Source organism: Malania oleifera, chromosome 2, assembly GCF_029873635.1.
Source record: "Malania oleifera isolate guangnan ecotype guangnan chromosome 2, ASM2987363v1, whole genome shotgun sequence".
Classification (NCBI taxonomy): Eukaryota; Viridiplantae; Streptophyta; class Magnoliopsida; order Santalales; family Ximeniaceae; genus Malania; species Malania oleifera.
Window position 1 is genome coordinate 78,169,241 of NC_080418.1, and position 72,089 is coordinate 78,241,329.

The window sequence follows — 72,089 nt, forward strand, 5'->3', positions numbered from 1 at the left end:
CTTCTTGGAACATACACAACAAAGGATTGAACTTAATTATTCGATCAACTTTGGGTAAGAACTTCTATATGTTGTCGAACTATCTAAGCTTTACCGTAGCGGGCATAGATCTTTGGGGACAGGTGTGCTGGTTATCAACCAACCATAGGGTGGTTGTCATTTTTCCATATAAGATGGTTGGTGTTTTTCCGTAATGATTATGTCTATTGACCATCATCTATAGACGGTACTACCTAGAGCTTGACGAAAAAATGATCTTTTGACAACTTCAACTAACAAGATATACCTAATCCGGATTTTCTACCTCTGGGTTTAGTCCAAGAGAACCACCAAATGAAAAGGCATTTGGGGGAGGTCGACAATGAAAGGCGAGAGGAATAAGGATCACCCCTTGGCTACTTGGTGATAATGACGTGGCCATAATACAAATCTAAAAGAACTGTTTCAAGTGCCCTCATAGGTGTTTTTGTTGTATATCCAACATCGCCAAACATAACTTTCTGCATATTCTTTATCCAAGACCTCATTTCTATTTTCAATTCGTCAAAGCATTGGCTTTATTACAGTCATCACTGCTTAAGAGATGTGGTAGAAGTCGAGTAGAATTTTCTTCCACTAACGTAGCATTAGTAAAATATGATTTATTTCAATAGCTTATTTGGCATGTAAATTTATTATCTCCAATAAATAGTTCTCAAACTAGGAATTAGGAATCTCGCGTGAGTCTTAAGCAGCCAAACCGATTCAAAGAGAGGGAGAGAGAGGGTGCAAAGCCAAAGCCCAACCCCTGCCAACGCCCACCCACACCACCCTCACCTTCGTCATCTTCATCTTCATCATCATCGATCGATGGATCCAGACGCAGTAGCGAAGGCGTTCGTGGAGCACTACTACACGACCGTCGACGCGAACCGAGCGAACCTGGCCGACCTATATCAGGAAGCGTCGATGCTGACCTTCGAGGGCCAGAAGGTCCAGGGCTCTACCGACATCGTTGCCAAGCTCACCTCCCTCCCCTTCCAGCAGTGCCAGCACAGCATAACCACCGTCGATTGCCAGCCCTCCGGCCCCGCCGGCGGCATGCTTGTCTTTGTCAGTGGCAACCTCCAGCTCGCCGGCGACGAACACGCCCTCAAGTTCAGTCAGATGTTCCATTTGATGCCAACCCCGCAGGGCGGCTTTTATGTGTTGAATGACATATTCCGGTTGAACTATGAATGAAGATTTTATTTGAGTTGGGACACCGCAGACCGCCTATTCCAAAAGGAGGTTGGGGGAGACGAATACAACATGTTTGGCTTCAAACCCAGTTTGCTTTCTAATCTCGCTTCGGTTTCAGACTTTTTTTGGTTGGCTATGTTGCATCCTGTTCTATTATGCCCTTGTTAAAATCTCTGGCTTGCATGATTCAGAGATTTATTTGTTCCGTTTCTCGTTTTGGTTATCGTTTAATATATTTTATTTTGATTTTGTTTGTCCTAGTTGATTTATTTTAGCTTTTCACTACGATATTTCTGAAAGTATATTAATAAATAAATACACGTCCGTTATCTTTTAGTAAAAAAAAAAATAATAATAATAAATAAATAAATAAAATTGGGTATTGGGAAACAAAAAAAATCTAGGAATTAGGAATTTGGAATTAAAAGACACTGATATTTCCTAATATGTAAATATAATGATGCTTATAAGTCTCTCGATAGTTCAATTTAACGATAATAATGCATACGTGTCTTAATAATGAATTTGACTCCTTCAATAATAAATAAAAAAACGGTTCTTAGATGATTTTAACACCAATAAAAAATGGTTTTATCAAATGATGCACCAATTGAGAAAAATGAAATGCTATATTGAATATTTCTTATTTATATTAATTTCTCCAAAATCCTTTTTTTATGCAAAATTCTGTGTTGGTTAATATGAACAACTTCTTCTATAATATCTTTCTAGTACAACGCTAGGATGTGACTGAGGGTAGAGCTAACCAGACGTACAATGTGCCTATCAAGTTGACTTGGTGTCATAGCACCTACCAAATTGGCTTGGCCATTGTTGTCGTTGTTGAGTTGACATGGGTGACACCGGGCCTAGGTAATTTTTATTTGTCACGAATTACTCTTGCTCTCATAGCTCAATTCCTTTAGGATCTATATATGGAAGTAGCTTCTTTAGTATGCTTCTTAGTTGAAGGCACAAAACTCATGGGTATATTGATAGTTATTTTAATGCTTCTTTCGAGTTTGGAATGTCGCATAAAAATTAATGTGCCACTGCAGTTTTGGTGAGTAGCTATTACAAGTAGACCATGAGTCAAACTAGGACACACCTTCATGTACAAAAGGATCTAGGTTTTAAATCTTAATTCAATCCTAATTATTGATTCAAAATTGGAGAAGTTCATCATGTATCTTTATTCTTCTTTTTCCCTTTTCTCTTCTCATTATGTTTGAGATTATATATTAGTTTCTTCAAGGAACTCCCAGTGCTTGAAATCTCTGTAGTGTTCTTTGAAAACTCTTTCGGTCTTTAGATGGACATTGTATTCCTTTTTTTAATCCTTTTGATAGAGTTTGATTATATCCTTTCCCAACGCCCATTTTAATGATGTTCTAAAAGAAACCCATCCTTCTCGATGAGACAAATTGAGAGGTTCTTCTTGGTTGAAGACTCCTATTAGCCCGATGGCAATGGGAGTAGTAAAGAATTTCATTCTTTATTCCCATTATCCACAACTTAAGTTCTTAGGCCTTAGGAAGGAAATCCTTCATTAGATGTTAAGGCCTCTTCCTTTGCATATCCTACTTTGCTCCTAACTTCTTGATTTTAGGATGATTCCTATCCAATTTGAATCTTAAGGCTTTTGAAGTTTCCTATAACCTGAGTTATGACAGCATTGAGTCCTTTAGGGATGTGTATGTGATCTCCAATGAGGTCGCACGTTAACTCCACTCTCCATTTTGTTGGGCTTTTGACCACAAACCTAGTCTAATTGCATAAGCACCTTTACATTCCCTTCACATCTTTTATAGGGGTTATTCTTTATTTTAATAGCTTTATGCCTTCTCAACTAAGCCTTAACTATTGGAGGTCTCTCCTGGGATTCTGTAGTCTTTGTATTCAAACACAAAGGTCCTTTAATCTCTAAACTCAAATATTATTTTTCATTAAGGAGCAATCCCTAAATGGGGAGGGGAGTTTAGTTCTATTTTAATAACATAAAAGGCATCCAGTTTCTATCAAAAGCCCCCAAATCCACAAGAGATGCAAAAAACACTTTTTTTTTTTTTTTTTCCAAGTTGGAAGAAAACTCTATCGACCTATACTTAATGGGGTGTGCTCAATCTTCATCAAAACATCCCCATCCTTATCTCTATGGAGACCAAAATCTTCAATGCCATCAAATAGTTTATTCAACGATAGTCATTTCCTGAACAAGTGTTCACAGGGGTGCTAGTTTACTGATTTCCCTTGAACTAGTTAGTCAACCACCTTCCTTGTGCACAATTGTACTCTAGAACTCATTTATCTAATTCATAGATCTTTTAGGATTTTCCTTTATTTTCTTTTGTTAAAAATTGTGTCTTCTAAATTTGAGTCGTTATTTTCTTTAGGTTTTTTTCTGTTTGGGGATTGCCATGCAACTCCCTTTGTTGGCACCCCTGGACAAAATTTGATGTCAATAGTTTGGTGACTCCATTAGGGATATTTAGAGAGTCGAGTCATATCTTGTGTATGTGTCACCGTCTTTTTTTTTTTTTTGTCCAAGTGGGGGGGGGGGGCGAAGATCTGAACTAAAGTTTCAGATTGATTCGAAGAGATAGAGAGGTGAGCAAGAAAGCTTTAGAGAGAGAAAAGAGAGTCTTTGAAAAACAAAGATATTATACCCTAGGGTTTCAAACAACTAGATGAGGTGAGAAAGAGAAAGGAGAAGGTGTCATTGAGAGAGAGGGGCAAGATGAAGATCTGAAATCCTAGGGTTTTAGATCACTCAGAGAGAGAGAGAGAGAGTCTCCGAGGGAAGAGAGAGAAAGATTGAACGAAAAATAGCTAAAAGGTAAATTTTTATCTTTTATATGTCTAACCTCACAGCCATAAGAACGCGACACGTGGCACGACATCCTCCACATCTTGCGGTGTTACGCGGCCCCTTGCTAACCATTCGATCTTTGCTTCTCCACGATGGACAGGATCGTGCCACGTCATTGATTCAGATTACTTTCCATCTCCCCTCCCGCTGGCTAACACATGGCCAACCTACGTCACCATGATGTCGGAATCTATCAAGCTTTAATGAAAGATGATTTTCATAATATATTATCTATTTAAAAATTCAGGAAAAATATGGAAAAATCACAGAAAAATCAGGAAAATTCAAGGAAAATTTTGAAAAATATTTTTGAGGCTAGAAAATAATTTTTGTATTTTTTTTCACTAAAACAAAATAGAAATAGGTTCCAAAAAACCTCCTAGAAAATTCAAAAAATATTATATCTAGAAAATTTCTATTAACTTTTGAACTAAAGTTGGAGTTATTTTCATAAAATATTTTCTCGATTTTTATATCCCTGTGATTTCAAAAAGGAGTATGGGCTTTTTAAGCCTTATGTGTCTTAATTTTGAGGGATTACTTATATTATATATGCTACGTGAATATTTGTAGTCTATTTATCTGTATTTAGTTTTTTGAAAATTTTTCAAAGGGAGTAAGATAGAAGGCTATCAAATTTAATTAGGGATGATTTTGAATTAGTTAAGTACCTAGAACGAGTGTGTAGGGGGTGCTAGTACCTTCCCCTCACATAACCGAACTCCCAAATCCTACTTTGATATATGCAAACTGATTCTACCCTTAATCAGATGATAATCATGTGTTCTAATTACACTTCAAAAAGTTAGCAGCGATTTCAACATTCAATTTTTCCCGAAAATATCAAAACCATTTTTTATTCGCGGCACCCTCACACTCGAGACATCGCGCCAATAATAAGGTGCGCCACAACGTTCTCTAATGACATACTTTTTTTGCATTTCATATGTTACTTAAAATTATTCTAAACTTCTAGTAATTTTAATGAGTCATCAGATACAAAGGCATCTATGAAATCATATGCTTATTTTTAAGTCCTCGAACCAACAATTTGTTGTACTCACTGATTTGGGACTAGACATCCCAATTATCAGGTAATTCATTAATATGAGAGAGAGAGAGAGAGAGAGAGAGAGAGAGAGAGAGAGAGAGAGAGAGAGAGTAAAATTTCAATGCTAATTGATAGAATTAGTCTTTGACTTAGACCATTAAATAGAAAAAATAGAAGGTCAAATTAGATCTTCACAATCAAAAATAGTCTCAACTAATTACTGAGAAAAAAAATAACTATTCTAATTACTTTCTCAAAAACTTCATCTGGATCCATTCCTTTGCATATATCGATGCACTAGTAGATTATGTAATAATAACCTTTTCATGTGACATTACATTTGCAAAATATATAGAAATTCGAAGCAAAGAATTTTAATAATCCAAGAAAGCCATATACATCAAGCTTTCAAATCACAATAATTTTTAATCTCATAATAAATATTGAACATTAAACTTCATCATCAAAATTTACCGACCCAACTAGCCGTTAGTTCTCTTACTCGCATTTACCTTAAGAAAATAAATAAATAATTATAATATTCTTGCGTTAAGTTTTGTGTCTAGATTATCAAGAAATGAAAGCTCGGATCAACTAAACCAAATATTTTAGTCTCAGGATCAAAACAGTAGTGTTTTTTTTTTTCATACTGCTAACAGTAAATTCAAATATTGAATATTTCAATTTTTTTTTCTACAATAAAGCAAATGGAGCATTAATCTTCGTTAAATATGTTGAAAAGAATAATAGGAAAAAAGATTACAAGCTGCTTAAAATGTAATTCAAAATAATTGTCGTTGTAAAATTATCAAGGTATGTCATTGAAGTAGCCGATGAACATGATCCAAACAAAACCAGTGAATATATCTATAACCGCTAGATTAAGCATCCAAAGAAATGAATCCTCCGCTTTTATCATTTTGAAAAAGTTGAGAAAAAAAAATTTATATTTGTACTTAATTGTGTTTACTAGACCCCATGCTACATTTGAGAGTACGGATTTCGAACCTTAGATTTGGATTTGAGTGACTTTCAATATAATTTTATATTATGTAATCTTACCCAAACCCAATACAAATTCAAATCCAAAACTTCTCCAAACATAGGGTAAATGGTTTTGGAATCATTCGAGGATATGTCAACTAAAAATTATTTTGAAATAACATTCGTTTCAAAGAAATTCAGGAAATTAGAAATAGTAACGTTAGATTACCCAAATCCATTAAGCGGGTCATTATAAGACCCTTAACCAAAAATTAGATAATCTATAACTCTTATACGAACACAACGAAGAAATCAAATGAAATTGATCACCTGTTATTGCTCGTAAATTGAAATAACAAGCAATGTAATCAGCAAATTCATTGAATTGCTACGACTTGCAAATCGAAGTAACTACATCGTGACTAACAGAGATTGATCAAATTGATGGTTAAGGCTAATATATATTGTAAAATGAACCTAGTGTAGTGAGAATTATTTATTTCTCAACTTTTTTCTAAGATTGAATCCTTGCATTTCCAATTCTCTCTATTTGCTTCAGAGTATGTCAAAAATGGACAAATAGTAGAAAAAGGAAAAATTAAATATAAAGGAACTAATGTTTTCAAATTTTGTTACTAAGAAAATAGACGAAGAAAATAAAATATGTAACAAATCAATGAACAAAAGTTTAATTTTATACATAATTAAAATTTTATTTTTCTTAGTTTTATATTTTATTAAAATAATTTTTTTTTCATTTTTCGTAATATTTGAAAGAGAGAGATTGTAATAAAAAAAATAACTCACCTTCTCATTTTCCTTTCATTTTCTTTTCTCGAATGAACACTTGCTTCAAACAGAACATAAATGTTTGGTATCACGGGTCGACTATTTCGCACTTTTGTGAAAGGACCGTGCGGCGCTAGTTAAAGTACTCTTGTTTAATTAGCTTTACCATAATTCATCCACGAAACACTTTCCTTATCATTCAATCAAATATTAACGGAAAGAGTAAGAACTTATAAAAGCAGTGGCAAGTAGTAAATATTAAAGTGATGCAATTCATTAACAACACATTTGTTAACATTGTGTGTCTGCCGAGGGAGGCAAGTAGACTAAACACGTTGACAATATCCAGTAAGTTTTACAAGTTGATCAACACCCATCCTCTCTTAAGAAAAAACAAAGATAGATTTCCCAAAATATCATTCTTCCTAGTGGATATTGGAATTGGAAATATGTATTTGCTGGTTTCTTTAACACGTACAAGCAAATAAAAGGCTGTCCACGAATATTGCTTCTTATGCCACATTCAGAGAAATGCATGTGGAAGTTAATTTGTGTAGCTAAAGTCTCTAGCATGGTTTTTCTTGGAATAGGTCATAGGTTGTTCTAGGCACATGACAAGTGCTGCCCCTGCATCACTTTCAACTGAAAATGTATTACTATTTTTGCGAGTATAGCTCATGCCAGTTAAATGTTGGGCCAAGGCTAAATGAAAGTCCCCCCCAAGTTCAAAATGTAGAGTTTAACTGTGCCTTTGATATTTACAAAAAAAAAAAAATAGAATTAGAGGTAATCAAATTGAATTTATCACTTAATTTTATCATACCTTCATTTAAATTTTCATTCGACTTCTTTTGTATCTCATTTCATTCTATAAATCAAATATGATGTATAAACAATTTAGTTAGCCAAACATGTCCGCCAAATCATTATTCGGGATGCATCTCTTCTATTAGCTGAGGTAACATAATGTGTTTGTTTTAATAGGCAACCAAAATTTCCTTTCCAAGTAACAATTTTTCGCGAATCCTTACTGGACTCAAAACTGAGACTAGAGTGATAAAGGGGAAAGGAAAATTATTTAATAAAAATTTATTACCTTATCTTGATCATTCTCTTTCAACCTTGCATCAAGTTGTATCAGGTAGTCTTTCGTATCCCACTATTATGCTTGGTGTCTAAATGGAACCTCTACGAACGCTCCTTCCAACGAGCTTACTTGGGTTTTCTTAGAGTTTCAACCTTCACACAATAATGTTTTGAATAGAAAGAAAGACTCAGAGAGAGAGAGTTTTAGAACTAAATAGACTTCTATTATTGTATTTTAATTTTTCCTTCCTGAATACAAGGGTCGGAGCTCCCTTATGTAGGCAAGCACTACTAAACGATAAGCACAACTTGCTTTCTCAAAAGTAGATATCAATCTGATGTCGACATAAAGTAAACGCTATTTTAAATAAAGGAGGGGACAACACATACTTTGCTGACTCACCTTTTCAAAACAAAATAAAATACCAATAACTTTTAACTAAAGCATAAGAATACAAAATACAAAAGCAATTGATATGACTCGACGAATTGTCCTTTCGGTGAGACCTGGGATATGACATGGTTCTAGACAAATGTCTGATATGACCCTTCTGAGTAGTCCACTCAGTCTAGTCTGAGATATGATGACACCTGGACTATCATCTAAATCATATATCTGACAAAGATCTTGTCCTGCTTCAGAGATCTTTCAAAACTCCAATGATTTCTTTATCATGTTCTTTTCTTATTGGCTCTGCAAGTACAGTCTAAAGATCACTCTTCATGGTCTGGGTTGAAGGAAGATGATGTTCTCAATTTTTAATTTGATTAATTATTCTTTTTGCTCAAATTGTAAATTCTACTAAATTTGCTTCTTCAAATTTCTGAAGGTACTTTCCTTCAATAACAATCAAAGTTTCATCATCTGCGAAGAATATCAATCCAAAGCCATCCTTGCTTCAAGAAGATAAATTCCCTACAAATTCTGAACCAATTCATAGAACTTCTTATGTTTCTGGAAATCCACCCAGTCTCGTTCTTCTTCATGAAAATCTGAGACTCCTCCGTCCTTCCGATCTTCTAGAAAAATATTCCAAAACAAAACTCTTCCTGATTTAACTTAATTGGTTCAATGTATCCAATCCACTATAACCGTCTTGGATTGGAGAAATTTAACACATGTTTTACCATTAATGGTGGGAAATCAAAAGCTTTTTACGTTTTTCTGAATCCAAAAAACTAGACTTCTCATGTCCTTAAGGCCTTTCCAGGGTTTATATTTCTAGGAATGTGTAATTTCGGAATACACAAACCACTCCTCATCTAAAACTGTTTTAATTCTAGATACTCTGAAATATTCACTATCGCTCTGGTAGTGAAGTTGTATTTCTTAAGCTGGATATCCATTTCAACTTTAAGCTTGATATGTTGATGAATGAGTTTTGACGTACTTTCCTTATTCACAGTTTTGAAATTTTTTGAAATAATGGCTTCAAATTCTTTCAATATTTCGACCACTTCGTTTAGACCAACTGAAAAAGATATATTTGCTGGAATTGCTGGATTATTGATTATCCCTTCTAATAAATTTCTTTTTTCCTTTGAGATTTCTGGAGTCCTTCCCAGAAAATCTTCGATAGCCAAATCTCGACTATTTCTCTATCCTTATTAGATCCTGAAACATTCTTGTTGATGGCAACTGAGTCATTTTTCTATATGCCTTCTCCTTTTATCCTCCTAGTTCTAGGATTCTGGACACACTAGGTACTGTAATGTCCATATTGGCTGCGAATGAAACACTAAATATGACTTTTGTCACTGGGCTTTTCATCTTTCCTAGATGAGCTTCCCTTTTTCATTTGGTTTTGTTTAGAACTGGAACTGGACATTCTCTCTTCTGAGAAACACTTCTTCTTTCTTTGCTACTTCATCTTCCATTTCTGGAGTTGAAAGTTATCTGTATTTGTTTGTCAACAAATCTAGCAATCGGGTAATCTGCCACCTTATGTCTTTCTCGACAAATTGGACATTTGAAATGGCTGCTATTGCTATTGCTACTGCTTGCCATTAGATCTACAAGAATTCAAATATCTTGTTAGAGTATCAGTAATAATATTATCTTTTCCCTCAATATGTTTTACATTAAAGGAGTAATATTGTAACTCATTTCTCCATCTAACCAATCTTACATGAATGCATCGTTTTAACTCAATTCCCAGTGCCTTTACATAGGAATTATCTGTTCTAACGATGAAAGGTTTACCCAAGAAAAGTTTATTAGCCTTATTTCCTTTAAGGACTGCCAACAACTCCTTTTCATGAATTGGGTAATTTTGTTCTGCCCCATTAAAACATTCACTCCAATATCTGCTGAGGTGTTCTATTTTATCAATTTTTATGATTTTTAAAACACATCCACATGCTATATCTGAAGCATCGGTTTCCAGAATTATATCTAATTCTGTACCGTCTGGATATTCTAACTTTGGAAAATTTTGAACTTCTTTCTTTAAGGATTTTACTACTTCAGTATCCTTTGAAGTCAAATTCCAAAGATTCTTTACTGAAACATTTCTTTGAATTGGTGCTGCCTTTTCTGCCAAATTTTTAATAAATTTTCTAACGTAACTCAATACTCCTACAAAGCATTGACACTGCCTTCTATCTTTGAATTCATTAGGAAACTCACATAGTTTTTCTACTATATGTGGCTAAAGTTCCTCTTTGCTTCCTCGAATTTTTAAACCTAAAAATTCAATCTGAGGTTGCATCCATATGGTTTTTTTTTTTTCTGAAAGAACCATTCCTTCTTTTCTAAACACTTGTGCCACCTGCCTCAAATGTTCTAAGTGGTCCTTAGTATTTTTACTAAATACCATAACATCATCAATGTATACTGTAACAAATATAGTCATTCCTTCAAACGCTTTGTTCATCCTCCTGAAAATTCCTAGGACATTGTTCAATCCAAATGGCAAACTAGCCATTCGAAAAGCCCAATCGGCGTAGTGAAGGCTATAAGAGTTACAACCCTTTCTTTGACCTTTATTTTCCAATATCCTGACTTAAGATCGAATTTAGAATAAACTGAGGGTTTCTCTCTTCTTATTCTATTTCTAAGAGACTCCTGATTAGGTAAATTATACCCATCATCTCTTGTTTCTCTATTCATATCTCTATAATCAATAATTATTCTGGTTTTTCCACGTACTTGCTCGGCATGATTTGTTACCATGAATATAGCACTCCTGTGCTCACTTTTATTGTGCCTAATAAGTCCCAAATTTAATAATTATAGAATTTGTTTCTCAAATTCCTTTATCATTTCATTTGGATAACTAATCTCTTTACTTCTGATAATTGTATCGGGATTTTTGAGCACAATATCAACTTCTGTCATGGCTTTTTGCCATAATGCCTATGGATTCTCCGACCAGTTATTTGAAAGCATCTTCTTGATTTCTTTAAGATTACTTTCTTCTTTTGACTGGTTTACCTTTAGGATACTTCCTGATCCCAGTTCCTTCCAATTATCAAGTTTCTCCTGATAATCAAATCTTCCTTCCTCAACTATCATATAATTTTTTATAATAGTACTTGAGGACTTTGGGATGAAATGGTTATCTAGGATTATTCCTTCTGAAAATATCGTAAATGGTTGATATTTCTTAAGGAATTTACTTCATAAAAGAAAATCATCTGGTAATTCTAGGATTAAACAAAGAATTTGCTCCTCATAATCTTTATCATTCATCCTTATCTTCACATTTTTTGCAATTTCTCCTATCTGGAGTAATGCATTGTTACTAATTATAACCTGAAGATTTTCTGATCCCCAAATCACTTTTGGAAATCTGATTCTCATGGAAGAGCATGTACATCCAGTATCGATAAGAGCTGTACATTCCAGCTTTCTGATAGAAATATTTACCAGTGTTGCCCATTCTTCAATTTTGGCACTTAAAATGGATGTTCTCATATATGTTATATGAGATTGGTCTTCTTATTCATTTGCATAGATAGGGATTCTTATGGTTCTCTGACCAACTACCCTTCTATTACTTAAAGGTCTTAATTTAGATGGTCCAAATCCTTCTAACCTAGTTTTTTATTTAATATCTTACTCTCTAGATATACTCGCTCTACTAGGAGTATAATCACTTAGAGGTTCTATTATAATTAATCTATTTGCCTCTTGTCATACTGACTCTGGAAAAAGGTTTTTCAATCTTTCTTCTGTTCTTGGGGTTACCCAAATATGTGCCCAATTTAGTGCTTTTGGATTTACGACTTCTAGTTGTAATCCTCTGACTAAGTTGGTTTGATTTTTTTCGAAGAGTTGAGTAAATCTACTAACTTCTCTTCTAAGGGTTAGTTTCCCCGTGTTATAAAACTTCAAATATAATCTGGAAATGAGTCTAATGCACCTCATATCTAGGCTACATTTTAACATATTCTTCCAGTCTCTCATATTAACTCTAATTTGTAGAGTTTTCTCCACACTTTTATCCTGAAGGTCAACATGTAAATGTAGTATTACTTTTATCCAGGCTGCTCCTGAATGTAAGTTAGCCCTTGCTCCCCCTAGTAAGGACCTACCAAAATTACCGATACTTCCGTCCATAACTGCAATAAGGATAGGAAGATCTTGCCATTTTCTTAATGGATCTATCCCAACCTGGATAATTCCATAGTGGACATACCTTGTCTTGTTGTCCATTGCTCTCTGAACTTCTTGTGTGGTGAGTAATGGAACTATAAATGTTCCTGTATCCATATTGGACACTTTTGCAGTTACCTCTTTCTCGATTAGCTTTACTGTCTCTTTGTAAGGTATCCATGAGGTTTGATATGCTTTAGCCCAACTGGCTCGAAGCATCCTCCATTCCTGACAATCCCTACTTTCTGAAGGAATTTTAGTTTTTGCGGCTTGCACTTGATCTTCTTCTTCCCCTGCTAGAGAAACTAGTTCTGGTACTTTGTCTACTGCTCTCATCATAGCTAGTCTTAATTGACTTGGCTTAAGATTATAAGGAGATTCATCTTCTGAATCTTCTTCTTTATCTTCGGATTCAAAGTATTCTAAGAAAATAGAATAAATGCTTTCATCATTTGAGTCTATTTTCTCTCCCCAAATTGGTTCATTAAAAAGTTCTGAAGAGTTTTCCATCAAGATACTCTTGAGGCTACCCTTCCTCTTCTCAACTTCTGGACAATTATTAACTTTATGGCCCTTCTTGCCACAAAACCAACAATAGTCACAATTCTCTAGAGATTTTCCTTGCGGATACTTAGGATATCGTCCATATTTCTTCTTGAACGATTCCTTGACATCTTCTCTAACCCTACTGGGTCTAAGATATCTTTTCTTTGGGTTTTTTTGCCCTTTTTTAGAGCTCTTCCTTTTTCCAAATTTCTTCTAAGTCTTTCCTTTGACTTTGGATGATTTAATCATCTTCTTATGGCAAACTCCTCCGGCACAACTAGTTTCTACTGGTTCTGAGTATCTAGTTGGTCTCTGGTTACAGTCATATCTCCCTGCTACCCCACTTTTCTTGAGACAACAATTTGGATTCATATAAGGCATGTTTCTTACATCTTGAAACATATGCCGCTGCATACAATAAAGTCTTATCATTTGTCTTACTTTTTTCGCTCTGACTCCGAGAGTATCTAATCCTTCTGTATCTCTCTCAAGTCTCTACTTAACAGCTTGTTTTACCACTTCTGGCCAACTACCGGGTAATTTATTAATAAAGACTTCTTTTGTGTATGCTTGATCTTGTGGTCCGAACTGATAATACCAATATTTAAATTCACAAAGAAATTCTTCAAAGTAACACATGTCATAGATTTGAATCTTTGTGAGAGCCATTTTGGCTTTTTTCAACTAGCTCGTCACCTCTATCAACTAGCGAATATCCTACAAACTCTTGTTTGAGGAAATCTGCTATGATAGCAATTACTTCATTTGGAGTTTTGATGGTATTTATGATAATGGTACTCACATATGAGTTCCTTCGAAGTATTTCCCAAAATCTCTAGCATTTCCTCTTAATGTGGCTACTGCAAATTTATATGCTTGCTCCACTGACCAAGATTCGATTCCTCTGCTAAGGATATGATATATAATATCCATAGCCCAATCATCAATTGCAACTGCGGGATCCTTTTCGCAATTGAGCCTAAGGATTGTTCCATTCTAGTGTACTCCCTCTGGAACACTTTTTCTTGGCTTGAATTCCTCCTGAATTCTGCCTGGATAATTTAAAACAGACTCTTGCTGTTTTGTCGTGGTCTGGAGTATTTCCTTAAAAGATAACTTCTTTCGCTCCCACAGTTGTGTTCCATTCTTAAGGGCTTCCATACTAGCTTTGCATTCCAAGATGAAACTTCTAGAAAACTCACTTGCACTGTTTCCCGATATTTGATGGTCCTGCTCTTACAAATCCACCCTTTGCAGATCTCTTACTGGTTCTTGTAAAATTTTTTTTTCGGCACTGGCTAGTTTCTTAGCCTTGAGATCTTCTACCTCATTAAGCCTTTTATTAATTCTCTTTTGAATTTCTGAGACTTCATTATCTGTCTACTTTTCACAATGTAGAAGTTTATCCAACTCATCATGAGCATTCTAGATATCTTCTGTTATGTCTGACAAAACTTTTGTTTCATCAATGTCTCTGAGAGCACTCTGAACCTCCTGTTCCTATGCATCTTCATAGTCTTTAGCAACATATCTTCCTGATATACTGCTTCTGACTTGAGACAATTGAGATTCTTCTCCTCTACTGAGAGATTGTATTTTGGCCTTATAACTTTTCATTATTTCTCTAATTTTATTCATGATGGAATGATTTTCCTTCATTTTTGAAAATTAATGAGATCTCAGCCGTCTGATTCTGATCCTAGAGTCCTGTCGAGTTGTTCTAACTGCCACTCATACTGCCTAATTCTAGATTGATAAAGACTAATCTGTTTCTCAATCTCTATTAGTTGTGATTCTAGACTTTTCTAAACTCTTTTTAGGTCTATCACAATATGATCTGATTCAAAATTGGCTTTAGAAGAAGATAGTTTGAAATATTTTTCTCTCCAAACCTCTTCTATTAAGTTCTCATAAAATCTTATATTAGATCTTATTGAAAGAAAAGTAATCATTGTTCTCTGTCTCTTTTGCTGATCATAATACCATATTTCTCCTTCTGAGAAACACTAATATTAGGACACACGCTCTTATACCAATTTCTCGCAAGTCCTTATTGGACCCAAAATTGAAACTAGAGTGACAAAGGGAAAAGGAAAATTAATTAATAAAGGTTGTAGATGTTAGAGGGGCCAAAAAAAAAAAAATACCCCATACTAGGGCATCATTTGGTTCAGAGAAACACTTATTTATTATAACAAAAACATGCTTAGTCACATGGGAATAGTCCCTATTAAGAGACTCATTACTGCTATTGTTAGAATTTTCAACTTTTATTTCCATACAACGCAAGGGCTCTCTAGTTTTATTTATATGAGGCATCATTGACATTTTAAAAGATATTATTAAAATTTTATTTGTATTTTTTCACGTATTAAATGATGATTTTATTAATTACCTTTTACTTTATAAAGAGAAAAAGGATAAATTTATTATATTATTAAAGCAAAGGATGAAGATGAGAAGATTAATGTTGATGAAGGGGAGCACCAATAATGTTTCCCATTATGGCATAAAATTGTATTCATATTCATATAGTTTCAAATTTATTATCTTCAATACAAATTGCAAATGCAATATTAATGACGTATGAGAGTATGAGTTTCAAATCTTAATTTACATTTAGGTGAATTTGAATAAATTTTAATATAATTTTGCTTTACACCTTATTCAAATCTAATTTTAAGATTTCTCCAAATATATTATAAATGTAAATAATTTAATTGGGAGGTATAAGTCTTTAAAGATTTTTCAAGCGGGGCAAGCCATGCATGCATGTGAGGCCAGCTCTCACTAACCCTATGTTTAAAATATAAATTTAAATTTTTACGAATTTTTATTATATTACTTTCCTGCAAAATGTACACAAGTCCAAATCTAAGAATAAGGTTGTGTTTCAAAATATAGGTTTCACATTTTAAATTTAGATGAAATTAAAATTTTGCATATTTGTCTAAATGTACATAAATTTTAAATTTAAAGTTTAAATTCCAAAGTTTCAAATATAGTGTTAGCTTTAGAATTCCAAAAACTTGAAAACGAAAGTAAAATACGAATGAATTTCCTTTTTCATGTTTAATTACGAGAGCAAGACGGAAAAAATAAAAATAAAATGCCAAATAAATAAATAAAAATTCAATTTTGCATACATTAACACAACAAATTTTCATTTGTAATAGCTAATATAATGAAAAATGACTTCTTTTCTTTTCCTTTTTTCAAATAAAACTCTTGATCCAAACAAATCCTTAGCCCATTTATGGAAAAAATCATTTTTATTTTTCATGAAAAAAATAAATTAAAAATAATGCCTTATCTTTTAAACATTTGTATTAAAAAAAAAATAAAAAAAACCCATTCTATACAAATGTTAGAAACTGAAAAAATGATGGGGCATTTTATAATATTTTAGAAATTATTAAATTCTAAAAAAAATATTATTTTTCAAATTATACAAGTCATTGGCCAATTTTATGTTATATAAATAATAAAGAAAAAATAAGTAGCATTATAGTGGACGAGAGTAAAAGATATTTTAAGTGAATCAAGGAGAAGATTCTCGAATAGCAAAGAGAGTTGGTGATAGGATAAAGATGTACAAAAAATCATAAAAATAAAAATAAAAATTTATTATAAAACATAGTAAAAATGTAGAAACAGAGATAACTTTGAAAAATATAGAGGCAAGAAAAGATGCAAAAATAATCGTTAGTAAAGCTAAATATATATGTTTTAATAGTTTGTATGATAGATTAGATACAAAAAATGAGAAAAGAGATATATTTAAACTTACTAAAGCTGAAGAAAGGAAGAGCAAGGATTTAGAAAATGTAAAATATATAAAAAGTGAGGATGATATTGTCTTGGTTAAGGACCAAGATATTAAAAAAAAGTGGCGAAATTACTTTAGTAAGTTGTTTAACGAAAATCAAATAGAAGGCTTAAACTTAGAATTGTCATATGAGGAAAAGACTAAAAATATAAGATTTATTCGCAAAATTAGAGTTAACGAAGTTAAGTTTGCACTAAAAAAGATGAAAAATGGAAAAATTGTGGGACCAGATAACATCCCAATTGAAGTTTGGAAATGCTTAGGTGATAATAGAATTATATGGTTAACTAATTTATTTAATACAACTGTAAAAATTAAGAAAATGTCAAATGAATGGAGGAAAAACACTTTAATACCTATATACAAAAAATAAAGGAGATATTCAAAATTGTAATAACTATCGTGAAATTAAACTTACTAGTCATACGATGAAACTATGGGAAATGGTAGTTGAACAAAAATTAAGATTAGAAACAAAAATCTCAGAAAATCAATTTGGTTTTATGCTTGAGAAATCTACCACAGAAGTTATTTATCTTTTAAAAAGATTAATGGAAAAGTTTAGGGAAAAGAAGAGGGACTTGCATATGATATTTATTGACCTTGAGAAAACATATGATAGGATACCTAAGGAAGTTCTATGGTGGGTTTTAGAAAAAATAAATAAAAAACAATGGTGTATGTTGTAAGTACACCGATGTCATTAAAGATATGTACGATGGAATAATAACCAGTGTAAGGACTATAGATAGAGAAACTAAAGAATTTCCAATTACCATAGGTGTACATCAAGGATCTGTTTTGAGTCCTTATATTTTTACTTCCATGGTGTATGTTGTTTGCAAATGATATTATATTAACTGGCGAAACTAGGGACAGAGTAGAGGCTGAGTTAGAATTATGAAGAGAAATTTTAGAATCTAGAGGCTTTGGGATAAGTAGAAATAAAACACAATATATGAAATGTAATTTTAGTAATGATAAGAGGAGTATTAGAAACAAAGTTAAACTTGATGATGAAGAAATAAATAGCACTTGTAGATTTCGATACCTTGAATTTATTATGCAAGCTGAAGGAAAATTGAAGATGATGCAATGCATAGAGTTAAAGCAGGTTGGGTAAAATGGAAAAGTGCTTCAAGTGTGCTATGTGATCGTAGAATACCCTTAAAATTGAAAGGGGGATTTTATATGATAGTTATAAGACCAGCTATGCTATATGGATCGGAATGTTGGGCGACGAAAAAACATAATATCCAAAAAGTAAAAACTGTCGAGATGAGAATGCTTAGATGAATGAGTGATATAACATTGAAAGATAAATTAAGGAATGAACATTTTCACGGTAAGTTAGGTGTACCTCCTATAGAAGACAAGCTAAGGGAGGAACGACTCAGATGGTATGGACACTTGCAATATAGGTCACATAGTGCACCTGTAAGGAAAAGTGACTTAGTTATTATGAGGTGTAAAAGGGGTAGGGATAGACCTAAAATAACTTGGGTGAGGATAGTAAGAATTTAATATTCTTGAATCTATCAAAAGAAATGGTCTATGATCGTATAAATTGGTAAAAAATGATTCATATAACCGACCACACTTAGTGGGACTAAGGCTTGATTTTATTTTTTTTGTTGTAGAGCGGACGAGTGCAGAATTGGATAGCGCTAAAATTGTAAAAGTCGGCTAGAGATGGCAACACAAATAAAATATCATTAATGCGAATCAAATCTGGTCTATTTAAACCAACTCATAAATAATTTGTACATTAAATAAGTCAAATATGATTTAATCTATTACATATTATTCAACCCGATTCGTTTTACCAAGTATAAGGCCACATGAGAAAACACTATATATATTCATCTATGGGAGAAACAAGTGGGCAAAATGAGCGCCCTCACGTACACAATTCCCATGCTCCCTCCTTCATCAGCAGCCTCGTATAGCCCGCCAAGGAAAAAAGAGGCCAGGGGGGGAGCGTAGTTTCAGGGCCCTTTTTGAATGATACTGTGATGAGAGAGAGAGAGAGAAAGAGAGAGAGAGAAAGAGAGTTAGCATTTTTTCTTCCTATACATGTCCTTGTGGTACTGTAGAGTGATCAGCAGAGAGAGAGAGAGAGAGATGGGTGGGGGTGGAATGTGGGGAAAAGGGCACAGCAACAACAACAAAGGGAGGGCATACGGGATGATGTTGGTCCAGGCATTTGGTGCTGCAGTGCTTGGCATTTTGGTGCTCAACAAGCTCAGAGGAACGCATTTATAATCTCCTTGTCAAGTAGAAGGACCAAGAACTACTTACCCTTTGCCTCCTCCTACAGGCTCTCTCTCTCTCTCTCTCTCTCCGTAACTATGTTTTGCGTGCATGCGCCTTTGTACGCCAATTTTTTTTGGATGAAAATGGAATTTCGAAAGGCAATGAGGTTTCCCATTTCATACATAGCAGCGAAAACATTCTGAATTTTCCCTTCTTTTTCTTCTTAACCAAACAAATAACTTGACAGAATAGACTCCACGTATACAACAGTAGCTCCTGCATCCAATTAGGTAATTATTTACAATCTGACCTGCATCCCCATTCACCAACTTACTACTTAACACAAGAATCTTTGCAGTTTGCATGCATTTTAAAACATTCTAAGCTTGCTTGATGTTGATGCTGTTCAACCCTGTTTCATTCTCTTGCACATGGCTTGCATTGTGTTGGGTTGGGTTCAGAGCAATCCTATGAAATAAAGTTCTAATAACTACTTTAATAATTATGCAAAACAGTGCATGTAGTAGTAGTAGTAATAATAATAATAATACTAATAATAATAATTAATAAATAAATAAATTTCCCATGTTTAACATCAACTGTTTTCTTCCTACTAACATTGCATCTTCTCTTGCACAGAAGGAACGAGACTCCACCACAGAATCGGTCAGGAAGGCTGAAGAGATAAAGGTAAAGCTAGACGACCTCCAAACCCAAAAGATGGAGCTTGACAGAAGGGTTATGGAGATGCAGGTTGTGGTTGCTTCACTGAAAGGCAAACAGAAAACCATGGAATCTGCAGTTGAGGAGAAGCAGAATGAGATCAAAATGCTAAGGGGAAGAGAGCAAAGTTCAATCATAGAAAGTCCTCAATTAACAGCTCCTACAAAAATCCTGTAGCACAAGGACAAAGAAATTGAAGACTTGAAGCAATTTCTAGAGTACCCAGCTAATATCTGGTCAGTTAGTGCTGATGACCCTTCAAGCCCACCTGAAAACCCAACTGCACTGGGAAATCAGGCACTGATGGGTGGACTTCATAAATCCACCAGCCACAAAGATCAACAGAATTCTAGAAGAGGTGATGATGCAAATGAAAATGAGTCCACCAATCAAATTGTTGATGTGAATTTAACAATAGTTCAAGAAAAAAGAAAAAAACGCAGGAGTTGCTGCAGGGAGGGAAATGACTGAAACAGAAGAGTTGCAAAAGTCAAAAAAAAGCAGGGCAAGATTTTAAGGATGGAGATGCCGCCGATGGAAAGAGAATTGAGAGGGACCGAGGAAGTGACAATAAGGATTGAGAAGATGGGAAAAGGTTCAGACAAAAAGAAGAAAAGAATAATGTGAGTGTAACTGAAATGATCGATAATTATGGCAACAAAATTTGGAAAGGTTACAATATAATGGTGATATAAACACAATGAATGATACAGAACATGAAATTGCTATGGAAAGAGTGCAAGAAAAACTCAAAATATCAAAAGGAGATGACAGTCAGGTGCTTCATGTGAATTCTAAAGGTCTCTCAAAAAATGGCAGGTTCTAGACAAGTGAAACCTGACTATATTGGTAAGATGAAGGGCGATGGAAAATACTGGCTAGAAGTAGGGGGGCTAAGAACAATGGGAATTCTAAGAATATTGGAGCTAATAGCATGAGAAGCAGAAGATTTTCTGAAGATGCAAAGGGAAGTGAAAGCTATATGGCTTTGAGACTTGGGAGACTGAAGGAACTGGATGGTCATCAAAATGACACAAGCTCAAGAAAGAAACATGAACCCAATCAGGAAAACAGGGAGTTGGAAACATCCAGCAAATTAAAACAAGGTGAAGGTATGGTGAATGATAATCATCTTATGCTGGGGGATAGAGAAGAGGGAGCAGCTTCTAATGATCAAAGAACCAAACTAGATGGAGAAGGAAAGAGTGAAAATAATTCAGGGGACACAGAAAAGACCATGGTTTCTACCACAATAAATTTGATATAGCCTCAAACTTCTGAAAAAAGTTGCTGAAGGCATAGGAAGCATGGTTAGAAGTGCTAGTGCAAATAAACAGGCTAAGAAGGAACAGAAGATGGTCTCTAAGGATGAAAATTTTGAAAAGCATCATCATTATCAAGAGAAATGACCTATAAACAGGAGTGTCCATGGTCAAAGCAGTGAAACTGCTACTGATGTTGGATCATGGAAGCTGGATGAATTCAGTCAAACAAAAACTGAAGAAGCAAGCAACATCCAAAAACAAGTGGACAGGGTCAACAAAGTAGATAGCAATGATAAACGAAAAGAAGCTGCGGAAGGACAGGAAGGCTTGGAGATTGCAGATATTCGAGAATCAGAAACAGATTTATTCAAGGAATCAAATTTGACATCGGAAGAAAATAAAGACAAGTCAGAGGAGCAAAGAGATGAGTCCAACTTCTAGTTCTTTATGCACTCTATAGCTGCTAATAAGAGTCAAAAGTTGTTTCTTTTTCTTGGTGTAAAGTAAGAATTCCATCACCTCTTCTACATTCTCCTCTCCAACAAACCTGGGAAAAATTTGTATAAAAAATAAATAAGTAAATGGAATAGCATGTAGTCAATGTACACGTTGCACTTACTGCACACAGACTAGAACAATAGAGCTATAGTTAACCACAGCCCAAGCTGACTCCATAAGGCTGACACAAAATAAGAAAAAAAAAATATAGCTTTTCAAAAAATCCGAACATCAGTATCCACAGCCATAAATCTCTAAATAATATAACAGCTTGAAATTGACTAAAATTATAGAACTCTTAACACTGAGAAGAAAAGACACTAAGAAGATTCAAACTGAAAGGGATTCTATAGTAATTGTGTGGGGGAATATATAACATTCCTCGAAACTCTGGTCTTCAGACAAACACATCGGAATTTTGCTGGATAAGTTTAATAGTGTTTAAACAAATTGTGTCTATAAAGAAACAATGCAGCTGCAAATTGTATGAAGCTGTATTTCATAACTTCATAATATGAATAGTCATGTCAATTTTTTTGTACTTATTCTGTGGGGAGAATTATTAACAAGGTGAAAAGTTAAATTCGGTCATTGTTTTAAAAATAATAATAATAATAATAATAAATAAGGAAAGAAACAGCAAAACTGAAATAAGCACATTACTAATGAGAAAAGATTAGTGCAAGCAAATGAAAGGGGATTACTTGTCTCACAACAGAGCAAACTCACCACAACCATTCTCCAATTAAATTCAAATATAAAAAAATTTCCAGAAATGAACTGCATCCCATCATAGTATGATCTCAGGAGAGGTGAAGTCCAAATGAAAACCTTATTACAATGAAGCTTCCTCGATGATTACACCGAACCCCCTAGTGTGATGCTTCCACCAAATTCTGCAAGTACTCAAGAAAGATTCAGTTAAAGCTTAAAAGGGAATGGCACTCTCAGTGCTCTAAACCTCTCATATGGTGAACAATTAGGCGTTGGCTGCAAATTCAAATTAACAGATTTTATTGAAGAAAGCATCTCCTTTATATTTAAGAGTTGAAGCAGGTTTGAGGTATTCAGAAACCATAGGATTTTTAATGCTTTTTAAAAACCAAATTTTACATAAGAGCTTTCAAAATTCACGAATTTAATGGTTTAAAAGAAAATTTATATCCTATGATTCCAGCTTTTCACAATTACAACAAAGTTATCTATCCAAATATTCATTTATAAACAAAATTGTTTATTCTAGTCATATAGGACATTTCAGCATGTTTACTGCTTTGTTTGCCAAAAACTCAAAGATTCTTCTCTTTGATAGCTCCTTTTTGCGGGAAATGAAACAATTTTTGAATCCACTCCTTTGCATCAGCTCCTTATCATCAGTTGTAAGGGGGCCAAGATAAGCCTTAATCTTTTAAAGCTATATAATCATGAAAAAAAAATTAAAATAAAAAACTATTGAGCATGATATCAAGAAAACAAACAAACAAACAAATGAATAAAGGAGGCTCCAAATTCTCTTCCATGTGGTTTCCTTCAAAAACAAAGTGGTGACAAGAAACTACTAACTAATGATATTAGATTTTCCCAAATGCATATATCAGTCTAAAATCCTATTTAAAAAGGTGATCTTCACATAAAAAAGTTACACTGATAAAGATACTTAAAAAAACATGAGAAATTTCTGATTTATAATTACGTTAGACATTGTCATTAACGTCATTTAAGATTAAGAGTACTAATGATCATTTTTTAGGGTATGCAGAAGTACCTGTTCCTTGTCTTTTTTGCCTCGGGTAAAGAACTTGTACCCCCCAAAGAAAAGCAAACCCCAACCAGATAAAGAGACAATTACAAACTGCAAAACATAAAATCCAGTCATGAATACAAATTTAGAAAATGTGAATGTTGTATGGGCGTAACTTGATAAAAGACTGAGGCAAAATGGAGTGAGCATAAAAAAAAGTACACATTCAGGAAACAGAGAATTCAGAGATATATCAGTTAATATTTCTCACTATAAGAGGTGTCGGTGCATACTTCTTTCTGCACATTATTTATCCCAGTCTTCTTACATATCCTGATAACTGATACACTACCAAATGCCTTTAGGGCTGCGGGATGGAGCAGAATGACCATGGGTGAATTTTTTAGGCAACATGGGTGGTCTGATAAAACAGATCTTGAATTAAAAAACCCATGCGCACCAGCTCTTGCATCTCTAATGATCCAGATTACTTGAACTACCAATTGTTTAGCAACAAAACAAATTGACCAACATGATTCAAAATCTAGTTAAACTGATATGAGTATGTGAGCAAGGAGCAGTGACTGAATTCATCAATGGCAATCTAACTACTCATCACCCATCGTTTTACACAACAAAAATGGATGGCATTAACCCATCCTATAAAAATTTCTTTTCAACTTGCTAAGGATTCGACCATCATTCAATACTATAGAATTGGTTGCCGCCTTTCTATTAAGCTTTACTACTCAAGATCTTAGTACACTCCTATAAAACTCTATTAAGGTAGGAAAAATTGTTGCCTAGGTCCTGGCAATCATTCTTCAAAATTCCCTATTCATTTCCAATTTTTACTCCATGATCCATAATCTCACTTAGTTTTCTTATGTGAAGACTCTGTTTGACTGAGGAAAATATTGTTCTTGGAATACAGTTTAAAGGCAAATACCATTCATCTGAGAGTAAAGAAACTGTGCCAAGAAAGAAAGTAATTCTCTCCCCCAAGAAAATGAATAAAGGAGACTCTTACTTTTTTTTCTTTTTCTTAGAAAATAGCTTCTCTACTTTCTGTTAGTAAATATTGTCCATACAACCAAATGGAGCCTTTATATGAAAATTTTCTCCTTTTGACCAACTTCAGCAGATTCATCAGTCATGGCTACTGTTTTGCACTTGCAACATCAGAGAATGGTAAGCCATGTGGCAGAGTGTATGCATGTGAACTTGAATATGTGAGGTGGAGAGGAGAAAGGGAGAGGAAGAAATACACCTAAAAAATGGCACTTGTAACAGTTAAACTTCAGAGGACTACTATTTCAACTTCTGGTCAAATTCTACCACAACTTTGATACTTTCATCATCTAAATGGAAATGGAAAAGCACCGTATAATGAAAATGAAATTATGGTATAATAACTATAAGTTTCAGGAGAAACAAACTCACATGTTCTTCTTTCCATTTAGATGGGCTCATTGGATCTTGCCAACAACTAACCTTCGGAGGTCCATGATGATCTGCAATGAATTAAATAAAAAATAAAAAAGTCATGTCAGCACGCACCATGGGAGCCAACTTAATTTCTAACAGACCTCCATGCTAGGATGAAATTTCATAAATCCAATCCCAAGAAAAATTATGTATAGAATTCCTATCAAGAATTTGAACAGCATTCCCTGGCATCATCCTAGTGCTCTTTGCGATCCAATCATTTGTAGGTGATGGAATTCTAGGTTAGGTTAAACACTTCACCAATCTATGGAATCTTGAGAACAGCAGAAAAAAAAGTACATCAAAAACAAGCAATATGCAAAGAGTATTATTTGAATTGAGTGCCATATTGATCTCTTAAATCTTAGCTTATTATGTTTTGATCTTGTATTTTTTTGCCCTGTTTTGTTCATGCCACTCCCACACATTGCTCTTTGGGTCATCTTTTTACTTATTTTAATGAATTTTAATTTTTGCAATCGAGATGGAAGTTGAAAAAATTCACAACTGTAGTACTATATAACCTAGAATATCATCAAAGTCATCCTAAGGCTTTTAAGATACATGCAGGGAATGCTAGTATTTATAGTGGTAGAAAATGTGGGAATTAGGGTATACGTACGTGCCCACAAAAATATCATAATTCCCATAAGATTACACTGCGAAAAGCACAACGAACTAAAATCATCTCTATCATTCATATTCCTCTTTCATAGCCCACACCTAACCAACAATCAACAAGCGCGCCTTTCCATGACCTACAATAAGGCTTCCTTCGTTTAAATAAAAAAGTTAGTGAAGTAAAAATAATAATAATAATAATAATAATAATAATAATAATTCAGATTCAGAGATGCCCATTTCCAACATTCTTTTTGTTTTTCTTGAAAAGATCACACTGAACATGAACTACAATATGGATTTACTTTTCTTTAAGTCTTCTCATCAAACTGAGAGAGAGAGAGAGAGAGAGAGAGAGAGAGAGAGAGAGAGAGAGATACCAGCAGCGCCTGCGAGGCCACGGCGTTGAAGCAGGATGGAGGGTTGAGACACTGGATTCGGAGACGGGATCCGAGATAGGGCTGCAGCTTGGCGAGCCGCCGTCAACAATCGTGAAGCCATTGCTGATCGATAGAGAGGGCCGCGAGATGGAATGAGAAGAGACGAGAGAGTACGCTGAGGAAGTTGTTGCCAGTAATCATTCTTAAACGACGGAGTTTTGATCACTCAGAAAGCACCCCAAATGACCCTGCTTCTTTATGTATTCTATTTGGCTTCTTGAGGTTTAGAAAAAACACAAACCCCATCTAAATTGTTCAAAATGCTTTTTTGAGATTTAGTAAAAATACACAAATTTTCACTAAAATTTTAAATTTTTCATTAATGCATTTAAAATTTATCAAAAAGATACATAAATCTCTTCTTATATTTGTAAAAGAAAAAAAAACCAAGATAGGACATAATTGTCCCAAAAATTAAATATTATGGGAGATGTATAAAATTATATATATATATATATATATATATATATATATATATATCAAATCTCATAAGGATGCTATGAATTTTTCGAAATCTCAAGAAATGTTAGTATCATTTTCCATTCATCTTATTGCATTGTCTTTACTAGATGATGTTGAGGTTGTAAATGGCTTAGTACCATCACTATAAAAAACTGGTTTTTAGTGAAAGGTATTAGTGACGCTTTCAATTTTGTTACTAAAAGAGCATTACTAATGATGGTTTTCAAAACTGTCATTAATACTTATACTATTAATGACGATTTAGTGAGGAAATTGTAAGTATCACTAATACATTCGTCACTAAAAACTCATTTTCCCGCTCAAACTATCGCGAAAAAATATTAGTGATGACTTTTCGTGTATTAGTGATAAATTAGAACCATCACTTATAGTGGCGTATTAGTGACACTTCAGAACCCTCAATGTAGGAGAGCATTGGGGGGTTGTCCCTAAAACGTCTTTAGTTCTTTAAACAGTTCTCAACATTGCTTACTTTGTGCCAATTAGACACCTTACATAGTACTAAAATGAAAAGGCAACATTTCTCGGCAACCCGAAGAAAAACATACCCAAATTTGTAACCCTCCATGTAGCTTCTACACTTTATGATTATTAGAGAGAGGCCTCATGTCTAGTAGCGCCTATATCTTCTAAAGGTGGTTTCAAATTCCACTCTACCTAACCAAGAAGCTAGGGAGCTTCCTAAAGAGATCCTAAAGACACAACTAAGTTCAACCTCACCTTTTAATGGCTCAAATTTTTTTGAGAGGTTGGTTAGGTACTCCTCTAAGGTTAGGCTCTTTGACATCACATCATCTATATAAGGCATCTATTGGTGTATGCGGTCATGTGCCAACTAATTCATTAATTAATTAATTTCTTGAATTTTTTAATTGACTAAAATGAAGAAAAACACAAATTGTGCCTACAAAAAATACAAGAATAACAAATATATAAAAGTTGTATAATAGAAAGCGCTTCAAGGCACATTATAATGTCATTTTTCTTAAAACGTTATTTGCCCCCACCAGATCGATGTATATTGAGTCAACAAATACGTTTTCAGGATATAATGAAACCCAAAAATATAATCTGATATCAGTTTGTGTTATACACAAACGAAAAACTACTCACAAACACCCTTAGAGGAATCTAAAAAATTTTCTAGAATTCTATTTCTATAGAAAACAAAACCCAAGGTTGAAGAAAATATAATTTGTGAAAGCCTCATGAGAGAAAGAGAAAGAGAGAAATATTTGAATATTTCTATGCCTTCATGAAGTAAATTTTGTCTTTAAATAGACAAAATTATGCCTTTTCTTGAAAGGTTTCATATGTTCAAATCTGTTTCATTAACAGCCATTCGCAAAGCAGATTTCAGAAGTCAACTAGGTGTCAACCTGGTCGCACTAGGCGTCGACATGGACGCACCAAGCGTCGACCTAGTCGCGCCCTGGTCAAGCCGTGGTCAACACAGTCTAGAATATATTTAATTCTTTCTTTGTGTTCAGTAGACCTGGTCGTACTTCCAAAGTCTCCTGGTCGCGCCCTAGTCAAGACATTCTAAAAATAAATTATTCTAACCATTAGATTATTTATACGATTCAAATCGCACCATTTGATCTTATAAAAAATATAAGATTAATTTAAAGACATTTAATCATGATCAATGGTCACGATCTCACAACGATGCAAGCATGCAAAGTGCAAAGTGCTTGTGTGCCAACTAAATGCGCCACTAGTGTAGTGACCTGCTTATATTATCGTATAAGAAACATATTTAATAATAACGTCAACCCGACCATGTGGGTACCGGGGACACACCTGTCATACACAACGGAAACCTAGACAGCAGTAAATGTAAATCACATTCTCATAACCATAAAATATAAAATACCAAAGCTAACAACAATCCACAGTAATACTGTATTCATATATAACCTCAAAATATCAAAATACAACTAGGATCCCACAATAAAAATCTCCTAACCCTAGCCCAAACTTACCCTCCTAGCAAGGTAGTACAACCGACTCAACGGCGATCACGCACTGCCAGTCTTTCTGGGTTTCCAGAAAATCATTTAATGTTCGGGGGTGAGACACCTCTCAGTAAGGGAAAATAAATTAAATATAGTTGTGTGACAACATGAATATTTAATGATAGATATACAGTACATTCTTCATACCAGAAAACATTAATCATTTAAGAACTGCATAAACGTATACTTTCATATTTTTAGTAAATCATACTAATCATAATTGTTTGGTATAACTAATAATACTGAAAATATACCCAGGATGAATAGCTAGCTGATGTCATGTCTTACCCCCCATGACGAGTTGTGCAACCCGAAGGCGGGACCCGACAATGGTTGGTCGACCATTACTGAGTCAAAAATGTTTGTAAGCACAATGGGCCCGCCACACCCTAGTCCGGACTGCCAGGTGGACGTCTACAACTCTACACTGAAAGTCATATCGACTATCCATCTCCCACTCCTTCGTGGGGTGGTTAGCACCAATCTGAACATAGATATCTGATCTATATAGCTACGATACCATGTTCTCGAAGCTGAACTAAACTAACATCCGGGTTCTGATAACATATAATACATGATAATATAGCGTTTAACACAAATGAATTGATAGCATTTTCTATAATTTTATAAATGTGGTCTTATGCCAAACATTTCATAAATACGGTCTTGCGCCAAACATTTCATAAATACGGTTTCGCGCCGAACATTTCATAAATACGGCCTTGCGTCGAAATCATATGTAAAACACGGCTTCGTGCCGAATATCTAATACATATCATTTTGAATAATAAATCAATATCATGTATTTTCAAAATCATAATGTACTGTATTATTTCATAATTCCTGAAAACATGCTTATTCGTAAAATTTCCATAATATAATACATATCATGTAAAAAAAATAATATCCATGCCACACAATGCTAAATAAAATCATACATTTCATTTTAAAAGCGTAATTCATGTATAACAATAGTATTTTCCCAAATATGCATTTTACTCAATAACATTCAGATTTAATACATGTTTTTCAGAAAATTAATTTGTTGATAAATATTATTAATTTGCGTGGAAAATATCTGCTTAAGTTTATTTCCTTACCTGACACTGGAAAGAAACCCCCTAAAAATTTCGGTCCTGCACTCGCAAAGTTCCCCGTTCAACACCCTGAATTCAACAATCCTCATAACTAAACTTCAGTATTTTCACGTTAATATCATTTCTTATAACTATGAAAAGACCAAATTTGGTATAAAAAGCCTTAGCTCAACTCAAGGATGAATTTCAACCTACTTCCACCAACAATCCGCTCCAGTAGATTTGGAAAGAACTTCCCCAAAGCATTGTGGTTGCCTCGAATTGTCGATCTGGCAAACATCGGAGCCAAAATCGAAGAGAGAGAAGAGAGGAACCATGGAGGAGAGAGAGAGTAAGAAATTTTCTAATTTTTCTAGCGTTTAATTCGAGTTTTAGGCTATTTATAAAGTCGGATTCATCGACGAGACACGTCACCTCATCAATGAGTCCATGAAGAGTTTCGTTGATGAACCTTTATCTCTCGTCGACGAAATTCAAAATTACCAGAACCCTCCTCGGTATTTTCTCATCAACGAGACATACCCTCGTCGACGAGTCCAATTTTGCATTCATTGATGAAGTATGTTGCACTCTCTTTTCTATTCCCATTTTTCTCTCTCTTAATTATTATTAAAATACCATTATACTTCGGGTCATTACATTCTCCCCTCCTTATAAAATTTCATCATCCCTTAAAGGCAAAATGGTCTACTTATTTTATTACTTACCCTCACTTATGGCGAAGGAATACCGTGGTTACATACTGAGTCTTAGGAGATTACATATACAAAAGAAAATTTCCCCCAAAACTAAAATATCACTTACTAACTAGAGTATTACATGTACCTACAAAAGAAATACTACATATTTACTTACATTTCCTAATTAAATCTGAACTTCTTGGAACAATTGCGGGTACTTCTATCTGATCTGTTCCTCGAACTCCCAAGAAGCCTCTTCTACTACATGATTCCTCCATAAAACCTTTACTAGAGGAATCTTCTTGTTATGTAGTTCCTGTTCTCTTTAATCTAGAATCTGCACCGGTACCTCCTTATAAACTAGGGAATCACAGAGCTCTAACTCACCATAACTGATAATATGAGAAGGATCTGGGACGTATTTCCTCAGCATAGAAACATGGAATATGTCGTGCATCCTGGATAGTGTAGGTGGCAAAGCTAGCCTATAGGCCACCGGCCCAACTTTCTCTAAAATCTCAAATGGACCGATAAACCTAGGGCTAACTTTACCCTTCCTACCAAACCTCATAACCCCTTTCAACGGAACTATCTTCAAAAATACATGATCACCCACATTGAACTCCAAATTCCTACGGCGATTATCGACATAACTCTTCTGTCGACTCTGAGCTGCACTGATTTTATCCTTAATGAGCCGAACCTTATCGTACGCCTGCTATACAAGCTCTAGTCCCAAAACTCGCCGCTCACTCATCTCATCCCAATATAACGAATAACAGCATTTTCTACCGTATAGAGCTTCAAATGGTGCCATGCCGATGCTGGATTGGTAACTGTTATTATACGCAAACTCTACTAGTGGCATGAACTGAGTCCAGTTACCCCCAAAATCTAATATGCATGCTCGAAGCATATCTTCTAATATCAGTATCGTCCTCTCAGTCTGCTCGTCTAACTAAGGATGGAATGCCATGCTAAATGATACTTGAGACCCTAGAGCTTCCTGCAAGTTTCTCCAGAACCGTGACGTGAAATTCCGGTCTCGATCTGACACTATGGACACAGGCACTCCGTGAGAACGAACTATCTCCTAGATGTAAATCTCTGCCAAATGGATGAGGGGATAGCTGATCTTGATAGGGAGGAAATTGGTGGTCTTAGTCAACCGATCTACTATCACCCAAATCGCATTCTGGCCATGCAATGTCGACGGCAGCCCTAAGACAAAATCTATAGATATATGATCCCACTTCCGCTCTGAGATAAATAGTGGCTGCAATTGACCCGTTGGCCTTTGGTGCTCAGCTTTTACTGCTGGCACGTCAAGCACTGGGCTACATACTCGGCAATCTCTCTCTTCATACCACTTAACCAATAAAACTCTCGCAGATCCCTATACATTTTTGTACTTCCAGGATGAACTGTGTACAAAGATCTGTGAGCCTCCTCTAAAATAGTCTTCCTAATGTCAGTATTAGCAGGAAAGCATAATCTGGAACGGAACCGTAAAGTTTCGTCATCTCCAATACTGAATTCTTCCCCCTAACCACTCTGCACTCTGTCCATCACCTCTACTAATTCTGGGTCTTTTTTCTAAGCAGCTTTAATTCTTTCCTGCAGAGTAGGCTGTACCACTAGGCTGGTGATACATACTGAAGAATTACTCTTAATCAATTCAATGTTGAGTCTCTCTAGATCCATTATGATCGAATGTTGGATCTCCATATCCGCCAGCACTGATTCCCTAGACTTCCTGCTCAGTGCATCAGCTACCACATTTGCTTTCCTTGGGTGGTAACTGATAGTACAATCAAAATCCTTAATCAATTCTAATCACCTTCTTTGTCTCATATTCAATTCCTTCTGAGTGAAGAAATACTTTAAACTCTTATGGTCGGAGAAAATCTCACATTGCTCGCCATACAGGTAATGCCTCCAAAATTTCAATGCGTGTACCACTACAACGAATTCAAGGTCATGGGTAAGGTAGTTCTTTTCGCATTCTTTCAACTGTTTGGACACACACGCCACTACCCTGCCATGCTGCATCAATACAAAACCAAGTCCTTTAAGGACGCATCACTGTAAATGACGTAACCTGTCACGACCTGCTCATTTTTCCACATATTTTATATATATATATATATTATCAATATCACATATCCCATATTCCAGCTTAGTAGGTCACAATCCACCTGGGCTCGTGGGCACCAGGGATATATTAGAACATAAAGCAGAAGCCCTAGCAGTAAAAAATATACAAACATGTACATCTCAATACCATATACCACAATATACCAGAGTTACTACAATCATTGTATTTTCATATATACATCCCAAAAATAAAACATAGGGACATTTCCACAAAATCCAACTGTCCCTATAAAACTTACCCTTCAAAAAGGGCAGATAGACCGTACTATATCAGCGGGGCTTTTCCCGCTCTCCTATCCGGGGCTCTTGAAAAGTTAATAAGATTTAGGGGTGAGACACCTCTCAGTAAGGGAAATAAACTAATACTAGTGTGTGACAACATGAGTATTCTGTGTTCTACATATACCATATATAACATATTCAATACTATTTATCAAATCTGGGAAAACATATGTATATCAAAACATGGCAGAACATACGGCATTTCATAAGCATATCTCATCTCATATCATAATAATAACATAAAACAATCCTGGTAGGTTAGTTGGCTGTTGTCATGTATTACCCCCACATGACTGGATTGTGTGGCTCGAAGGCGGGACCTAACAATGGTTGGCCGACCACTGCTAAGTCAAACAGTAGTCTGTAGGTCCGATGGGTCTACCCAGACTGGTTCATACACTAAGGGCGATAACAACACACTACTTGAAAATAACCACATCGACTATCCAATCTCACACTACTCCGTACAGTGGCGTTAACACAAATATCATGATCACGAAGACCATGGACACATAGCAAAGGTACCATGCAAGTGCTAGCCTAGACCAAGCCAACCAGGTTCTGATATCATATACATATACTAAAATCATGATACATGGATAACTCATATCATTAATTATCAAATCATTCATATCATTTTTCACATATATATAAATATATATGTATCATGAAAATCATTAGCCCTACGACGGTATTTCAAATTTTATCATAGCTCGGCCTGTACGTCAGCAAATCACATAGCACAGCCCGTACGCTGGCAAATCACATAGCTCAGCCCGTACACCGGCAAATCACATAGCATAGCCCGTATGCTGGCAAATCTCATTCACATAGCACGACCCATACACCGCCAAACATATCCACATAGCACGGCCCGTACGCCAGCAGACATATCCACATAGCACGGCCCGTATGCTGGCAAATCACACACACACACACACACACACACACAGATATATATATATATATATATATATATATATATATATATATATATATATCTTGGCTCGTACGCCAATTTTTCATCATAGAAATCCATATCATCCCCATTCCCAGAAAACAGTATTTCACAACATTTTTATACTCATGCCACACTGAACAAATTTTCCACATATTCAACATATCATCATTTAAACAGTATTTTCCAAATATAAATCATATATATAAATATATTTATTTTTGCTAAAACCAGATGCTACATATATATACATGCATTTTCTCAAAACAAAACTAGCTTAGTTTATCCCCTTACCTGACTCTTGTAAAGCCCCTAAGAAAATCTTCCCTACACCTGCAAGGTTCCCAACTCAACAACCTTGGAAACGAAAAACTCGCAAAATTAAAGTTCAGTATTTTCGTATGCACAACATTTTCTACAACTACCACTAAGTCAAATTCGGCTTTAAAAGCCTTACCTCAACTTAGGAATGATTCCCAACATTCCCAATCAACATCCCTGGAAACGAAAACTCCCAGTATTAAACTTTAATATTTCAACGCGTATATTACTTTCTTCAACTGTCAAAAACCCAAATATTGAGAATAAAGTCTTACCCTGGATTTGGGATGAAATCCAACTTCATTTCCCTGACGATCCGTTCCGGCAGATTTGCAAAGAACTTTGCCAGAAGCGTCGTGGTGGCTTCAGTTTGTCGATCCGGCATAAAACTGGCCCGGAATCGAGGAGAGAGAGAGAGAGAGAGATTCGTAGGAGAGAGAGAGGAGGAGAGGAGAGAGAGCAACTTTCCAAACTTAAAAAGCAAGACTTCTTGAGAAGCTTGCACTATGATGTATATATAATATTATATATCCTAATATATATATATATATCTTATTACTTTTAACTGAATGTATTCACATATATATCCTAATAACTTGGCAATAATAATCATATATATATATATTCCTATTCATACTATTATTTTACTTGTTAAATTTTATTACTTAATTAATTTATTTTATATTATTATTTTATTATTATTATTTTTTAATTTTATTTTTCCCGGTTACTACATTCCTCCTCCCTTAAAAGAATTTCGTCCTCGAAATTTACTGTTCCCGTAACTCGCCATCCTTTAACCAGGAAAAAGGGTCTACTCATTTTATTACCTACCCTCACTTATGGTAGAGGAATACCGTGGTTACATTTCAAGTCTTGGGAGATTACGTATATACAAAAGAAAATTTCTCCCAAAACTAAAGTACTACACTATTCAACCATTACATGTATTTGCAACAAAAAACTACTTAACTATTTACATTTATCCACTCAGACCTCTTGAAATAAATGCGGATACCTCTGCTTCATCTGCTCCTCGGACTACCAAGAAGCCTCTTCTATTGCATGATTCCTCCACAAGACTTTTACCTAAGGAATCGTCCTGTTACGTAGCTCTTGCACTTTCTTATCTAGAATCTATACTAGTACCTCCTCATATCCTAGTGAATCACTAAGCTCCAACTCATCATAACTGATGACATGAGAAGGATCTGGAACGTATTTCCTTAACATAGCCACATGGAATACGTTGTGGATCCTAGACAACATCGGAGGTAAAGCTAGCCTATAAGCTACCGGACCCACTTTATCTAAAATCTCAAATGGACCAATAAACCTAGGACAAAGTTTACCCTTATTCCTAAAATGCATAACCCCTTTCATCGAAGCTATCTTCAGGAACACATGATTACCTATGTCAAATTCCAGATTCCTGCGGTGATTATCAGCGTAACTTTTCTGTTGGCTCTGTGCTGCACTAATCCTGTCCCTGATAAGCCAAACCTTATCATGCACTTGCTGCACAAGCTCTGGCCCTACTACTCGCCGCTCACCCACTTCATCCCAAAACAAAGGAGATTGACATCTCCTACCATATAGAGTCTCAAATGGTGTCATGCCAATGCTGGACTGGTAACTATTATTATACGCAAATTCTACTAATGGCATGAACTGAGTCCAACTACCCCCAAAGTCTAGTACACATGCACGGAGCATATCCTCTAGTGTCTATATTGTCCTCTCAGTTTGCCCATCTGATTGAGGATGAAATGTTATACTAAACGATAACTGAGACCCCAGAGCCTCCTGCAGACTCCTCCAAAATCGTGATGTGAATCGTGGGTTTCGATCCGACATAATAGATACAGGCACCCCATGAGAACGTACTATCTCCTGAATGTAAATCTCCGCCAAATGGCTAAGGGAGTAGCTGATCTTGATAGGAATAAAGTGGGCGGTCTTCGTCAACCGATTAATAATCACCTAGATGGCATTCTGGCCATGCAACGCCGTCTCCTGACACGAAGTCCATCGATATGTGATCCCACTTCCACTCCGGGATAAATAACAGCTGCAACTGCCCTGCCGAATTCTGGTGCTTAGCTTTCACCTGCTGGCATGTCAAACAAGCGCATACTCGGCGATCTCCCTCTTCATACCACTCCACCAGTACGATTTTCGCAGATCTCTATACATCTTCATACTACTGGGATGAACAGTATACAAAGATTTGTGAGCTTCCTCTAGAATGGTCTTCCTGATCTCAGTATCGGCAGGAACACATAATCTGGAACAGAACCGAAAAGCTCCGTCATCTGCAATACTGAACTCCTCCCTCTGCCCACTCTATACTCTATCTATCACCTTTGCTAATTCTAGATCCTCCTTCTGAGCGGCTTTAATTCTTTTCTATAGAGTAGGCTGTACCACTAGGTTGGCAATACATACTGGGAGATCACTCTCTACTAGCTCTATGCCGAGTCTCTTCAGATCCATCATGATCGAATGCTGGATCCCCATAGCCGCCAACATTGGCTCCCTGGATTTCCTACTCAATGCATCAGCTACCACGTTCGCTTTCCCTGGGTGATAACTGATGGTATAATCAAAATCCTTAATCAGCTCCAACCACCTTCTCTGCCTCATATTCAGTTCCTTCTACGTGAAGAAATACTTTAAACTCTTGTGGTCGGAGAAAATCTCACACTGCTCGCCGTACAGGTATTGCCTCCAAATTTTCAACCCGTGCACCACAGCAGCTAATTCAAGATCATGGGTAGGGTAGTTCTTTTCATATTCTTTTAACTGCCGGGACGTATACACAACTACCCTGCCATGCTGCATCAATACACAACCATGTCCTTTCAAGGACGCATCACTGTAAATGGTATACCCCTCACCCCCAGATGGGATGATCAACACAGGCGTTGTAACTAACCTCTGCTTCAGCTCCTGAAAACTCTGCTCACTACTGTCATCCCACTCAAATCTGACATTCGTCTTCATCAGTCATGTCAAGGGCCCTGACAAAGCTAAGAATCCCTCAACGAAATGACGATAATAGCCAACTAGCCCCAAGAAACTCTTGATCTTCTGGACATTTCTTGGTCTAGCCTAATTCACTACTGCCTCAATCTTACTGGGGTCCACAGAAATACCATCTCCAGATATAACATGCCCCAAGAACATGACCTTCTCCAGCCAAAATTCAAATTTACTGAACTTGGCTTACAACTTCTTTTCCTGAAGTGTTTGCAAAACCTACCTCAAGTGCGTCTCATGCTCCTCATAGTTCTTAGAATAGACTAGTACATCATCAATAAAAATAACAACAAACTGGTCTAGGTATCGGTGGAAGACTCTGTTCATCAAGTCCATAAATACTGTAGGAGCATTCGTCAATCCAAACGGCATAATGAGAAACTCGTAATGCCCGTATCAGGTCCTGAAGGTCATCTTCGAGACGTCTTCTGCCTTCACTTTCACCTGATGGTAGCCGGATCTAAGGTCAATCTTCGAATACACCCGTGTACCCTGGAGCTGGTCAAACAAATCGTCGATATGGGGTAGAGGATACTTGTTCTTGATGGTCACTTTATTAATCTCTTTGTAGTCTATACATATCCTCATAGTCCCGTATTTCTTCTTCACAAATAGAACAGGAGCTCCCCACGGAGATACACTGGGTCGTATGAAGCCCTTATCAAGAAGATCTTGCAACTGATTTTTTAATTCTGCCAACTCTACTGGTGCCATTCGATAAGGTACTTTGGAAATAGGCGATGTACTTAGAAGTAGATCTATGGAAAAATCTACCTCTCGATCGGGTGGCAAGCTTGGTAACTCATCTGGGAAAACATCTATAAACTCCTTTACTATAGGCGTGCTAGCAAGTTTCAATTCATTTTCTGACATCTCTTTCACCACAGCCACAAACCCCTGACACCCACTCAGTAATAGTCTCCTAGCTTGAATAGCTGAAACTCGCTGAGGCGGGGATTGTACTTGCGACCCTACGAACTTAAATTTTGCTTCCCCTAGAGATCTGAATATCACTTCTCATGCACGACAATCTATGCTGGCAAAATTAGCTGCTAGCCAATCCATGCCAAATATAACATCAAACCCGTGCATGTCTAACACTATTAGATCAGCAGACAAAGTCTTTCCTTGAATATCAACTGGGCAACCTCGAAGCACTCTACTACACCTCACTACCAACCCAGTCGGTGTAGATACCAATAATTCAACATCTAATGATTGTGTTTCAGCCTCACATAATTTAACACACCCCAAAGACATGAATGAATGTGTAGCTCTAGAATCAAACAAAGCAATAACTTTAAAAGAAAGCATAATGACCATACCTGTCACCACGTCACCCGCCATCTCAGCCTCACTCGACGTCAGAGTAAACACCCTAGCTGGTGCCATATTCCTCTGCTAACCCCCATGTGGCACCTGATAGCCTCCCCGATATGGTCTAGGAGCTGGAACCCCATCTGGTGGAGTAGGGCAATCTCGTACCATGTGCCCCGATCTACCGCAGCGATAGCACATCGAAGCTGCATTTGGTGGGGTAGGACAATCTCGCACTATATGCCCCGATCTACCGCAGCAATAACACACTACACCACTAGCTCAACACTCTCCCCAGTGCCTCCTACCACAAGTTTGACAAACAGGAGGAACCTACCCTGTCTGCCCCTCACGTCCTCCCGTCTCCTATCTCTGCCCTCTACCATGATTACCTCTCCTCCACTGGCCCGGTCTATGACCCTGCTTATAGACGGTAGATGCAGATCTCTTCCTCTGTCCCTGCTCCTCTGTATCAAGACACTCACCAATCTCTGCCAAGGCCGCCCTGTCGACAAACTCAGTAAAGTCCTAGATCCGCAGCACCACCACCTGCCTAAATATACTCCGCTCAAGCCTCTCTCAAACTGTCTCGCATTCTTCACCTCATCAGGCACAATGTATGGGGCAAAATGAGAAAGCTCGATAAAACGTGCTACATACTACTGGATGGATAGCTGTCCCTACTTCAGACTCAGGAATTCTTCTACCTTAGCCTCCCTCACAGTAGCTGGAAAATACCCGTCAAAGAACAGATCTTTAAACCGGTCCCATGTCATAGCTATCGAAGTCACCCTCTGCTGCTCCAGTAGTCTCACCACAGTCCACCATTTCTCAGCCTCTCCTGTCAATCTATAGGTGGCAAAGAGGACATTCTGCTCTTCTGTACATTGCAACACGGCCAAGACCTTTTCGGTCTCCTGCATCCAATTCTCAGCGGCTGTAGGATCAACTCCACCCGAGAACGCTGGACGATTCATCTTCGTAAACTTCTCTATGGTGCACCCATGGCCTGTAGATAGACCACTTTGCTCCCTCGAACTCCTAGCGATCTCAGCCATAACCTGCTGAGCCACGCTACGTAGTACCATGTCAAAGTTGGTCCCAGCTGCACCTGATGGTCCTGCTCCATCACTGCCATTGGCATGGGCACTATTTCCTTCCGGATCCATCCTGAAAACAATAGACGCAACTCAGAAATCCTATCCTTACAATTTACCCACCTATCCTTACCACTTATCTCAACACCTCCTTTCTAATTTCTAGTCCTACATTCTAGGAACACAACCCGACAATAGCTTACTATGGTTTTCCTGAAATCGTCACCCCAGGAAAAACACAGAAACTACTACAGAAGTCCTGCCTCTAGACTGTAGAACAAATCCTCAAATCTTTTCCTAAACTCTGGTATTATTTTTGCTGCACTCTAAAGTCTACAGAACCTAGCAACCTAGGCTCTGATACCAAGCTATCATGACCTGCTCATTTTCCCACATATTTTTTTTATATATATTATCAATATCACATATCCCATATTCCAGTTCAGTAGGTTACAATCCACCTGGGCCCGTGGGCACCAGGGATATATTAGAACATAAAGAAGAAGCCCTAGCAGCAGAAAATATACAAACATGTACATCTTAATACCACATACCACAATATACCAGAGTTATTACAATCACTGTATGTTTGGCCGACCACTGCCAAGTCAAACAGTAGTCTGTAGGTCCGATGGGTCTACCCAGACTGGTCCGTACACCTGGGGCGATAACAGCACACTTCTTGAAAATAACCATATCGACCATCCAATCTCACACCACTCCGTACACTGGCGTTAAAAAAAATATCATGATCACAAAGACCACGGACACATAGCAACAGTACCGTGCAAGTGCTAGCCTAGACCAAGCCAACCAGGTTTTGATATCATATACATATACTAAAATCGTGATACATGGATAACTCATATCATTAATTATCAAATCATTCATATCATTTTTCACATATACATATATCATGAAAATCATCAGCTCGTACGTCGGTATTTCAAATTTTATCATAGCTCAGCCCGTACGTCAGCAAATCACATAGCACAGCCCGTACGCTGGCAAATCACATAACTTGGCCCGTACGCCGGTAAATCACATAGCATAGCCCGTACACTAGCAAATCTCATCCACATAGCATGGCCCGTACGCCGGCAAACATATCCACATAGCATGGCCCGTACGCCGGCAGACATATCCACATAGCACGGCCCGTACGCTGGAAAATCACATATATATATATATATATATATATCTCGGCCCGTACGCTGGTTTTCCATCATAGAAATCCATATCATCCCCATTCCCAGAAAACAGTATTTCACAACATTTTTATACTCATGCCACACTGAACAAATTTTTCACATATTCAACATATCATCATTTAAACAGTATTTTCCAAATATAAATCATATATATAAATATATTTATTTTTTCTGAAACTAGATGCTACATATATATACATGCATTTTCTTAAAACAAAACTAGCTTAGTTTATCCCCTTACCTGACTCTTGCAAAGCCCCTAAGAAAATCTTCCCTGCACCCGCAAGGTTCCCAACTCAAGAATCTTGGAAACGAAAAACTCGCAGAATTAAAGTTCAGTATTTTTATACGCACAACATTTTCTATAACTACCACTAAGTCAAATTCAGTTTAAAAAGCCTTACCTCAACTTAGGGATGATTCCCAACGTTCCCAATCAACATCCCTGGAAATGAAAACTCCCAGTATTAAACCTTAATATTTCAACACGTATATCACTTTCTTCAACTGTCAAAAATCCAAATATTGAGTATAAAGCCTTACCCTAGATTTGGGATGAAATCCAACTTCGTTTCCCTGATGATCGGCTCCGGCAGATTTGTAGAGAAATTCGCCAGGAGCGTCGTGGTGGCTTCATTTTGTCGATTCGGCGTAAAATTGGCCCGAAATTGAAGAGAGAGAGAGAGAGAGTCGTAGGAGAGAGAGAGAGCACTTCCAAACTTAAAGCAAGCTTCTTGGAGAAGCTTGCACTATTATGTGTGTGTGTGTGTATATATATATATATATTAATATCATACTAACTATTAATTAAAGCAAGCTTCCTAATACAATTAATATCATGATAACCATTAATTAAACAAAGCTTCTTGGAGAAGCTCACTTTAAGATAACTTACATATATTATATATATATATATATATATATATCATTATTACTTTTAACTTATATGTATTACATATATATCCTAATAACTTTTATATATATATATATATATATATATATTCCTTATCATACTATTCATTTTACTTGTTAATTTAATTAATTTATTTTATTTTATTATTATTATTATTATTATTATTATTATTATTATTATTATTTTAATTTTAATTTTTCTGGTTACTACATTCCTCACCCCCAAACGGGATTATCAGTACTGGTACTATGACTAGCCTCTACTTTAATTCTTGAAAACTCTGCTCACAGCTATCATCCCATTCAAATTTGGCATTCTTCTTAGTCAGTCATGTCAACGGCCTTGATAAAGCTGAGAATTCGTCAATGAAACGGCAGTAATAACTAGCTAATCCCCAAGAAACTCTTGATCTCTTGGACGTTTCTCGGTCTAGACCAATTCACTACTACATCAATCTTACTGGGATCCACAAAAATTTCGTTGCCTGAGATAACATGCCCCAAAAACACAACTTTCTTGAGCCAGAAGTTACATTTACTGAACTTGGAATATAGCTTCTTCTCCCTGAGCATCTGCAAAACCTACCTCAAATATATCTCGTGCTCCTCATGGCTCCTCGAATAAACCAGCACATCATTAATAAAAACAACAACAAACTGATCTAAATATGGATGAAAAATCCTATTCCTCAAATCCATAAATATGACATGAGCATTCTTTAGACCAAATGGCATAACAAGGAACTCATAATGCTCATACCTGGTCCTGAAAGTCATTTTCGATACATCTTCTTCTCTTATCTTTACTTGATGGTAGCATGACCTGAGGTCGATCTTAAAATATACCCGTGTACCCTGGAGCTGGTCAAACAAATCATCTATACTGGGGTAAAGGATACTTAGTCTTGATGGTCACTTTATTAATCTCCCTATAATCTATGCACATCCTTATAGACCCGTTATTCTTCTTCACAAATAGTACTGGAGCTCCCCACGGAGATACACTAGGTCATATGAAGCCCTTATCAAGCAAATCCTGCAACTAATCTTTTAATTTTGCTAACTCTACCAGCGTCATTCGATACGATGCTTTGGAGATCGGAGTTGTACCTGGAAGTAGATCAACAGGGAAATCTACCTTACGATCAGGTGGCAGACTTGGTAATTCATTTGGAAACACATCTATAAATTCTTTCACTACAGGCATGTTAACAAGCTTCAATTCATTCTCTGACATTTCTTTTACAAAGGCTACAAATCCCTGACAACCACTCAAGAGCAGTATTCTCGTATGAATAGCTAAGATCACTTGAGGTAAAGATTGCCCTCGTGACCCTGTAAATCTGAATTCTGATCTTCCTAGTGGTCTAAATATTACTTCTCTCGCATGCTAGTCTATACTGGCAAAATTAGATGCTAGCCAATCCATGCCGAAAATAATATCAAACCGATGCATGTCCATTATTACCAAATCAGCAGATAGAATCCTCCCCTGAACATCAACTGGACAACCACGAATCACCCTACTACATCTCACTGCTGACCCGGCCGGTGTAGCTACTAAGAATCAACATCTAATGTCTGTGTTTCAGCCCCACACAATTTAACACACCCTAAAGATACAAACAAGTGTGTGGACCCCGAATCAAAAAGTGCAATAACTTTAAATGAAAATATATTAACCGTACCTATCACCACATCGTCGGTTGTCTCAGCATCACCTAACGTTAGAGCAAAAACCCTGGTTGGGGCCATATTCTGTTGCTAGCCTCCACGTGGCGCCTGGTAGCCTCCTCGAGTAGGTCTAGGAGCAGAAGCAGAAGCAGCACCAATCTATGAATTGACTCACCATATCGGTAGCAAACACCTCGCCCGGCACGACACTTCCCTAGGTTTCTCTTCCTGCAAGTCAGGCAAGCTGGAGATGGTTGCACACCCGAAAAACTGCAATTCCCAGTCTCCTACCTCCGATCTCTATAGTAACCACCTCTCTTCAATGAAACGCGGCCAACTCTATGCTGGGAACCAGAAGGTGCGGATCTCTTCTTCTACCTCTGCTCCTCAACCTCCAATCGCTCCCCAACCTCTGCTATAGTGGCCTTATCCACCAATTCAGTAAAATTCTATAACTTCAATATCGATGCTTATGTATTTCTCTCCTCAGACCTCTCTCAAACTGCCGTACCTTCTTTACTTCACCTGGTATGATATACAGGGCGAAACGAGATAATTTGATGAACCTTCCCACGTACTGCTTTACGGTCTACTGTCCCTGCTTTAGATTCAAGAACTCCTCTATCTTAGCTTCCCTGGGCGAAGTCGGAAAATACCTATCAAAGAATGTCGCCTTGAACTGCTCCCATGTCATCTCCACGGGTATTGTCCTCTGCTACTCTAAAAGTTTCACCGCCGACCACCATCTCTCGGCCTCTCCAGTAAATATGTACGTAGAAAATATCACCCTCTGCTCCTCTAAACACTGCAGTACCACAAATATTTTCTTTATCTCTTGCACCCAATTTTCAGTGACTGTAGGATTTGTTCCACCTGAGAAAGTTGGAGGATTCATCTTTATGAATTTCTCTATCGAGCTGTCGTGGCCTACCGATGAACCACCCCGCTTCTTGGAATTCCTGGAAATTTCTGCCATAACTTGTTGTGCCACGCTGTGTAAGACTGCATCTGAATCACCACCCACAAAGCCTGAGGGTCCGGCACCCTCATTTCCACTGGCATGGGCACTACTACCACGAGGGTCCACCCTGAAAAACAAATAACTTAACTCAGATGCCCTTCACTATACATATCACCCAACCAGTATAGTATATACTCCTAATTAATTCATCTCTCTTGATCTTAATTCAAGATTCAAGCCTACAACCTAGATTCCCAACCTGACGATAGTTTAACATGACTTTCCTGAAATCGTCACCCCAAGAAAATCACATAAACTACCACGGAAGTCTTGCATCTAGACCACAAAACCAGACCTCAAATTCCTTTTTCCTATACTCTGGTATTATTACTGCTGCATTCTAGAGTTTACAAAACCTAGTATTCTAGGCTTTGATACCAAACTGTAACGACCTGCTTATATTATCATATAAGAAACATATTTAATAATAAGGTCAACCCAAACCCGTGGGTACTGGGGACACACTTGTCATACACAGCGAAAGCCTAGGCAGCAGTAAATGTAAATCACATTCTCATAACCATAAAATATAAAATACCAAAGCTAACTACAATCCACAGTAATACTGTATTCATATACAACCTCAAAATATTAAAATACAACTAGGATCCCGCAATAAAAATCTCCTGACCTTAGCCCAAACTTACCCTCCTAGCAGGGTTGTACAACCGACTTAACGACGGTCACGCTCCGCCGGTCTTTTTGGGTTTCCTGAAAATCATTTAATGTTCAGGGGTGAAACACTTCTCAATAAGGGAAAATAAACTAAATACAGTTGTGTGACAACATGAATATTTAATGATAATAAAGATATACAGTACATCCTTCATACTAGAAAACGTTAATCATTTAATAACTACATAAAAGTATACCTTCATATTTTTAATAAATCATACTAATCATGACTATCTAGTATAACTAATAATAATGAAAACATACCCGGGATGAATAGCTAGCTGATGTCTTGTATTACCCCCTATGACGGGTTGTGCAACTCGAAGGCGGGACCCAACAATGGCTGGCCGACCATTACTGAGTAAAAAATGTCTATAAGTACGATAGACCCGCCACACCCTAGTCTAGACTGCCAGGTGGATGTCTACAACTTTACACTAAAAGCCACATCGACTATCTATCTCCTACCCCCTCATGGGGTGGTTAGCACCAATCTGAACATAGATATCTGATTTATATAACTACGGTACCATGCTTTTGAAATTGAACTAAAATAACATCCGGGTTCTGATAACATATAATACATGATAATATAACATTTAACATAAATGAATTCATAGTATTTTCTATAATTTCATAAATATGACCTTGTGCCAAACATTTCATAAATACGGCCTCGCGTTGAACATTGCATAAATATGGCCTCGCACTGAACATTTCATAAATACAGCCTTGCACCGAAATCATACATAAAACACAGCCTCGCATTGAATATCTCATACATATCATTCTGAATAATAAATCAATATCATGTATTTTCAAAATCATAATGTACTGTATTATTTCATAATTCCTGAAAACATGCTTATTCGTAAAATTTCCATAATTTGATACATATCATGTAAAAAAAATAATATTCATGCCACACAATGCTGAATAAAATCATACATTTCATTCTAAAAGCGTAATTCCTATATAACAGCAGTATTTTCCCAAATATACATTTTACTCAATAACATTCGTTTTTCTGAAAATTAATTTGCTGATAAATATTAGTAATTTGCATTGAAAATATCTGCTTTAGTTTATTCCTTTACCTGACACTGGAAAGAAACCCCTTAAAAATTTCGGTCCTACACTCGCAGGGTTCTCCGTTCAACACCCTGAATTCAACAATCCCCAGAACTAAACTTCAGTATTTTCACGTGAATATCATTTCTTATAACTATGAAAAGACCAAATTTAGCATAAAAAGCCTTACCTCAATTCAAGGATGAATTTCAACCCACTTCCACCAACGATCCGCTCTGGCAGATTTGGAGAGAACTTCCCTAGGAGCATCGTGGTGGCCTCAGATTGTCGATCTGGTAAATGATGGAGCCGAAATCGAAGAGAGAGAAGAGAGGAACTGTAGAGGAGAGAGTGAGTAAGAAATTTTCTGATTTTTCTGCGTTTAATTCGAGTTTTAGGTTATTTATAGAGCTAGATTCGTCAACGAGACATGTCACCTCCTCGACGAGTCCCTAAAGAGTTTCATCGACGAACCTTCATCTTTCGTCGACAAAATTCAGAATTACCAAAACCCTTCTCGGTATTTTCTCGTCGAGGAGACATACCCTCGTCGACGAGTCCAGTTGCCGCACCCTCTTTTCTATTACCATTTTTCTCTCTCTTAATTATTATTAAAATACCATTATACTTCCATTCATTACAACTAGTGTCCTACAGCCAATGTGGCGCGCGCGCGCATGCAGATGGTGCGAAGCAACGTCCTAGGATGCACTAGAACACACATTAGCATTATCTTTTAACCAATTTTAAGACATTATTCCACTTTATCATTTTTTAATGACTTTTCATTTTCCACTCTTTCCAATGTTGGACAAACCCACATAGCATTAAATGCTCCTCATGAATGCTTTAGAGAATTCATAAATGGAAGATTTTGAAAACCCATAAAATTGATTTTTTTAGAAAATATTTCAACATTCCCCCACCATTTTCAAAATATATATGAAAAAAAAAATTATTGAGATAAAAGAAAATTTATGCATAAATGAAGGTATTTTTTAGAACTTAAACTTTCACTTAGTGAATACATAACAAAGTTAATCATGATTACATAGTAGACGAACCTTGAACTAGCACAAACCTTGAACTAGCAATCCTCTTTTGATTAATCGGATACATATCACACAAAAATTACTAGATCTTTGGGTGTTGCCAAAAGCCAATGCGTGGATTGGTCTTGCGTTTATATCCCAGTTTAATAAGTGTTCTAGAGATAAATCCATTTCTCATAGGAAGCAGCACCACTTTTGACACTCAGATAGGTAGGTTTATCAAAGGTACCCCTGTAATTATAGTACCTCACAGAACTTGTTATAATCCTATTAAGAGCTTAAGCTCAACCTTCACCTTTTTCACATTACAGGTACGAAGCACTATTTTCCTTGGGATGGATAATCCAACTCGAAGAGGGTTCCGAGTAAACAGTCATACAACAACCCTAATAGTGGAAGTCAATATTTATAAACAATTCAGAATACAAATAACCAAAGTTCTAACAGTCCATATATATACATATCTAACACATTCCCAAAAATCAACCAAAAATCTAGGGGAAAGATACATCCCTAGCTCAAAACACTCACCATGTCTATTATGGTACCAGTTTCCTTCAATCTCGGAGCTCTATCTCTTGCTCTGTCACGGTTTCCTGAAATATTTAGATATTTGGGTGAGACACATCTCAGTAAGATGGAATAAATTATTTACAGTGTGTGGTAGTATGAGTTTCGTTATATCATAATATGCCCATTTCAGTGATAATACCATCTGAGAAAATATATCAATTATTCTCATAATCATATAGATATAAAACATAAGCTTTTATAATCTTTAATTCCATTTTTTTTCAAACTCATCCACATGCAACCCATATTTATTGGCGAAAGTTCTCGAGGATAGGGGAGATTACACGCCCATACATGTAGTTCCCCTCTGCTCTAATATCGTTTGTAACCTTGCCCGATTAACTTGGGTGAGGTTGCAACTGATACTTATCAGGGCACTCACCTTACTCAGTAAGCCCTCAGGTGAAGAGTTTTACTTCGCCCTAATTATTTATGTTATGAAACTCATGCTCTTTCATTTATCATTTCCATTTCACATCTAACTTATAAGTGTCCTTGGTAACCAATCTATGTGTCGTCTATAGCTCATGGCTGCCCTAAGGATATTCTCCATGCCATGCTTCCCCTTATGATCAAGGTTGTACGACATGAAGGGTGGATCTAAACCGCGGTTGGCCTACCCAGTTAGATCAAAATAAGAACTCTACCCGTCCGTTTGTAGTATGATTGGCCCACCGCAGCCTGGTCCAGACCTAGGGGCAGTCAACATCTCTTCAAAGACCCAATCGACCATCACGCCACACTCTATGAGACCATGTGGTTGCACTAACACCTTGCTAGCAACGGTAACACCTCGCTAGCAACGGTACCGTGCCCTTTATCAACAACCGTCCATCAGGGTTCTCATTTCCACATTTTATTATTCACATTTTGTATTCACATTGCAATATCCACATTTCCATAAATCACATTCCAGTATTCACATTTAAACATTCACATTGCAATATTCACATTTTAGTATTCACATTTCAACATTCATATTACAGTATTCACATTGCAATATTCACATTTCAGTATTCATATCTCATCTCATAATGGTATATATCACATTTCAATATTCTCATCATTTTTTGTTTCTTTCTCATCTTTCCAGTACGCATTTCATTCTCATAATAGTATTTCTCATTTCACGTATTTCAACATTTCTCAATAAAATAGTTATGTATACCACTTTTCAACATTTTCCATATTTCCAATCTCGTATTATCCCAATTCAGTATTTAAAATATAACTGGTTTCCATTATCTTTATTTCTGCATAAAACCTTTCAATAAATATATATCATAGTCTTATTATTCTTCATGCAAATCACACACCCAGTTTCAAACGCATTTCCAATATAAATCATATGCCACACAGTTTCGTCTGATATTCGTATCATAATAATTTCAGACAAAATATCATATTCTCATTTTCATATATTAATTCAACTAGTAGTTCTCAAAATATCTATAATAATTTATTCCCCTTACCCGATTTACTGAGAGGTCCGTTAAAACCCAAATCCTACACCCGTGGCGCTTGGAACTCAAAACCTTGAAATCACATTTCCCCCAAATTAATTAATTCAACTCCCCAGAATAATAATTACTTTAATATTTTCTAAACCCACACACTCCCGATACTAATTAAACTTTAAAAATAATTAATGGATATATTCCCACTATCCTACTCTAGCTTTGGAGTGGTGCCTCAGAAACCCAAATTAAAAATCTGCTCCGGCCAACATGACAAGGATCGAACCGAGGATGTTGTGGTGATGTCCAATTGTTGATTTGGATAAAAAATTAAGGAGAAATTGGGGAGAGAGTGAGAGGTTACCTTACCCCAAGAGTGGTGTCTATGTCGCTCCTATGACAAATCCACTTTGATGAAAATGTCAGTGGCGGAGAATGGTACCTAGTGGTATTTTCTATTTTCCGATCGATACTCGCTAGGCCAAGGAAATCGAGGAGAGAGGGAAGGAGGAACATAGGAGAGAGAGAGAGACCTACGAGAGAGACAGGGGGCATGCGCAGAGATGAAAGAAAAGGGGGGGGGGTTTCTACTTATTGACTGAATTTAGGAAGTCTTAGGACTTCCTGAAATTTCATATATATATATATATATATATATATATAATATAATATTATATTATATTATTTAGTTAATAATTATTATTTATTTAATTAATTTTAATTCTAATTATTATTATTATTATTATTATTATTATTATTATTTTGGAATCACTATATTCTCCATTCCTTATGAAAATTTTGTCCTCGAAATATGCTAACCTATTCTTTTCACAATCTCCTTTGGGAATTACTGAAATATTTATCCGACTCTAAGAAGAGCCGGCAGCCACCCCCATAACGGCCCCATCCCAAATTTATTGATAACCACCACCTGTGGTAGAGGAATACCGTGGTTACAAGGGAGAGTTTTAGGAGATTATGATCATATACATAAAAAGAAAAACTCCCCCAAAACAGTTCATAACCAAAACCAAAACATTACCTACTATACACTATACAAGTCATTATACAAAACAGTTTACTCATCTCTAAATCTCACTGAATAGGTACAGATATCTCTGACGCATCTTTTCTTCCAATTCCCATGAAGCTTCTTCTACTGCATGATTGCGCCAGAGTAGTTTCACTAGTGGGATCTTCTTTGTACGCAATTTGTGTTCCTTTTGATCCAGAATCTACACTAGCACCTCTTCGTAAGATGAGGCATCACCAAGCTCTAGTGCCTCATAACTGATCACATGGGAGGAATTTGAGACGTATTTCCTCAACATAGAAACATGAAATACGTCGTCGAATCAAGATAAGACCGACGGTAAGGCTAACCTATAGGCAACTGAGCCCACTCCCTCAAGAATCTCGAATGGTCCAATATACCTAGGGTTCAGCTTACCCTTCCTCCCAAATCTTATAACTCCTTTCATTGGTGCCACTTTTAGGAATACATGATTTCCTGCATCAAACTCCAATTCACGCCGGTGAGTACCTGCATAACTTTTTTGCCAACTTTGTGCTGTTCTGATCCTGTCTCTAATGAGTCTGACTTTATCATGAGTTTGTTATATCAGATCTAGCCCCAAAATCTATCATTCTCCAATTTCATCCTAATATAACAAGGATCGGCACCTCCTGCCATATAGCACCTCATACGGTGTCATCCCAATGCTGGCCTGATAGCTGTTATTATAAGCAAACTCGATTAGTGGTATAAATTGTATCCAACTGCCCCCAAAGTCCAGCACACATGCTCGTAGCATATCTTCCAGTATCTGTATCTTCCTCTCCGTCTACTCATCAGTATGGCGATGAAATGATGTGCTGAACGAAAAATGAGAACCCATGGCTCCTTGAAAAATCTTCAAGAAACAAGATGTGAACTGTAGGTCTCAGTCCGATACTATGGACACTAGTACACCATGCAGTCTAACTATCTCCTAAATGTATAACTTTGTAAGTCTACTCATGGAGTATTTAACTATGATAGGGAGGAGATGGGCAGTCTTCGTTAAGTTGTCTATGACCACCCAGATGGCATCCTGTCCATGCAACACCGATGGTAATCCTGAAACAAAATCCATTGATATATGCTCCCATTTCCATTCAGGGATGTGAAGGGGCTGCAATGATCCCATCGGTCTCTAATGCTCAGCTTTCACCTGCTGGCACATCAAACACTGATTCACAAACTCAGCGATCTCTCTTTCATATTACTCCACCAAAAAGATTCCTGAAGATACCTATACATTTTAGTGCTACTAGGGTGCACTGTATAAAAGGACCGGTGCGCTTACTCCAAAATAATCCTTTTTATCTCAGAGTCAGCAAGTACGCACATCCTAGTGTGAAATCTTAAGGCCTCATCATCTGAAATATTGAACCCTGCCCTCTGTCCATTTTGTACTTGATCTATAGGCTCCACTAACTCTGCATCACTATTCTGAGTAGCTTTAATCCTTTCCTGTAGGATCGGCTGTAATACTAGGTTGGCAATAAATGCCTGGTGATCACCCATCACCAGCTCCACACCAAGCCTTTCTAAATCCATCTAGATTAGATGCTAAATTATTCTTGCTAACACTGCTGCTCCCACTGATTTTTGGCTTAAAGCATCAACTACCATATTAGCTTTTTCCTGGGTGGTAGCTAATGGTGCAGTCATAATCTTTTATTAGCTCCAAGAATCTCCTCTGCCTCATGTTTAATTCTTTCTGTATGAATAAATATTTGAGGCTCTTATGATCAGTAAAAATTTCACACCTACCCCTATAAAGATAATGTCTCCAAATTTTTAACATGTAGACCATCGCCGCTAACTCCAGATCATGGGTAGGGTAATTCTTCTCATATTCTTTCAACTGTCAAGAGGCATATGCTATAACTCTCCCCTGCTACATCAAAACACATCCGAGCCCTTTATGTGACGCATCGCCATAAATTACAAAACCCTCATCTCCTAAAGGAATCATCAAAATTGGTGCAGTGATGAGTCGCTACTTTAACTCCTGAAAACCCCGTTTACACTCATCTGACCACTCAAACTTCACACCTTTCCTAGTCAATCTCGTTAAAGGACCCGACAATTTAGAGAAGCCCTAAACAAATTTGCAGTAGTATCCTGCCAAACCCGGAAAGCTCCTGATCTCCTGAACATTTTTCGATAGTACCCAATCCACTACCACCTCAATCTTGCTCGGATCCATCGAAATACAACCCCTGGATACCACGTGTCCGATAAAAGTAACTCGCTCTAGCCAGAATTCGCATTTCCTAAGCTTTGCATACAACTTCTTTTCCCTCGGCACTTGAAGAACTATCCTCAGATGTTCCTCGTGCTCCACTGAGCTCTTTGAATACACTAGCATGTCATCAACGAACACCAACATGAACTGATCCAAATACTGGTGGAAAACCCGACTCATCAAATCCATAAACACTATAAGAGCATTTGTCAATCTAAACGGCATAACCAGGAACTTGTAGTGGCCATACAGAGTCCTGAATGCTATTTTTGAAACATCCTCCGCCCCAACCTTCACCTGATGGTACCCAAACTGCAAATTAATCTTCGAGAAAATCTATGTCCCATGTAGCTGGTCAAACAAATCATCGATACAAGGAAGCGGGTACTTATTCTTGATAGTCACTTTATTTATTTCCATATAGTTGATGCACATTCTCATTCCTTCTTCCTCACAAATAATACCGGTGCTCCCCAAGGTGACACACTGGGCCGAATAAACTCCTTATCCAACAATTCCTGCAACTGTTCCTTCAACTTTTTTAGTTTTTCCAATGCCATTCTATAGGGCACTTTATAAATTGGCTCTGTCCCTGAAATTAGATCAATAGCAAATTCTACCTCAAGTTTAGGAGGTAGTCTCGGAAAATTCTCGAATAATACATAAGGAAAATCCCTCACTACCGAGATATCCTCTAATCTCAACTCCGCTTTTGATACCTCCTTCACACAAACCAAATATCCCTGGCAACCCTCTAGCAACAACCTCCTCACTTGAATAGCGAATAAAAATTGTGGTGGGGTGTGCACACATGACCCCACAAATTCGTACTCCTATCTTTCTGGAGGTCTGAACACTACCTTTCTTTGATAACAATCAATACTGGCATAGTTAGAAGCTAACCAGCCCATCCCTAGAATCACCTCGAACCCATGCATCTCTAAAAACACCAAATTAGCTAGTAAAGACCTCCCCTGAATACATACTGGACAATTCTTGAGTACTTTTCTACACAACATTACAACCCCAGTCAAGATAGAAACTAACAAACTAATGTCCAACTACTGAGTTTCTATCCCACAAAATTTAATAAATTCTCGGGTGATAAAAGAATAAGTCACCCTTGAATCAAATAAGGAAGTAGTTTTATATGATATTATTGAAATAGTCCCTGTCACAACATCTCCTACTACCTCAGTATCTCTTGATGTCAACACATGGACTTGTGCTGGGGTGGTATTCCTCTACTGTTAGCCTCAGGGTGCCTGGTGACATCCCTGGTATGGTCTAGGAGCAGGCGTATTCACTGGCGGTGCTCCAAAATCTCTTACCATGTGACCCGACTGATGGCATCGGTAAGATTCCATCTCTCTAACCCGACATTCTCTTGGGTGTCTTCTATAGCATATGGAACAGAGAGGGGGCATCGGTCTGCCCTGTACCACTTGGTCTCCTATCCACCGTCCCTGACCTCCTCTGCTATCCTGCCTCCTCCAAGGCCCTCAGCTAGACCTTGCTTGAAAATCTGGAAGCGCGGGCCTCTTCTTTTGACTCTGTGCCATAGCGCCTCTTTGTAGGCCACTCTCAATCACGGTGGCTCTATCAACTATCTCTCAAAATTTCTTGGCCCAGAAGCCTACAACCTGTTCATATAATCTCTGACTCATGCCCTCCTCAAACTTTCTCTCCTTCTTTTTCTCGTTTGGCACTAAGTAGGGGCAAACTGGGACAGCTCAATAAATTTGGTTGCACACTGTAATACCATCGTATGCCCCTGCGTTAAGTGCAAAAACTTCGCTGCCTTCGTGTTTCTAAAGTAGCAGGGAAGTACCGCTAAAAAAAAATCTCTTTGAAGCAGCTCCACATCATCACTACAGGATTAGGTCTCTGCTCCTCTAACAATCTTGCTGATCTCTACCAGTGTTTTGCCTCTCCAGTTAACTTGAATGCAGCAAAGGACACTTTCTACTCCTCAATACAAGGAATCACTGCCAATATGTCCTCAATATCCTAGACCCAATTCTTAGCCATTAATGGGTCATTCCGCCCCAGAGAACGATGGGGGCTTCATGCGTGTGAACTGCTCAATCGTACAGCTCCGCTCCCCTGAGCTCCTAGCCATCTCTGCCATCACCTTCTGGGTGACGCTACGCAGCACTGCATTGGGGTCTCCACCACTCATATTGGAAGGCCTTGCCTCATCACCTCCAGTATTCATGTTATTGTTCCCAGGGTCCATCCTGAAAATGGTATAAAATAGTCTTAGAACTCTATCATCTCAGCATTACTAATATACTTAACAAACTAAACTCATAAAATATTCCTCTACAATCATCCATCTCCAATATCCTCAATCCCAATTTAAGATTCAGTCCTACCACTCAGAAACAAGAATCAAAGATTGTTTACTATGGTTTTCCTGAAGTCGTCACCCTAGGAAAATCACAGAAATAACCATGGAACTCCTGCTTCCAGGTCGTAAGGTAGAACCCTAAATTCTAATTCAATCCCCAAACAATAACTAACTCATATCTCAACCTACACATCCCCTATTTTCCTCAAAATCCATTCCTATACTCAGGTATTGTATTCCACTGTTTACTAAAGTCTGTAGAACCTAGCAACCTAAGCTCTGATACCAAACTGTGACACCCTGATTTTCATACCATTTTTTTCTCCAATAAATAATAAATATTAATCAAACATCGACCATGTCAAAAACTCTGATACCATTTAAACATAACCTGACCCGAAGAGGGTTCTAGGTAAACATTCATACAACAGCCCTAATAGTGGAAGTCAATATTTATAAACCATTCAGAATACAAATAACCAGAGTTCTAACCATCTATATATATAATATACATATCTAACACATTCCAAAAAATCAACCAAAACTCTAGGGGAAAGATACATCCCTAGCTCAAAACACTCTCCCTATCTATCAGGGTACCAGCTTCCCTCTATCTCGGAGCTCTATCTCTTGGCCTGTCACGGTTTCCTAAAATATTTAGTTATTTGGGTGAGACACATCTCAGTAATACGAAATAAATTATTTACAGTGTGTGGTAGCATGAGTTTCGTTATATCATAATATAACCATTTCAGTGATAATACCATCTGAGAAAATACACCTATTATACTCATAATCATATAGATATAAAACATAAGCTTTTATAAGCTTGAATTCCATTTTTTTTTTCAAACTCATCCATATGCAACCCATATTTATCAGCGAAACTTCCCGAGGAAAGGGGAAATTACATGCCCATACATGTAGCTTCCCTCGGCTCTGATATCATTTGTAACCTTGCCTGATTAACTCAGGTGAGGTTGCAACTGATACTTATCAGGGGACTCACCTTACTCAGCAAGCCCTCAGGTGGAGAGTTTTACTTCACCATAATTATTTATGTTATTAAACTGAAGCTCTTTCATTTATCATTTATGTTGGCCTAAAAGGGGTTTTTCAATCGGTTTTGGTGATAACAAACAAAGGACAATTTAACTTGGAAAGGTTGAGTTTTTGTGTTTCAGGAAATGTGGATAAAGTATGGTTCAAGTTAAGATCAAGTGTGGTTCAAGTAAAGATCAAGTACGAATCAAGTGTGGGTCAACTAATCAATGATCCAAGGAGAAACTAAGGCATTTGCAGATAAAGTTAGCTCAAGCAAAATTTCAAAGAACTTCAAAGAGCAACGAATGAGAAAGAATTCAAGCATGACATATAAAGGCTTAGGAAACAATTTGTAAGTATTTCAAAAGCTAAAATATCGTTTGAAATATGTTTTGAAGCTCTTCCAAGAGATTATGAGGACCCAAAGACCTATTTAAGATTTTTGAAATAAGTCTTGTAAAAATTAGAATAAGAGAGCAAATCAGTTTTAAAGAAAAAATATTTTCTAAAACAGGTTCTTGGAAAATTAGATGACCGAACTTTTCAGTTCAGATGACTGAAGTGGCAACTTCAGATGATTGAACTATATGTTCAGATGTTTGAAGAATAAGTGCAGACGTCTAAATATTTTATGGATCAAAACAGCAACAGGCAGTAGCAGTTCAGACGTCTGAACTCGACACTTTAGACATCTAAACCTGTCACCTCAGACGTCTGAACCCTCTCTTCAGACATTTGACCCTGTATCCAGTTCAATTTTTAAAGAGTTTCAGGAACTTCAGACGTCTAAACTCTAATCTTCAGACGTCTGAACTCGAATCTTCAGACATCTAAACACTGTTCAACGGGAAAATTTTTAAAATTTAATATTTTAAAATATAGCCGTTTGAGCCCCAAATTTTCTAACAACTTGGGAAACTCTCTAAAGAAACTCTTGCAACAAGGAAACTTACTTGGAAGCCTATAAATACATAGTTCTTGTAAATCAAAACTATACCAAGCATTGAAAATTTCTCAAGCTCTCTTGCTCTCAAAGTCTCACCTTGATCAATCTCTTGCAAGCTTAAAGTGCTGTGATTCTGATATTCTTACTCATCAATTCCTGAAGAAAGATTACTGATTTCTCATCTAGAGAAAAGGAATTTGGTGAAATTCTTGTTAAGCTTCAAAAGTGTATTTCTTTCTTGATATTTATCTTTTGAAGTACATAGTTTAAATTTCTACTAGTATGCTCTTTGTGTGAGCATCTCTTGTACACAAGCTTTTTGATATCTCTCTTGTAAATTTTGGACAATTCCAAGCTGTTGGATCATTGACCAAACAAGGGTATATTGTTTGGAGAAGGCGAGCTCTAGCCTTGGCCAAGGAGTGATTGTAAACAGGTGTTGTTCCACGCGATAACAGAACTGCTATAATGGAACCCTTCGGTATTTTGCCAAGGGTGAGAACGTAGGTTGTGTTGAAGCCGAACCTCATTAAAAACCTTGTGTCTTTCTCTCCTCTTTACTTCCTATTTTCTATACAAGCTGTTGTTGTGTGATTTAAAGTGTAGGTTGCGGGTTTTAAAGTTAGACATAAACAAAGACTCTTGATATTTAGAAAGTACGTTTTGATTAACTTTTTGCGGAAACCCAAAAGGGAGTACGTTGGTTAATCTACGGAAATCTTGATCAAGAGAAGTGCATACGAAGAGGTTACTCAAAGAAGGTGGTAAACATTTACAGGGAAATTGACAAAAGTACTAATATTCTTGGTTGAGTGGTTGAATTGCTTTGATTTCATTGATTGGCTTGTGAATTTAAATTTCAGTATTTTCAAGTGTGATTATCAGTTATTAATTGTGTTTTTCTTGGTGTCAAAAGCTCAATAATTATTAAAATAAAAAATAATCCAATTCACCTCCCCCTCTTGGGAAGCTATTTCTAATTTCAATTGGTATTACAGCCAAGCTATAGAAATTCCTAACAAGAAACTATAAAAAGATCAAATGGCAAATATTGGAGTAGCACCCTTCGGTGAAGGCCAATCCTCAACTCGTCCACCAATCTTTTGTGGATACAATTATACCTTTTGGAAAAAGAGAATGGAAATATATCTCCAACACATGGATTGGAAAGCATGGGAAGTCGTTATGGATGGAAACCTTATTCCCACTAAGATAGTTGATGGAAAACACATTCCAAAAGAAAAGAAAGATATGACCGACTTAGATTATAAAATGCTTCAAATAAATGCAAGCGCTATAAATGCGTTATACTGGGCATTAGATGCTAATGAATTTAACAGGGTCATGGCTTGCAAAATAGCTAAGGAAATTTGGGACAAATTAGAAGTAACTTATAAAGGAACCGTTGATGTTAGAGATAATAGGATAGACATGTTAACAAGTGAATATGAAGCAATCAAGATGAATCCTAATGAAACAATATCAAGCATGTACACCAGATTTACCCACATAATAAATTCCTCAAGCGCCTTAGGAAAGACCTATACTACCTATGAAATGATCAGAAAAATTCTAAGAGGCCTTCCCTCTATTTGGGAACCAAAGGCTACAGCTATCACGGAAGGTTGAAACCTTAAGACTACCTCTTTAGATGAACTAATAGGCTCACTTCTCACCTATGAAATGGCCTTGAAAGAAAGGAATCCTAAACCAAAGCATAAAAAATCCATAGCACTAAAAGCATCTAGCCACGACATTAGTGAAGAAGAAAGTGAAACAAGTGACTTAGATCAAAATGAATTAGCATTCATTACTAAGAGACTAGGAAAATTCTACAAAAGAAATAAAAGGTTTCCTAGAAAGTTTAATAAAAATAAAACCAAAAAAGAAGAGACAAGTAGAAAAGAAAATAAAGGTAAGAATGAATCGCCAATTTGTTATCATTGCAAAAAACCAGGGCATATCAAACCGGACTGCCCATTGTTCAAGAAAGACAAGAAGAAAAAGAAGGAAGCTATGAAGGCCACTTGGGATGACTCAAGCTCTAGCGAAACTAAAATCGAAAGAAGTGAACGAGAGATGGCAAATATATGCTTCATGGCGAATAACGAAGAGGTAAATTCTTACTACTCTTCAACCGAATCTCAAAATGAGTCTTGTGATGAGTCGTGTGATAGCTTGCCTTCGTATAAGGAATTACAAGCTGAGTTATTCTCACCACATAAAAGATTCGTAAAAATTTCCAAGAGAAATATAACTTTTAAAGATCAAAATCAAGAACTAGTGAAGCAACTTGAATCATTCAAAGCTATTGAAGAAGAAAGAAATACTTGTATTAAGAAGTTGGAAGAAGAAAGAAATATAGCAAAACAAGAGTTAGATAAAACTCATAAAGATAATTTGAATAAAAAGGATTTAGAAATAAATGAACTCAAAAAGATAACTGAGGATAAAGATAAGATTATCTATAACTTTACCAAAGGTAAAGAAAACTTCAAAAAAATGATTGGACAGCAAAGGCTTCATGGGAACAAAGAAGGAATAGGCTACAACGGTAAAGCAAACAAAAGGAATAAAAAGCTATACATGGGATACTTTGTTAAGGAAGCTAAGTATTATGCCAGCACTTCATCAAACAATAAATATGAACATACCACTTGCTATATATGCAAGACTAAAGGTTATGTAATGTTTAATTGCCCATTAAAAAGAAAGTATGTTAAAGTTTAAGGAGAATGGAAAGCCAATGGTGGAACTAATAACAAAACAAAGAAAGTCAAAAGAATTTGGGTTCCAAAAACTAACACATAGTATCCTTCATTGTAGGTTTGCTTTAGGACAACAATGTCAACCGATAAATGGTACTTGGACAGTGGGTGCTCAAGGCACATGACCGGTGACAAGACCAAGTTCACTACATTAAAACCAAAGGATGGAGGACATGTCACCTTCAGCGACAATGCCAAAGGTAAAATCATTGGCATCGGAAAAATCGATAAAGAACCTTCACTCACTATAGATAATGTGTTATTGGTGGAAGGACTAAAACATAATCTTTTTTAAGTATTAGTCAACTAAGTGATAAAGGGTTCGAAGTAATTTTCATGAAAAAAAAATGTGTTATCCAAAATCCTAAAAACAAAGAAACTTTGTTTATAGCTCATAGAATAAATAATGTCTATTGCATAAATCTTGAGAAACTAGCAAATCAAAACATAACTTGTTTGACAGCTATAAATGAAGTAAGTTGGTTATGGCATAGGAAACTAGGTCATGCTAGCATGGACCTACTATCCAAATTATCTAAGAAAAATCTTGTAAAAAGACTACCAAATACTAAATTCATAAAAGACAAGATGTGTGATGCATGTCAAAAGGGAAAACAAGTAAAAACAAACTTCAAGAAGAAAAAATACATATCTACTAAAAGACCTTTAGAATTCTTACATCCAGACTTATTTGGTCCAACTAGAACCTTAAGTTTAGGAGGAATACAATATGCTTTTGTAATAGTAGATGATTATTCAAGATTTACTTGGGTAATATTTCTAGCAAACAAAGATGAAGCTTGTAACCTTTTAATAACCTTATGCAAGAAATTACAAAATGAGAAGGGCTATAATATAACAAGCTTTATAAGTGACCAGGGAAAAGAGTTTAAAAATAAGGAAATTGATAAATTTTGTAATGAACATGGAATAACTCATAATTTTTCAGCACCTAGAACTCCACAACAAAATGGAGTTGTAGAAAGGAAAAATATAACTCTACAAGAAATGGCAAGAACAATGCTTAATGAGAATAATCTACCTAAATACTTTTGGGAAGAAGTTGTAAATACAGCATGCTATATTGTAAATAGGGTATCGGTAAGATCAAAAATAGATAAAACACCATATGAACTTTGGAAAGATAGAAAACCTAATATTTCCTATTTTCATGTATTTAGATGCAAATGTTTTATTCTTAACACTAAAGATGATTTAGGAAAGTTTGATGCAAAGTCGGATGAAGGTATCTTCCTAGGTTACTCTTCAAATAGTAAAGATTATAGGGTCTATAATAAAAGAACTTTTACTATTATGGAATCAATACACATAACATTTGATGAATCAAGTAATCATGACATTAAAGATATGAATGATGAAAAAGAAGATACTCCACAAAAAGAAGAAGACTTTGAAATAAAAAAAGAAAATAGTAATGATACTCCAACTGAAAACCTTACGGAAAATCTGAAACTTCCTAAAGAATGGAAATATGATAAAAATCACCCAAAAGAACAAATTTTTGGTGAAACATCAAAAGGAATAACCACTAGAGCCTCGCTAAAAAATATTTGCAATCATTTTGCCTTTTTATCCCAAGATGAACCCAAAAATATTGAAGAAGCCTTAAATGATGATTCTTGGATTATAGTTATGTAAGAGGAACTAAATCAATTTGAAAGGAGTCAAGTGTGGGAACTTATACCTAAACCCAAAGATAAATTATAGGAACTAAATGGGTGTTTAGAAATAAGAAGGATGAAAATGGAGTCGTTGTAAGAAATAAAGCTAGGCTAGTAGCACAAGGATATAATCAAGAAGAAGGAATTGATTACGATGAAACCTTTGCTCCTGTAGCAAGAATGGAAGCAATTAGGATGCTTCTAGCTTATGTTGCCCATAAAGATTTTAAGTTATATAAAATGGATGTAAAAAGTGCATTCTTAAATGGATATATAAATGAAGAAGTGTATGTCAAACAACCTCTAGGTTTTGAAAATTCTAAAAATCCAAACCATGTATTCAAATTGACTAAAGCTCTTTATGGTTTGAAACAAGCTCCAAGAGCTTGGTATGAAAGGTTAAGAAAATTTCTACTTAAAAATGAAATTACAAGAGGAATGGTTGATACTACTTTATTCATTAAATCTAAACACAAAGATATGCTAATAGTTCAAATATATGTGGACGATATTATATTTGGAGCTATAAATGAAGAACTATACAAAGAATTCGCCATATGTATGCAAAAAGAATTTGAGATGAGTATGATGGGGGAGCTAAATTATTTTCTAGGATTACAAATTAAACAGGCTAAAAACAAAACATTTATAAATCAAACTAAATACGTCAAAGATATGCTTAAAAAGTTTGATATGGATCAAAGTAAACCCATAGGAACTCCTATGAGTACAACCACAAGTCTTGATAGAGATGAAAAAGGAAAACAAGTAGACATAACACACTATAGAGGAATTATTGGTAGTTTACTATATTTAACTGGTAGTAGGCCTGATATTATGTTTAGTGTGTGTATGTGTGTTAGATTTCAATCAGCACCCAAGGAATCCCACCTAACAGCCGTTAAGAGAATTCTTAGGTACTTGGTAGGATCACTTGATTTAGGCTTATGGTATCCAAAGGACACTAATTTTAATATGATAAGTTACTCTGTTGTTGATTATGCCTGATGTAAGATTGATAGAAAAAGTACAAGTGGTACATGTCACTTTCTAGGACAATCCTTAGTATCATGGTTCTCAAAGAAACAAAATTTTATAGCCTTATCAATTGCCGAAGCTGAATATGTGGCAGCGGGAATGGGAAGTTGTTGTGCACAAATCTTATACATGAAACAACAATTAAAATATTTCAATCTAGAGTATAAAACAATACCAATAAAGTGTGATAATACGAGTGCTATAAATATATCTAGAAATCCAATTTCACACTCAAGAACTAAACATATAGACATAAAACATCATTTTTTAAGAGATCATCTTCAAAAAGAAGATATAATTCTTAAATTTATAAATACAAGTGATCAATGGGCTGACATATTTACAAAACCCCTAAGTGAAGAAAGATTTATACATACTAGAAGAGAACTTGGGCTAATTCATAGCAGAGAAGTATATTAAAAATGAAATCTCAACATTTTTCTGCACTTCAGAGGTCTGAACTTCACACCCTAGACGTCTGAACACTGTAACAGACAGGTTCTGATGACTAAACCTGCGACTTCAGATGTCTGAGCGCCTACTGAATTTTCAAATTACAGGCTTTAAAATCTTCAGACATCTGAAGTCGCAGTGTTTAAATATTTCTAACGGACTAAACCCTAATTTCATACTTCTGAAGTAAGTTGTTCCACTCATCCGAACACCTCTCTATACATCTTTACTCATCTTCACTTCAATTTGAAGCTTCTTCTCTTCAAAGAATCACCTCATGGAACCTAGGGCATCCAAAATCACGTATCTCCATGCCTCAAATCAAGCAAACTGCCATCAAGGGTTCTTCATCGGGGAAAGATGTTCAAAATATTGACAAGTGGTTGGTTGCTCCTCGAGCTCGAATCCATTATCGTACTTCACTAAGTACTGTAGAACCAATATTAGATAAAATTCTTGATGTATCATTCTTCAATACTGAGTTTCCAGATATCCTTTCATTATTTCATGACATTGGTTGGCTTGATTTCATCACTCAACAAACCAAAGGTTGTTTTCCCCAACTTGTCAAAATTTTCTATGCTAATATGACATATGAAAATGGGATTTTTTCTTCTGAAGTTAAGGAAAGAAAATTTTGCTGAATTCTGAAATATTGTCTCCCATTTTCAAAATTACTCCAGGAGATTTTAACTGTCCTATGTTTGCTCAATCTTGGATCCTAGAACAAGGATTCACTCCTGAAGCTTTTCTTCCAATGATCATGGAAAATGAACCCATCTATTTTGCACATTCTCTGCTATACAAACAACTGAACTTAAAGGCCAGATTCTACACAAACTTGTTTCAAACAATATCATACTGAAACAAGGCTCTTTTGATCATCTTTCCTATATTGAATGCTTTGTTCTTTGTTGTCTTCTTAAAGGAAAGAAACTAGACTTGGCTAGTTTAATCATTTGGTGGATGTGGACCAAACTAGAATCTTCTTGAGTCATTCTTCCTTATGAAGGAATTCTTACTCTTCTCTTTACTCATCTAAATGTTACAAATATTTCTGAATTCTTCATAAAGAAAACCTGATATGACCTTTTCAATGAGACTTCTCTCAAGAAATTGGGGTATGACAAGGGGAATTCAGGATGGTACTTGAAAACAAGAAGAACTTCACATGCACCACCTGCATCTGCAGTAGCCTCAAGTTCAGCTTCAGCCTTAGCCTCAGCACCAGTATCAACAGTAGCACAATCTTCTTCTACACAGGACCTTGGTTCATCTCAAGACACACCTTCATGGTTCTTATCCTTTCAAAGGGATTTCTCCAGCTTTTCATCTGAAGTACGCACTGGACTTTAGAATATTAAAGAAAAAGTCACATCACTCGATAAGAGGGTCACTCATATAGAACAATATCATGCAAAGTCTTCTAAGGGAAGTGATCCTATGGACATTAGCTCCGCTCCTCAAAGTGGAGATGATGATGATGACTCTTCAGAAAAAGAAGGAGATTCTGAAGAAGAAGGTGATGAAGGGAAAACTGAAGAACAAGGAACCCAAGAAGAAGAAGAAGAAGAAGAAGAAGAAGAAGAAGAAGAGCAAGGAGATGGCTCTGAAGAAGAAGATTAGGATAGTTAGAAACTACCTAGCTTAGGTCACTATGAAACTTTTTGTTTGTCATAAAAGTATCAAGACTTATGTACCTTAGATGTTTGTAATCATGATACAATACAGTTTTTTTTTTTTTTCTGTTACATTTATGTTGGGAACACATAAAACTTCTACGTATTGCCTCTTGTACTGATTACCTTTTGTTATAAGAATGACTTTTTTTTTTTATGGTTTTTCATAAATCTTGTTCCTTTTTTTGACTAATGACAAAGGGGGAGAGAGTGCTTAGTAAAGATAAAATAAATAAAGAATTGATGAACTACATGAGAACTTGATGAACTATATGAATCTTAACATATATGGACACTCATGAGAACTTAAACATATGATGAATGGACACATGTGAATTTAAACTGATATGGATATATGATGAACTTTCTATGGCTTGCTTATTAATGCTCATAGTAAAGGGGAGTACTTCATTTCATTTTACATGGCTTGCTTATTAATGTTTATAGTAAGGGGGAGTACTTCATGTGAATTTAAACTGATATGGATATATGATGAACTTTCTATGGCTTGCTTATTAATGCTCATAGTAAGGGGGAGTACTTCATTTCATTTTACATGGCTTGTTTATTAATGTTTATAGTAAGGGGGAGTACTTCATTTCACATAAAACCTTTATCTTTACTTCTTGTTTGTCATCATCAAAAAGGGGGAGATTATTGGCCTAAAAGGGTTTTTTCAATCGGTTTTGGTGATAACAAACAAAGGACAATTTAACTTGGAAAGGTTGAGTTTTTGTGTTTCAGGAAATATGGATCAAGTATGGTTCAAGTAAAGATCAAGTATGGTTCAAGTAAAGATCAAGTGTGGTTCAAGTAAAGATCAAGTATGAATCAAGTGTGGGTCAACTAATCAATGATCCAAGGAGAAACTAAGGCATTTGTAGATAAATTTAGCTCAAGCAAATTTTCAAAGAACTTCAAAGAACAATGAACGAGAAAGAATTCAAGCATAACATATAAAGGCTTAGGAAACAATTTGTAAGTATTTCAAAAGCTAAAATATCATTTGAAATATGTTTTGAAGCTCTTCCAAGAGATTATGAGGACCTAAAGACCTATTTAAGATTTTTGAAATAAGTCTTGTAAAAATCAGAATAAGAGAGCCAATCGGTTTTAAAGAAAAATTATTTTCTAAAACAGGTTCTTGTCAAATCATATGACTAAACTTTTCAGTTTAGATGACTGAAGTGGCAACTTTAGATGACTGAACTATGTGTTCAAATGTCTAACGATTTACTTTAGACGTCTGAAGAATATGTGCAGACGTCTGAAGATTTTATGGATCAAAACAGAAACAGGCAGTAGCAGATCCAGTTCAATTTTTAAAGGGTTTCAGGAACTTTAGACTTCTAAACTTGAATCTTCAGACATCTGAACTCGAATCTTCAGACATCTGAACTCGAATCTTCAGACATCTGAACACTGTTCAACGAGAAAATTTTTAAAATTTAATATTTTAAAATATAGCCATTTGAGCCCCAAATTTTCTATCAACTTGGGAAACTCTTTACGGAAACTCTTGCAACAGGGAAACTTGCTTGGAAGCCTATAAATACATGGTTCTTGTAAATCAAATATATACCAAGCATTGAATATCTCTCAAGCTCTCTTGCTCTCAAAGTCTCACCTTGATCAATCTCTTGCAAGCTAAAAGTGCTGGGATTCTGATATTTTTACTCATCAATTCCTGAAGAAAGATTACTAATTTCTCATCTGGAGAAAAGAAGTTTGGTGAAATTCTTGTTAAGCTTCAAAAGGGTATTTCCTTCTTGATATTTATCTTTTGAAGTGCATAGTTTAAATTTGTACTAATCTGCTCTCTGTGTGAGCATCTCTTGTACACCAGCTTTTTGATATCTCTCTTGTAGATTTTGGAGTATTCCAGGTTGTTGGATCGTTGACCAAACAAGGGTATATTGTTTGGAGAAGGCAGGCTCTAGCCTTGGCCAAGGAATAAATGTAAACAGGCATTGTTTCACCCGGTAATGGAACTTCTATAGTGGAACCCTTCGGTATTTTGCCAAGGATGAGGATGTAGGCTGTGTTGAAGTCAAACCTCGTAAAAAACCTTGTGTCTTTCTCTCCTTTTTATTTCCTATTTTCTGTATAAGCCGTTGTTGTGTGATTTAAAGTGCAGGTTCCAGGTTTTAAAGTTAGACATAAACAAAGACTCTTGATATTTAGAATGTACGTTTTGATTAAACATTTGTGGAAACCCGAAAGGGAGTACGTTGGCTAATCTGCGGAAGTCTTGCATACGAAGAGGTTACTCAAAGAAGGTGGTAAACATTTGCAGGGAATTGACAAAAGTACTAATATTCTTGGTTGAGTGGTTGAATTACTTTGATTTCATTGATTGGCTTGTGAATTTAAATTTTAGTATTTTCAAGTGTGAATATCAATTATTAATTGTGTTTTTCTTGGTGTCAAAAGCTAAAAAATTATTAAAATAAAAAAGAATCCAATTCACCCCCTCTTGGGAAGCTATTCTTAATTTCAATTTACATTTCACATCTAACTCATGAGTGTCCTCAATAACCAATCTATGTGTCATCTGTAACTCATGGCTACCCTGAGGATATTCTCCACACCATGCTTCCCCCCATGGTCAAGGTTGTGCGGCCCGAAAGCTGGATCTAAATTGCAGTTGGCCTACTCGATTAGATCAAAATAAGAACTCTACCTGTCCGTCTATAGTAGGATTGGCCCACCGCAGCCTAGTCCAAACCCAGAGGCATTCAACATCTCTCAGAATGCCCAATTGACTATCACGCCGCACTCTCTATGAGACCGTGCGGTTGCAATAAAACCTCGCTAGCAATGGTACCGTGCCCTTTATCAACAATCGTCCGTCAGGGTTCTTATTTCCACATTTCCTTATTCACATTTCGTATTCACATTGCAGTATTCACATTTCCATAATCAAATTCCAGAATTCACATTTCAACATTGACATTGCAGTATTCACATTGCAATATTCACATTTCAGTATTCACATTTCAACTTTCACATTATAGTATTCACATTGCAATATTCACATTTCAGTATTCATACCTCATCTCATAATGGTATATATCACATTTCAATATTCTCATCATTTTTTGTTTCTTTCTCATCTTTCCAGTATGCATTCCATTCTCATAATAGTATATCTCTTATTTCACGTATTTCAACATTTCTCAATAAAATAGTTTTGTATACCCCTTTTAACATTTTCCATATTTCCAATCTCATATTATCCCAGTTCAGTATATAAAACATAATTGGTTTCCATTATCTTTATTTCTGAATAAAACATTTTAATAAATATATATATCATAGTCTTATTATTCTCAGTGCAAATCACACACCTAGTTCCAAACGCATTTCCAATATAAATCATATGCCACACAATTTCGTCTGATATTTGTATCATAATAATTTCAGAAAAAATATCATATTCTCATTTTCACATATTAATTCAACTAGTAGTTCTCAAAATAACTGTAATAATTTATTTCCCTTACTTGACTTATGAGAGGTTTTTTAAAACCCAAATCCTACACCCGTAGCACTTGGAACTCAAAACCCTAAAATCACATCCCCCCCAAATCAATCAATTCAACTCCCCAAAATAATAATTATTTTAATATTTCTATGGCCCACACACTCCCGATACTAATTAAATTTTAAAAATAATTAACGAATATATTCCCACTATGCTACCCTAACCTTGGTGCCTAGGAAACCCAAATTAAAAATCTACTCCAGCCAACATGACAAGGATCAAACTTAGGACCGTGTTGTAATGTTAGATTGTCGATTTGGCTAAAAATTTAAGGAGAAATTGAGGAGAGAGTAAGAGGTTACCTTACCCTGAGTGGTGTCTACATCGCTCCTACGACAAATCCACTTTAGTGAAAATGTCAGTGGCGGAGAATAGAACCCAGTGATATTTTCTTTTTTTCGATCGGTGCTTGTTAGGCCAAGGAAATCGAGGAGAAAGGGAAGGAGGAACATAGGAGAGAGAGAGAGAATTGCAAGAGAGATGGTGGGGGGGGGGGCGTGCGCAGAGATGAAAGAAAATGGAGGTGGGGGGGGGGGTTTCTGCTTACTAACTGAATTCAGGACGTCTCAAGACTTTCTGAAACTTCATATATATAATTTAATTATTAATTATTAATTATTAATTATTAATTAATTGATTAATTATTATTTAAAAAAAATTTTTTTTTTTTGTTTTGTAGTCACTATAATGACACATATACATTTTAGTTCTTCTAGTCACTACATATGATGTTCTTTGCTCATTGAACTCAAGAGCTTGAAAATTTCAAGTGTTGAGTCGAGTTTCCATCATTGGTTACTAAGGGTTATGAATTTAGGTCTCATCCCCTTTGATGTTTTCTAGACATTGTCTCTTGCAAGTCCTTTTGTTAATGGTTCAGCCAAATTTTGGCTTCATCTCACAATATTTATGGTAATTACACCATTAGTAATTAACTGCCTCACATAACTATGTCTTAGGCCAATATGTTTGGATTTGCCATTATATATATTACTATATGGCCGTGATAAAGTTGCCTTACTATCACAATGCAAAGATATAGGTGGCATACGCTTTGGCCAAATTGGAATTTTTAATAGCAAATTCCTTAGGGTGATTTATGGTTTATTCCCAAGAGGGGGGCGGGGTGAATTGGATATTTAAAAATTATAGGTCGTTTATGCCCTAATTTTGAAATCCATAATCAGTATTACACAAGCCTAGGGTCTTTCTAAGCAATCACAACTTCCACAGATATAAAGATAGACAAATATTTAAATCATGTACAACAACAAAATATAACATACAAATGCGGAAAGTAAATAGTTTAGGGAAGAGAGAGTGCAAACATAATATTTTTTATGAAGTTCGGCAAACCCTGCCTAAGCCTTTGCCTCAAGCAAACCCGCTTAAGGATTCCACTATCTAGCTCACTTAACCGGGCGGAGCAAAGTCGTTTATGATTCTCCTTACAAGGTGGAGTCCCCCTTTACAACCACTCCTTACAGGATGGAGCCCTCCTCTTTAGATGATATCCCACGTCTCATCACGATTCACTACCCAAACCACAGGGATACAAAATATATGAAAATAATTTTTGTGTACAACCAAGTGCTTCTTAAATAAGCTAATGTGTACAATGAAATTTTATATGCACTCTTATATGATAGGATTTTTTCTTAATAGAGTTTTTAAGGTTTCTCTCTCAACAATGTAAATATAAGAGAAGAAAATGACAAATGATCTTTGATGTGAAAAATAAGTATGCAATAAATTATTTCAAAGATCTTAAAACCCCCAAGAGATATCTCCAAAATTGTTTTTCAAAAATCAAGCACTGGAGAAGTTAGGGTTTAGCTCAATAAAAAAATATTTTGCAATGAAAGAGTATGTGAGCTTTTGAATCTTGCAAGGGAGATGCTCAAAGATTCACAAGTTATAAGAAGTTTCTCCAAGGAGTATTTTTCAAGAAGAGAAGTGGGAGAAACTCTAGATGAACTCTCTAAAATATTTTTGAAATCAAGAGTAGAAGAGAGGAAATATGTCTGCTTTGCTTTTGAAAGATTGAGAGAAATAAAGCTCAAATAATTCAAGGATATATTCAAGATGATCAAAAGTTGATAAATGAGCATTGACTGAGGTATATATAGAGTTTTTGAAAATCTATCTGCTAAGTGACCGTTAGGCATTATTTTAATATTAAAATTTGAATTTTTTGTCTTTTAGGAGCTTAAAAATGGCTCAACTCGAGAGGTCTGGTCGACTGGGGCAGGCTCCGGTCAACTGGCCTAAGGCAATTTTAAAATCCCCAAGGTTTAGTCGACTGGGGCTCAAGATCCGGTCTGCCAGATCATCAGGCCGATGGACTGGGCTTTAGAGAGTATTTAGGGGTCAGTTAACCAGGCCTTTGTATTCTGGCCAAGTGTATGGTCCAGTCGACTGTGCTATAAGGGCTAGTCTAGGGCCTTTGTAAAATTGATGTTATGGCTATAAGGCTTGGTCAGTCGACTAGGCCTTCTTGGCCAATCAACTAGGTACTTGAAAAATATGATTTTAAGTCATGTTTGACCTCAAAATGATTTCAAACCTTTGTGTTTGAGTATGACATTTTATGAAAAGGTTTTGCATGAAAGGTTTTGGTTCCTTAAGGTCAGACTATGGTCCTTGTTGAGCATCAAACCGCATCATGCAAGAAATGCATTTATAATACAAACTTAATGCAATTACAATAGAAAATAAAATCTTCATTCCTTGCTCTTCACTTTGCCATGTAGCAAGCTAGTTGATGTGAGCTTTCAATTCCTCATGGCTTCCATCGTACCTTAACTATTCATGCCTTCTAAAAGAATTTTCTATTCAAACACTAAATGCACAAGTGATATACTTAGGATTTGTCATTATCAAAATGGGATAGGACTCATAAAGTCAACAATCTCCCCTTTTTGATGATGACAAATACAAAAGTAAAAATGGGTTCAGCCTGAAAAGGCTCCCCTTAAGAATATGCATAATTTAAAATTTCCAATACAATTCAAGCATTTCTAGGAAAGAAGACAATGCAAAACAATATGCATTTAATTTTGACAATATAGCTCAGATACCAAGTGTGACAATGTGGCTCAGATACCAAGTGTAGATAATGAAAAAGGTCAAGAAGAAGCAAGATATAATAAAAATAATTTTGCTTATACTTCTCCCCCAATTTTTCTCACTCAAATTTGCACTCCCTTTTGGCATCAGCAAAAGGGCTAAGGTAAAAAAATATTTAAAGAACTCCTTAGCTTGAGAGATTCCCTATTTTTTTTTTGATATAAAACTAGCTGTTTTAAAAAAATATATATTTGAGCATTTTGTACAAAAAACAATATTTCAATCAACATGCAATAACTTAGTCCACTATCAGCATGCATACACAAATTCTGCAATAGCCTTGCAGATGGCGTTCCATACAAGCATGCATTCTAGTATTTCCAATATAGTCAATAATAGTTCACAATACCAGATATTAAACATCCATTAAATATATTTGATCATTTAGAGAATCATGGATTAAGCATATAAGTATTAACACAAAATAAGAATGTGAGAATGTTTAATTTTCAAAGCCATAGAATTTTCAAAATAAGTTGCCCCTCCTCAGTTGTGCACTCCACTTATTACCATGGGATAGGCCTAAATGATAAAACAAGTAATACTAGGCAACTTCCCTAGTGTGTATTAAGCCTAATTCACATTGAATATGTATAAATCTATCCTCCTCAAGAAGTTTCATCAATATATTGGCCCATTGTTCATCAGTGCACACAAACTCAAGTTCTACGTCCCCCTTTTGCACATGGTTATGAATAAAATGATGTCTAATTTTTATGTGCTTAGTTTGTGAGTGTGATATAGGGTTCTTTGAAATATTTATTGCACTAGTGTTATCGCATTTTATGGAAACAGTGTCATAGTCCAATCTATATAGTCCATAAGTTGTTGTTTCATATAGAGCGTTTGAGCACAACAACTTTCAGCCGCTATATATTCAGTCTCGGCTTTAGACAGTGCAACAAGGTTTTGTCTCTTGGAAAACCAAGAAACCAGAGATTGTCTTAAAAAATGACATGTGTTGCTTGTGCTCTTCCGATCTACTTTGCTACCGGCAAAGTCTGTATCAAAATAACTAACAATCTCAAATGAGGAATACTTAGGTTACC

At 36.1% G+C, this 72,089-nt stretch overlaps 3 protein-coding genes across 4 annotated transcripts; 2 read left to right on the forward strand and 1 right to left on the reverse strand.

Annotated features, from left to right (window-relative positions):
* Window positions 1-552: 552 nt before the first annotated feature.
* LOC131148675 (nuclear transport factor 2B-like) lies at window positions 553-1,482 on the forward strand. Its single transcript, XM_058098546.1, has one exon. It carries the CDS (start codon window positions 850-852, stop codon window positions 1,219-1,221), a length of 372 nt encoding a protein of 123 aa, XP_057954529.1. The 5' UTR covers window positions 553-849; the 3' UTR covers window positions 1,222-1,482.
* Window positions 1,483-20,473: 18,991 nt separating this feature from the next.
* On the forward strand, window positions 20,474-21,660 carry LOC131148255 (DEK domain-containing chromatin-associated protein 4-like). The gene is made up of 4 exons (XM_058097980.1): window positions 20,474-20,549; window positions 20,668-20,754; window positions 20,809-21,194; window positions 21,427-21,660. The coding sequence occupies exons 1-4, from the start codon at window positions 20,474-20,476 to the stop codon at window positions 21,658-21,660; spliced, it is 783 nt and encodes a 260-aa protein (XP_057953963.1).
* Window positions 21,661-22,363: 703 nt separating this feature from the next.
* Window positions 22,364-26,209, reverse strand: LOC131147698 (uncharacterized). Of its 2 annotated transcripts, XM_058097223.1 has the most exons (4): window positions 25,948-26,209; window positions 24,902-24,972; window positions 23,483-23,569; window positions 22,364-22,613 (listed from the first exon to the last, which is right to left on the reverse strand). In XM_058097223.1, the coding sequence occupies exons 1-4, from the start codon at window positions 26,066-26,068 to the stop codon at window positions 22,590-22,592; spliced, it is 303 nt and encodes a 100-aa protein (XP_057953206.1). In that variant the 5' UTR covers window positions 26,069-26,209; the 3' UTR covers window positions 22,364-22,589. The 2 variants fall into 2 exon arrangements, with proteins under 2 accessions (XP_057953206.1, XP_057953205.1); XM_058097222.1 differs by having other exon boundaries at window positions 22,364-23,569; window positions 25,948-26,182.
* Between the last annotated feature and the right edge of the window lie 45,880 nt (window positions 26,210-72,089).

Bases quoted from the DNA above. Each gene is read 5' to 3' on its own strand.
- LOC131148675 (XM_058098546.1), top strand. From the start codon at position 850: ATGGATCCAGACGCAGTAGCGAAGGCGTTCGTGGAGCACTACTACACG.
- LOC131148255 (XM_058097980.1), top strand. From the start codon at position 20,474: ATGGAGATGCCGCCGATGGAAAGAGAATTGAGAGGGACCGAGGAAGTG. The intron at 20,550-20,667 runs GTTCAGACAAAA...TGAATGATACAG, and splicing joins GATTGAGAAGATGGGAAAAG to AACATGAAATTGCTATGGAA. The intron at 20,755-20,808 runs GTCTCTCAAAAA...TATATTGGTAAG, and splicing joins GCTTCATGTGAATTCTAAAG to ATGAAGGGCGATGGAAAATA.
- LOC131147698 (XM_058097222.1), bottom strand. From the start codon at position 26,068: ATGGCTTCACGATTGTTGACGGCGGCTCGCCAAGCTGCAGCCCTATCT. The intron at 24,973-25,947 runs GTATCTCTCTCT...AATTCATTGCAG, and splicing joins TGGCCTCGCAGGCGCTGCTG to ATCATCATGGACCTCCGAAG. The intron at 23,570-24,901 runs GTGAGTTTGTTT...TATGTTTTGCAG, and splicing joins CTAAATGGAAAGAAGAACAT to TTTGTAATTGTCTCTTTATC.